This window comes from Protopterus annectens, chromosome 10.part0, assembly GCF_019279795.1.
Source record: "Protopterus annectens isolate FY-2018-M chromosome 10.part0, PAN1.0, whole genome shotgun sequence".
NCBI lineage: Eukaryota > Metazoa > Chordata > Ceratodontiformes > Protopteridae > Protopterus > Protopterus annectens.
In genome coordinates this window covers 267,527,359-267,599,447 of record NC_056744.1, presented here as the reverse complement: position 1 = coordinate 267,599,447, position 72,089 = coordinate 267,527,359, and positions in this window count along the sequence as shown.

Genomic DNA, 72,089 nt, shown 5'->3' with positions numbered 1-72,089 from the left:
TATATTGATTCCTACTATTACATGTTATATTTATTTTAGCACAAGGATCTTGTATGAGAGTCATGGCCTAGTGGTAGGTCATGCAAAGTAGTGTTACTGAGGTTCTGGGTTCGAGACTGACAGTGGGAATTTATTTTTCTTTCAAACTGAGTACAGGACCTGTCAATCAAAAGTGCCTAAGGCACTTTTAAGCACTTAAAACCAGGTCTGCGCTCATTTGCATGGAGCTCACGCATGCGCACTGGTGGTGAGCTCCGGGCACACAAGCACACACCCGCGCTATTTTCTTTGAAAGAAAAGAAAAAGGGGTGACAGGAAAGTGGTGAAAAAGGGGTCACAAAGAGGGTAAAACAGTAGGGAAACAAGCTTGGAATTTGCAGGAAGGATGTAGGTGAGGCCCATAGCTGCCCATGTCTTTCTCAGCAACAGCTGTGCATTTGTATGCAATTTGGTGTGACATTTGGAACCTTCCACCCCTGAGAGAGGTGTCAGGACAACATTAATACCTGTTGTACAGCCAATTGTAATTAACAGTTTCAATGTCCAGCGGACATGTGTGCAACATGGACAGCTATGTATGGGCGTAATTTTTTTGTGGGTACAGAGTGCCCTTTTTTTTTTTTATCAGGTGAGAGTGGTATGTCAGGTGAGGTAGTCGGTATAGCTGGGGAGGTAGGTTGGGTAGGTTAACAGACAAGACAGACGAGACACATACAGGGGCGGTGTATAACACATGTGGGGGGGTTACACAATTGACGGGGACGGAGGTTGGGATATCCAGGGCACATGAGCCCACAGATGGCAACAGTGGAACTGATATCCCCACCCATAGGCAGTTGCCACTGTTCCTTCACAGCCCAGGACGGGGCTGTGCTGGGGGCTGTGCAGGCGGGACAACAGGCATGCCCATTAGCTGTGCCACCCGGGCCTCAAGCTGGCGTAGGGGCCCAAGAACAGAGTCTTGGATCTCCCTTCGCACCACAGACTGGACACCTTGGAGGGTGAGTGGACGGGCTCCTCCGGCCACGCTTGCAGAGGGGGGACGGGCCCCATCCCGTGCAGTGCTTCCACCCGAAGGTGGCACAGGGCCACTGGAGTAGGGTCCAGCCTGGGCACTAGTGCCAGGTGCAATCGCCAGCTGAGGTGGGAGAGGTGGGTCCGCTGGGACCTGCCTTCCCAAGCGCTCTGGGTTTGTGAGTATGTTATGTTAGTTTGGGTTACTAGCATATTATTCCATTCAAATTAGTTGTAACAGCATGCAGTGGTATTCCCATTAAACAAACACCCAGATATTAACACCGTTGAACAACAGGCATATCAATATCACATGCATTATTTGAACAGAAATACACAATCAAACAACATGCAGGGTTGATTAATGGCAACAGACCATCAGGTTTGCAGGTATGAACAGGGCACATGCAACAATGGACATGCATATATTTTTGAAACAACAGGACAAATGTCCATGGTTAATGAAATGTTCACATACCAATATTTAGTGAGTTTTTTTAATTTGCAATTATAGGGTGGGATGGGGAAAGAAAATGATGACACATTCATACATTATACATTAATATACATTTGTAATAGAAACACAATTAACTTGTGGGTGATAGTTTCAAAATGATTCTTTACTGACTGTCATGCTAGACCTGTTACAGATACATCACTATCCTAGTTATTGTGACTTTGATCAGATACATCCTCCTGCTACACTTTGATGACAGGGCAGGGGGCAACTATGGATGTTTAGTATGTCAATCATTCATTCTATCTGAAAATTGTTGACTGTCATCACCATATACAGATTTTGGCTTAAACATTCAAGATTCAAACACACTGCAATCAGTTTGGGATGTTACTTTTTAATTCCCACATGCATGTAGTTCTGTAGAACCACACTGAGGCTTATATATTCAGGGGTTATTACTACTTTATTTATTGATACATGATCCTTTCAGTCACTCTCACACATCCTGCTATTTCACAGCTCAGGTTGGTACTTCTAGGCTTTTTTCACATATTAGACCTGTGGTGATTCAAACACTTTCCAGCAGCCTCACTTCTGTCATGATTCAGCATTTCAACAGGGGATATATCTCACATGTGATTAACTCAGCTTCTGAGGCTGTACTCTTGAGACTACTGCAGGTTATACTACATTTAATTAATGGTGGGACATCTGTATTACAGAACTATTTATTTCTATCAATTATATTTCCAGTTCCACTTGCATACTGATGAACTTGTTGCAGCCATACCTGCAGACTTTCACTTGTTGCTTGCACATTCTATTACTTTTAATCAATACACTGCAGTGTTCTGCTACGTGCTACACTATAATATTTATTTACAAGTACTAGGTGGGGTTATTAACCTGCATGGTGGCGCAGCCGCACCAGCCTGCGGTCATGCACCCTTCGATTCATAGAGCAGACACCTGCAGCTGTAATACAAAACAAGTAATATTGGAATACACATCTCCATGGTATCAGCTAGTTGAATTCCTTACATACATAAGTAAAATGTAACTTACTCAGTAGTGGGGCGTTGGGCATATCCCGGGCCTCCTGGATCCATTGGGTCAACTGGTCTTCTTTCCATCGCTTCAGGTCCGCATGGTGGTGACGGACCTGCTCACCAGTACGTGGAATCCCAGTAGCACTAGTGAGATCATGAGCCAACTGGTCCCATGCCTCAGCCCTGTATGCTCCCCATGAGACCTGGCCCTGCATGAGTTGGGCCTCATGATGGTGAACTAGGAGCCAGACCATGTATCTGGACTCCTCAACGCCCCACAGCTGTGCTCGAAAGCAATGTCCCTCCCCTACTCCACTCATTCTGCCTGCAGGTCTATTCTACAATCATTTCTGCTGTGTATTCCCGCCTATGGAGCTTATATATGCTGATTTTCCCGCACATTTCTATGATTGGCCATTTTGGAATTGTATCTACTTCACAGAAACTGCTTTATCATGCTCCATTTTGGATTATATCCTATATATATGCTATTTCTGCATTTCGAAGTACTGTTGTCATGGCTTAATGGTTTAGTACCTTGACTCTAGTGCATGGTATCCTAGGTTCGAATCTGACCACTGAATTTTAATTTTCATGACTGTCTAGAAATGAGTTCAGGATGTTTTTTAATTTTCATGACTGTCTAGAAATGAGTTCAGGATCTGTCAATCAAACATGCCAAAAGCACTTTTAAGCACTTAAAACCAGGTCTGCGCTCGTTTGCTGAGCTAACGCAAAGACCGGCGGTTAGCTTGTGGGAGCAATGCGCACCTCCGCGCAAACGGTGTGCGCTGGGTTAAACCTTAATTGGCTAGTAACACACATGTTCAGCTAAGCACACCTAGTTGCACACAATTTGAGCCTGTTAAACCCATGCTTAGCTACGGGCAAGCAATTTGCAGCCTTTGAAACACTACTCAGCTACGGGCACTCTGTCTCACAGCAGCTTAGCTATCACTACATTTCTCAATAATTTTATTATTGTATTACTTGAAATATATGCTCCATTTCATTCCATTTTACAAAAGGAAATACTTTTACATTTGTACAATACTGTCAGGGGCCTTTTTAGTGCTTATTTACAAAAAAAAAAGGTTGTTGTGTGGGCTCGTACCTTGCTTGCCTGCTCTTAAGCTGACAACTCTACCGCTATGCTATTACTTCTTGGCTTAATTTGCATATTTAGTTCTTATATCCTTTTCCACTGATTGCTAACTGCAGTTGCGCTAGTAGCACACCCGCGCACACGAGCACACACAGTAGCAAACATTTACGGGGATTAAAAAAAATAAAACTGTTTTTATTTTCATTTTATAACATCTGTTCACTTTTTCCATTGCTGGTCTGTGGGGGCATGTGTTGTGTAGTGTGTTTATTCACATTTCCATGGCCTCTCTCATGGCTGTTTACTTTCAGCCATTCTAGACTTCCAGGGGCGTGTCCGCTTGCAGGGCTTAGCCTACGGACACGCCCCCTACTGTCTTACATGGACCGTGTAAGAGTTACGGTGTGATTCAGCATGCCTCATGCACCTCATGCATATGCATGACATGCTGACATCACACCGTTTAACTGCAGCCTCCATGTAAGAGGGAGGCTTCCTGAATCTGGCCCTATGTGTGTAGCGCCTGTTTTAAAAAAGCCATGTAAATAAATCAAAATGCCATTCAGATGGTAACACTTGGAAGACTACAAACCATGAGTTGATATAAAATATACAAACTACATCTATGAGTAAACCTTGGAAATGTATGCTTAACATTGTTATGTTGTTATCATAACCATCTGATAATAGTAGCAGACCCTAAGGTCACTTTCAGGAGGGGCCTTAACAGCAAAAATATTTTGGAGTCTAAAATATCTGGTACCTCCCCCAGATCTGGGATGTACAAGTGTAGCATGTGCAGGTACTGTAGATATGTTAAAGCAAGCACAGCCTTTTCCATTAAGGACAAGAAGTTTCTTATTCAAGGAAGATTCAATTGTGCTAGCAATCGGGTGGTGTATTTGGCCCAGTGTTCTGTTTGCCCTGGCTTCTATGTTGGCAAGACCGAAAGGAAGCTACAAGAACAGTTATATGCACACTTATATGCCATCAAGAAGGGGAAAGTAGACAATGTGTTGGCTAAACACATTCTAGACAACCCAGGTCATGAATTTTCATTTTTGGTGATTAACCAACTTTGTGATGGAGGCACAGGGGTCCTGATTCTCTGAGACTTGAATGCAAGGAGTTGATGTGGCAACTCAAATTGGAAGCTTACCACCTACCTGGACTAAACAGCATGCTTTCTATTAGTTGCTTTCTTAAACTGAGAAGCCTAGTTAGGTGAAGCTTCTTAGACCGATTTAATCCCCTTGGGAATGACCACCTTTTTAGCTATTTTATGGGGATTGTTTCTTTCTTCGTTTTTGATTGTTAAAATGGTTTAGTGCTACTTTGTTATTATTGGTTTTATTTTTTAATGTCTTTATCAATGGTTACATTGTGGTCCATTATTTTAAGCGGGGGATGTGTAGTTTCAGCGCTCATCAGAATAGTCTTTTATGTAAGGGACGTCAGCCTCCTAGTACCGGCCGCTACACACAATATACAATCAATATATAATATATAACTTACTTTTTTTTTTTTTGCTACTAATACTGCTACTATTATCAGATGGTTATGAAAACAACATAACAATGTTAAGCATACATTTCTAAGGTATACTCATAGATGTATTTTGTATATTTTATATCAACTCATGGTTTGTAGTCTTCCATCGAGTTGTGTTACCATCTGAATGGCATTTTAATTTATTTACATGGCTTTTTTAAAACAGGCGCTACACACATATACTTTTCCTGGGTTTACCACGTGTGTGTTTATAGTGTCTACCAGGTATTTAAGATTGTATACATGCTATGTTGATGGCGTAAATTTAGAGTATTAGTTTGATTACAAATATTCAGGGCTGGTCATGTTGATCTTATACAAATGGTGATGCACAGTTTTTCTGTGGTTAAGTTTTTTAAGTGTATTGATGTGCAATTTTCAGGTGTGTCCACAAGGGGGAGTGTTTGAGTGGAGCTATGATGCTTAAATAATGGGACAGATGTATTGTTCTTTGTTTTTAGTTTGCTTTCTGAAGAAGTTGGTGCAGAGCGCCAAAGAAAAGCTTGGTTTTAAGCTTAATAAAATTCCTGTTTGGTATTTTTGTTTATTGGGGTTCTTTACAGACATTTTTTGGATTATTAGGAGTCCTGAATATAACCTCTGGATTACTAGGAGCTTTTTAGAGGTGCAGCAACCTGCAACGGTGGTATTTATCAGATATGGGAATCATGGTAGCTTCCAGGGCAGCCAGCACACACATTCAGTATTATGCCTTGGGAATCACACATGACCTGGCAGTTGATGGAGTGGAAGCCCTTGCAGTTGATGTAGGCCCTACCCCGGTCTCTGGCTGGTGCTTTGATGTGTATGTGCGTGCAGTCAATTTTACCCACTACCTCAGGGTATTCCGCTATTTGATGGAAGAGACGCATGTTGCTGGCCAATACCTCACGGGAATTGGGGAAATATACATGATCCCCGATATGTGCTGACATGGCATTCAGGAACTGGTGCAGTACCCTGGATGCTGATGCCTGTGAAATCCCCATCATATCACCAGTTGGCCTCTGGAAGGTACCTGTTGCTAGTATTCTTAGGCCAACACATACCTTGGTTTCCACTGGGATGGGTTCTCCTCTGTCGGTTCTGTGTGTGAGGCGTGGCCTGCACAGCTCAACAATTTGCTGCAGGAGCTCTCTGTCCACTCTATAGCGCTCCACTATCTCCAGCTCATGTAGCCCCTGGTAGGTTACCCTGGGTCTGTACACTCTTCTCCATCTCCTTACTGTGGGTTGTTCAGCAGCATTTGCAATGGCACCACCCTCAGCATCTTGCACATGTCGCCTTATAATAGCAATGGCAGCCCTTAACATTTTTCTGTCTCAGTTAGGCTTTTTAAGTTTTCACTTCGCTTTGTAGACTGCAGTGTTGCAGTGTTTCTGAGAAAAACATGGGGGAATGTTGTTTGCAGTTTTAAGTGCTGGGCTGGGCTAGTGTACTGCCTGTGTAATTGGCTGATTCTGATTGATTTTACCTGGCAGCTCTGCTAGTTCTCCTTGGTTAACTTCCTACTACTTCCTTTCCTTCCTTTTCCCATTTCTGTTTCCACAGGGGGCAATGCCGCGCAAACATGCGCACACGTGTGCACACAGCCTTACACAGGCTTACACGGGCTTAGGCGGGTGCACATTCGTGCATACAGGCTTAGACGACCTTACACAGGCTTACACGGGCGCACACATGGGCACACAGTCTAAAAGGGTTTACAGGCGTACACACGTGCGCACACAGTGTAAGCAGCTTTGCAAGAAATTTCAGAGATAGCCATGGCGTACACCTTCAGTTTCTGGGTTTCAGTTTAGATAACTGTAGATATGCCTCTTCCAGTCCTGAGTAACTCACAGCAAGCCCCATGCCACTCTGCTCCAATAAGCTTAAAGTCTTTTTGATACATACCCCCTCATGATGTCACCTATCTTCTACTCTGTTACTCCCCTAATCCTACTCTTACACTCTAGGGACATGGTTCACATGGCAGGGAAATTTGGGATTCACTATCCTTATACTCATTTGCATAGGATTGCCTACTAATGCTTGGTTACATCTTTCAGACTGAGCTTCCCCCCTTAGCAACCACCACTCAGTAGCCATGTTGTCTTCAACCTGCCATTCACATGCATGGCAGATGAATATTGTGAATAAAATACCTATTTGTGGCTTTTATTTTTTGTTTTTAGGGTTTTTATAGCACAGCACATTTGCGTGGCGCTGTGTTACGCTTAAACATCGGAGATCGAGGAAAAAAGTTATTTTTTTATTTTGCAATGGATAAAAATGCCAATGGCCATATATTTGGCCATTGGCATGCTTCCTCATCTGGATGCATCCTTTATTTGGAGCTGTCATAGCTCTGTTTTGCTATTTGCAGAACGGTACTCAGTTGCCAACCGAGTACATTTCTACAAATAACACTACTCTTACTTGGACAGGTTAGTGTTTCCTGGATCACAAATTTACCTCATCTGCATAGCTTTCAGCAGCAAATGAGATAATTTGCATAAACTAACACTGTCTGTGCAAGAGTCGTTTTAGGAGCTCTCTTGCACGCCCCTGCCAGCTGTTCCTGGATCGCTCGTCAGACATGTTGGCTGGATGGAGTCTTACTCTACTCTTAGACTCCCTGCAAGCCTTCGTGAATCCGGCCCTAAGTGTTTAAAGACAACTTAGTCATGTTCATTGGCAAACAAAGATCTGGATAATTGCAAAGCTGAATCGCCTTAACGATAGTCTTTGTACAACTGGTGCATCAACATTCCAGTATGTGCTTTCTCAGCACCAGTGCTTTACATCAGTGACATATCTTATTTCTGTCATTCTTATTTTAAGTTCTGTGAGCAAATGAACAAAATTGCTTTGGCAGAAGACGGCTGTATCATTTATTTAACTGTATTATTTTTTTCTGTTTAATAAAATATCTCAGCATAATAGCATGAATTTATATTATATGCACAGCAAGAGGGTAGATTACATCTTTCTGCAGATTTGACTGCATTGTGGGACAAAATATCTAATCTTGATCAAATCTCTCATACACATCATGCCTACTTAATAAAACATGAAAGTAAATGAAACAAGTCAAAAGAGGTTACATTGTATAAGGATTTCAGCAAAAAGCTATGTGTCGTATATAGAAAGAACATACAAATAGACTATCTGGAACTCTCCGTGCATGCACAGCTGTATTTTATCTAATCAGCATTTGTAAATATAATTGGAATAAATAATAAAAGAGATGCTGCCATGCGTGGATAGTGTCAAAATAATCAACAGAATGAAGGATTTAAAAATAAACCACAGGGAAAGTAATCAGTTGATAAGGGAGTTGAAGTTGTAGTTAAAGGGTTGCAAGAGGGCTAGATGCAGTGTTGACTAAGGCTACATTACAGTAAAGAGGAAACTTTGCAGTTCCTACAAGCAGAGGAAAATGAGCAATTATCAATAATTATTATGGAAGAGAAGAATAGGACAAGGGCACAGGTTATGATTCCATTGTTGGCAAAAAAGTGGTTGGCTGACAATGGCAAAGGTAAAAGGGATAAAGTGTAGGAAGAGAGTGTTAAAGGACTGCCTAGAGCATTTGTACTAAGTTATTTTGTTACATGGTTGAGTTAGTAAGTAGAAAGAATAGAGGAGGAGTTTAATTACTTGACTTTGCCAGGAAAACTTGGCAGACAGAGCAAATGAAGCTTTGTTCAAAACAGTCAGACAGACCCTATGTGACTTTGCATGTGCTTACAACTGTAATAGCTACTGATTCAGTCTGAAGCACAACAGAAATTAATTTTTATAGGAATGCAGACCATACTGCACTGTTCTTTGAGGTCATGTAATCAAGGAAACATAGTATTACAGAATTTAATGAATGGCTTGGAGAACAGTGCTGCAAACATGGTCAAGTAAGTGACTGGGAATCTGAATGCGAGGATCAGAGGTTATAGTAAGCTGACTGTCTACTTCCTATTCTGCTTGTGAGTAACAGTCCGAATACTTGATCAGAGCAATATATTAAAGCGAAAATCTATTTGAAATGAAATTAAAATTAAGTATCTCAGATGAAGCCAAAAGGCCGGGGATGGTGTGAAGATGAGTGAATAAACAAGGATGCAGTGAAAATGGTGAAGGGGCAAAAAGATGAATCACTTTAATTTACCTATCTGAGCAGAAGAATATCTGTTTGTGAGGGACTTCCATTAGAAAACTTAATAATTAGTTGAGTATCAGCATGTTCAGACTACTTGTGAATACTATAGTTATGTTAGATATCGCATCAGCATTCTGAAGATAAAGAAATCATCATAGAGGTTCCACTCAGACAGTGTGACCTTTACAGACCTCTGTGACATCCTTTAATTTAGAAGTAGATGTATGAGCTGGCTTCGTTATAAAATGTAGAAAGTTATGCAGTTTAGTAGGCTAATGAATAGAAAAAACACATTTGTGGTGGAATGGCCATAAGTAGGATAGAAAGGTGAAAGGCTCTGGGCATAATAATCCCCTTAATCAGAATAATGTTATGTAACAAGAAAGGGCAGTGGTTTGACCTGATATAATGTTGAGATGCAGCTCATTTAAAGTAGCTTCCTGAAGTGATGTGGCCATCCCTATGTCAGGCGGAACAGTGATAAGATTGCATTTGTGTGCAGTTCTAATGGCAGTGGAGCAAAACTGAAAGTATGTAATGAATTATTTCCTAAATTGAAAAGGAAGTGAAGGAGGGAGTGATAAGAAAAGAGTTATACACTGGAAGAAAAAGAAGTGGGATATAATCTGGAGGAATTGCACTATTTTACAGCAAGTGGAAATTGTGACTGCTGTGGAAAGGCAGGGGTATAGAAGATGGGTAGTAACTAGGAGAAGAGTTACTCAAGAGAGACTTAAGGAAATGTTTTTTTCAGTAGCAAAAGGTGATTTTCTCTAGAAAGCACTGCCTGAGAAAATTGTACAGTGTAAGTCTTCGATGGCAGTTGGAAATGCTTGGACAGAGAATAAAAGGATGTGGCCAGAAGATGAAATTGGAGGAATAGTTGCAAAACTTACATGGGCATAATAGGCCACAGGTTTTCATCTCTTTGCATTTATTGTTGAAGGCATAGTTATAATGTGATACTGCTGATACTGGTTGAATTTTTTTTGTAAATGCATGTACACATATATTACCTGTAATATGTATGCGTGCATGTATATTTGCATGTGAGTGTGTGTGTGTGTGTGTGTGTGTGTGTGTGTATGTATAATATATATATATATCATTTGTACATGCATGTATAGACTATCTGGTAGTGGGTGCAGAGGTTAAGGTTACAAGCTGTAGTTCTTGAGGGACAGGGTTTAATTCTCTCTGCCCTCATTTACCTACTGTGAGATCTTGAGAATATCACTTAACCAGGTATTATTCCCAGGTCACTTCTAAAAGTGGACTGTGTCCAGTGGGCCTTCCTGGTTAGCAAACAGGATTATTGCTTATTATACCATGACCCCCCCCCCCAAAACGTGCACGCTGATTGGCCAGCGTGCACATTGTAAATCGAGTTATACTAATGGAAAAAAGTCCGGTCGCCCGGACTATTTTCCATTAGTATAACTCTACTTTTAAAACACTGTCTCGCTATGTTAAATGGGTTTAACATAGCGAGACAGCTTTAAAATAAGCAAAGGAGATCTCCGTTGCTTATTTTAAAGCTGTCTCACTATGCTAAACCCATTTAACATAGTGAGACAGGTTTTAAAAAAAAGCAATGGAGAAAGCAAGATCTCCGTTGCTTTTTTTACTGTGTCGCTATGTTAAATGGGTTTAACATAGAGAGACAGTTTTAAAATAAGCAATGGACATCTCCGTTGCTTATTTTGAAACTGTCTCGCTATGTTAAACCCATTTAACATAGCTTAAAACATAAAAAAGCAACGGAGATCTTGCTTTCACGTTGCTTTTGCACAGCTCTGATGTACCGCGCAGGCGCGCAGTACATCAGAACTGCCGCGATGCCAGACATCTGCGGAAGGGCAGTAAACAGGCATTATATGCCATTATTTAAGAAAAGTAATAGTTTCTTTTCTTAAATAATGTCATGAATAGCAATAACCACTTCTGGTGGTAATGCTGTATTTACCCATGGTTGGCTTTGTTTGGTCCCTCGGGCTTCGCCCTCGGGACCAAACCACGCCAACCGTGGGTAAATCCAGCATTATCCACACCCAGGCGTGGGTTATTGCTATAATTAAGCCAAAACTAGTCAACAGGATATAAGCCATCATATCCTGTTGAACTGATAGACTGCCAGTTTGAACTATAGCTGATCTAGCTTTAGTTAATCAAAATTAGAATATGGGCTACCTTTTCTCATCTCAAATCCACCTAATACACACAGAATACAAATGACAGAGAAAAAAATCTGAAGATTTATCCTTCTAGCTTACTGCTTATTCCACCACTGCAAGTTACTTGAAAACATTAGCTTTCTGTAACAGGGTCACTTTCCTACTAAGTACTTTGATTTCCAAAGTTCTAAAACAAAACTAGTTCTCACCTTTGAAATGGAAATTATCCATTTAAGGCAACTCATGAGTCATATTATCTCCAAAGCTCACTTCCCCTTATTAAGCCACAATTCAAAACTACATTAGGAGGAAAAAGCTTTCTTGAGGCAGACACCAGCAACCTGGAAGATCTGCCTGCCAAAATCAAAAGCCAAGAAACTATTAAAGATTTTCAAGATTTTCTTAAAGAACACCATTTCAAAATCAGCATGCAACTGCTACCATAACAATGGTTAACAACTGTCATTATACATCTGTATAATACTAACAGTATTTCCACACAACCAACAATATATGTTATATAGCTTTTGTTTAATGTTCTGTTTTGCTCTGAGCTTATTGGATTTATACTTAAATGTTCTGTCTGCTGTTTATTTTTAACTATGACTTATTCTGTTGTGCATTGTGTTTGTTGATAATTTGATGTAGCTGTACACTACTGCATTCATTTATAGCCTTGAAAAGCATGTGTTTAAAGAACAAAAATGAAGGGAATCAACAAGGTCCCCTAGAAAAGAGATAAAGGCTCCATGTCTAAAACACCAAAAGTGGGTAAAGAGGGACTGAAGTAATCAGAGAAAAAAATTAATGGAAAGAAATGGAAGTGAAATAATTTAGAACATATCTGTTATCTATGACCTTGCTGTCACCTTTTATATAGGTTCATACTAGGCTATCTGCCCGAGGGCATTTACAAGCCTAGCCCATAGTTTTGTGGCTTACACCACCCCTTTAGTATGGGGAACTATACCCATTATTTTGCTGTGCCTCTGTTGAGCAGTGACACTGAGGAATAAACAGCTCTTACAAGGCTCAAACCAAGGACCCTGCACACCATAGACAAAGTGATTTACCACTAAGCCATGAAAGATATCATGCATGAAGGCAGTAAAAAATGACTTACAGTCTGTCTGTCTGCTAATCTGTAACACAAAAGTACTGAGTATTTACTTTATAAATTGAAACATAAAACCTTTCCTTAAAAACTCTGAGGCTGGAAATTTGAAGAACAAGGAGGGACAGACCACATCAAAAGTCAAGTACATTGTTCTCATCCGTCATTATTAAATGCATATACTGTGTTAAACATGTCTTTCATTAAATAAAATCAAATCAGAAACATAACACATAACTCTGACAGCTGCAAACAGAAGCTATGGTAATTTGTTTTGTCAACTTGCATCTCAATTTAAAGTCAGAATGGTACATAGAAGGAGTGCATCATTTGGGAAGGGGTAGGGAGACGTTAATATATATATATATATATATATATATATATATATATATATATATATATATATATATATATATGGGTCTACTTTCATAGACCGAAGCGCCACGTCACTGACACCCGGAAGACCGAGACGGAACGACCGAACAGGTAGGATACCGAAAACGCGATATCCCGACGGCTGAGAGACCGACAACGGCAGCATGTAAGCGCGATACGGTAAGTGTGTGAAAGTGAAAGATGTAGTATTGGGGAGCGGACAGGTAAGTGTACGATAGTGAGGGATTTTAGGATAGGGTGTGGGAAAGGTGAGTGTGCGGTGGTGTCGGACTAAGGGTTACGTGAGGTAAGTGTGTGGAAGTGACGTAGAGCAGTGTAGGGTAGTGTTAAGTGTGTCAGGGTTAGAATGCGGGTGGAGTGTGTGATAGTGACGGGCTGAATGTTTTAGGGTGGGTTAAGTGAGTTAGGGTTAGGGTGCAGGTAGGGTAAGTGTGCGGTAGTGACGGTGTTGAGGTTTAGGGGTGGGTTAAGTGAGTTAGGGTTAGGGTGCAGGTAGGGTGAGTGTGCGATAGTGACGGTGTTGAGGTTTAGGGGTGTGTTAAGTGAGTTAGGTTAGGGTGCGGGTTGGGTAAGTGTGTAGTGTAGGACGTTAGGGTTAGGGTTTAGGTTAAGGTTAGTGGATATGTTGTTGTGTGCAATGTGTAGTTGGCGTTTTTTGTGTCGGTGTTGTGGTGTTCGGTATGTTGAGTTGTTGGTGTGGTGTGTTTTCGGTTGTTTGGGGTCGGTAACATGTGTGTCGGCGATTCGTACGTTCGGTCTATGAAAGTAGACCCATATATATATATATATATATATATATATATATATATATATATGGGTGTGGGACTGTTCACTGAAAGCACAATTCACTGAAAACTCATTTCACTGAAACACATTTCACTGAAAGTTATATATGGCCTTTTCCCCACTGTAGTGTCACCCTGGAGTTAGTATATATAGTAAGAGGGGTTGTGGGTGGCACCACCCCCCACATAGTTTGGATATATATTAAGTTTAGAAAAGAATAATTTATTGAAATTGCAAGTATTCATGTATATAGTTCAAAATATTTAAAATAGGTGAGGGCTGCATCCCCCTCCTCCCAATAAGGCGGGTGGTGCCCCCCACAACCCCCTTACTATATATTCTAACTCCAGGGTCGCACTACAGTGTGGAAAAGGCCATATATAACTTTCAGTGAAATGTGTTTCACTGAACTGTGTTTTCAGTGACTTGAGCTTTCAGTGAATTGTGCACAGTCAAATGTGTTTCAGTGAAATGTGCTTTCAGTGAATAGTCCTAGACCCATATATATATATATATATATATATATGTAGATATATATATATATATATATATATATATATATATATATATATATATATATGTATATATATATATATATATATATATATATAGGTCCACTACATAATCTCGAAATTTTGAAATACCGAATTTCAAAATCTCGAGACTATATAGCCGAAAGCCCTAAATACTGAAACACCAGAAGCGGGAAATTCAAAATCCCGATGTACGGAGATATTGAAGTAGCGCTTCTGGTGTTGCGGTTTGTGGATGGATAGGTAGATTTTAGATAAGTATCTATTTGTAAGTGTGTTGGTTAGGGGCTTTAGTGTGTGTTAATGTGTGTTGTGACTGTGATGTGTGTGTGTGAGGCACTAAAATGTGTGAGTGTGAGTTTCCCTTGTGTGTCTGTTTGTGCGATCTCGGAGTTAGTATATTTAAGTAGAGGGGTGTGGGGGGTGCAGGGGGTCTTGCCCCCCTGCTTATCTGTAGTGTAGGATGATATGTTTGATTGTGGGGGAAGTTGTGTGTATGTGTGTGCTGTTTGTGTGTTTCGAATTTCACATTTCTGATGTATTGGTGCAGTGGCACAGTGGTAGCATTCTGGCCGCACAGTCAGAGGTTCTCCAGTTCGATTCTCAGTAGCATTGTGGCCTCACAGTCAGAGGTTCTCCAGTTTGATTCTTGTCTGGAGTGCCTTCTCTGTGCAGTCTGCATGTCCTCCCTGCATTCATGTGGGTTTTCTCTGGGTACTCCAGTTTCCTCCCATGTTACAAAGACATACATCTGAAGTGTTTTTTCCACAGGCCTCTGCTGAAAATGGGCTTGTTCCAAGTCAAACTTTCCTACTGAATATATATATATATATATATATATATATATTTATGCATAATTTCCATTAGATATGGAAATGGCTGGTTTTAAGAGGATATCTTCCTTTTTGAATGTTGTAGTATTCTTTTAAGAGATAAAAGCAACACTTGATAAAGGGCTGAGAGGGCATGTTGCTTACCTTTTCCTTGCTAAGACATTCAACATATCCTGTATAATGGAATATTTGACAATTTAGCAATATGAAATGCTAATTCATATGTAATTCAATTGGTAAAACAATGGTTAAGAAACAAGACACATTAAGTCAAGTGGGAGTTACCTGTCTCTCCCAAAATGAGCTATCAAAGGATTTCTGCAAGGATCTGTAATTAAGCCACTTTTTTGGGCTATTCTACTCAGATATAAAAGTGGCAAGTGGGCTATGGATAACCACATGTGCTGATGACCGCACACTAGGTAGCAAAATTACTTAGTTTCTCTATATGTTCTATATAACATGCACTTTTTGTACTTAGTATCTGCTGTGTCCTAAAAAAGTCTGTAAAACTGGAAAGGGCTGCTAAAGTGTACTGTTTATGTTTGGAAGCATGTTTGTTTTACAGTTCATTTCATTTCTTAGTTACTCATCATGATAAGTTGTACGTAAGTGATTTTGCAAAAAAAAAAAAAAAAAAGATTATAGTGTGCTTTTTGAATTTTTAGTTTCATAGTTTAATCAGTTTTTCTTGATAAGCACACCCAGAAAATGATGTCATGGTAGGTATTAAGCTATGATTTGCATACAACTATAAAACATTATGGATAATCAAAAAAAAAGAAAACAAACCTCTATATTGGAGCTTCTTATTTACAGTGTGGGTTTGCTACTACATCACTGTGTGTAAATTTTCAGTGTGAGGTGCTCCATCTGCAAGAGCTAGGTGATGACTTGTCTTTCTATGAAGTTAGAAATTACTTCTGATGCATTTAACATGGAAATACAGTAGTCTATACATTAACATTCCTAGTGAGTCATTATGCATTCAGTCTTTTACGATACTATGGCAAGGATTATTAGCTGTGAGAAAAATTGTCAGGGAGCCTTCCTTATCCACAAAATAAAATCCAAAAACAACACACTTTTTGCATCAACAACTGTACAGTCTGATGTCATATATGGTAAGGAGGTTATAACCAACACAAAGGTTTGTTAGTTACATTTGGTTTAGTACATGACCAATACACTTTAAGTAATCAGGACAGATAAAGGGACAGAATACAAAACATACACATTGTACTTGAAATGATTACTGCAAAAATGCCAGAATCATGTTTCATAACTTTAAATCACCAGTTCTCAACACAGTGAAAAATGTGTTAATTGTAACCGTCAACAGGATGAGGGTTAGTGCATGCTTGCCTACCCCCTTCTCCCCAGTTATGACAGCTAATAAGAAAGCTTGAGTCAAGCAATATAAAAATAAACATACACCTGACCTAATAATTAAGAATTATATTTTTATCATATTTACTGCTTTTTATTTCCATTGTAATGGTGTACTTTTATTGTTAATTCTTATATAACTGTCTACTGCATTACTATATGTTTACTTGCTTTATACAGTATTAGTTGTTCTCACATACTTCATACAATCCATGATTATATTGTATTGTAAGTAATTATCATCTTACTGTTTTATAATTAACATATGGCTTAATCCTAAATGACTAGCTACTAGACATGAGCACACACAAGAGCATATTTTATTTTTTGTTAAACTCTGCACCTGTTGCTTGGTTACCCACTGTCCTCACTGTACACAACTTCATGACTGTCTGTCTCAAGCTGTTGCTCAGTTACTGCTACAGCTATCAATTGCTCAGCTTGCAGCACACCTGCTGGACAGACTTTTAAGTTCCATCCCATCCTGAGACTCCTTCTCCAACTTTCCCATTTGTGTCAATTTCCATTCTGCAGCCTCCTGCTCCTTAGTCGTATATCTGATTCCTGGAAGGCTCCGCTAACGAAAGAAGGAAATAAGCTCCAGCAAGAGCAAATGAAAATGCTCTTTCTATTCACACATGTCAAGGGGAGATATTCACTTGCTGTGTCTGTGAGGTACTATCCTTTGAATGCATCATGGCACCAGAATAGGTTGAGTCCCTTTCATTAATGGCTTCTGATGCTAGATTCTCATTGGCTGAGTTTGCAAGAGGCAGTCACTGGGAGAACAGAAATTGGAGTAAAGTGAAAATGTGTGTGTGTGTGTGTGTGTGTGTGTGTGTGTGTGTGTGTGTGTGTGTGTGTGTGTGTGTGTGTGTGTATGTCCAGGGGAGGGGGGGTGGGTATGTGCACATGTTTAAAAAAATAGTATTTTTCTAGGGAATTTACCAGGGCACACCAATTTCACAGCCTAGACACATATCCCATTTGCATCAGTGTAGCACTATCCATAAAAATAATTTGGCATTCACTGTGGAAAAAAGGAAGTAAGGAAAAATTAGAACAGGATGCGAACACAGAAAGAAAACATGCAACACAAATAATAAAAATCAACACTTTGTTGCATCAATCAACAAGTAAGATGAGTCCTTTAAGCAACAACAACAGCAGCTAGCTGCACCCTCCTGTGTGGTAAGAAAAGCAAGTGACGAGTCACATAGTAAAATAAGCTGGAATCCCACTAACTATAAATATATATACTGACCAAATTAAAACCTTTATGAGGTATTAAAGTATGCAATGTATAATAAATTAAGCTATTTAATAAATTCAGCTGCAGTTTTCAAACAAGCACCGTTTCCTGGTGTGTTATAACATATAGTACAGTATTGAAATCTAACATACACAGTATATGTTAGCAACAGGTTGCAGTTCCCCTAGTTCCACTTTTAAAGTGTGAGAGTCTCGCTGTTTATAAAACTCCTACTACTTGTGGAAGTGAATAAATGCAACAAGCTCTTAATATGCAAGCAAACAAACAAAAAAAAAAACATACATGCATACTTCAAAGGTAAGAAAGTACATTGGCATCAGTTAAAAAAACTATCTATAATAGCCAGAAAGAATGAGAAAATGATCAAATGTATACCAGTCAATTAAAAAATGATATGTTAACTGCCAGAGCCCACAATTTCTAACTTATACTTCTAAGTAGTGTTATGCCACGGTGGTATGGCAGTAGCGTTGTTACCTCACAGCAAGATGTTCTCCCGTTCGATTCTTGGCTTGGCTTGGGAGTGCCTTTGGTGTGGAGTCTGCATGTCCTCCCCTCAGTTGGGTAGCGTTCGAAAGACATGCGTGCGTAAATGGGCATGCCTTCATTGAAGGTTGGGCATCGAGCTGGCACCTCGGCGTTTTGTAAAAAATCTACTGCCAATCATTAGCGGACTGGAGGTCCGCTGTGGTGACCCCTTACCGGGAAAAAGCCGAAAAACAAACAAACTTCTAAGTGGTGTTAAAAAAGTGGTATCCAATCTGGGCAAACGTGTTTTGCAGCTATTTCAGGTAAAAGACTGGTGACTAAAGAAAAGTACAGGAAGTATAATATTATTATTAAGGCTACAGCTTGCTTGAAATCACTATACATGTGTTTAGAAACAATGCACATCTTCGAGTTGGGCAAAAAACAGCAGCAGGATACAAGATAGGGAACCACACTCAAAAACAATAGCATGAATCCCTACAGGAAGAACACTAAACTAGTGTGACAACCCCATTTAAACTATCTATAATGCTGAAAAAGAAAGGCAAAGTAAACTGTTAATAGTGTTTCTCTAAAGCTGTAACATGGGGCTTGCGTTGACTGGCATGTACTGCAACCAGCTATATACCTAGAAGGAAGAACAATACAGTAGTTAATGGGCTATACTACAAAATTTAAAGACTATGTTGCAGAAACTAGGCTGCTCTACCTAAAAGAAAATGAGCTGCATAGACTGCTGATTTAGTAAGAGCTGAATTAACGTTGTCTTGCCATAGGATGTAAAGTGAGGTCTATAGCTGTAGTAGTTGGAACCCAGAATTCAATGTCCACCATTATAGTTTGCAACAATAATACAGCATACACTAACCTGCCAGAATGTACAATAACTACCCTTTTTAGGTAGTGATAAAAACAAAAGTGTTATGGGGAGGTATTATCTAAAAGTTGAGCCAGGAAAAAGGTGAAGGGGAGAAGGCATGGGTGCTGGAACCATAGGGCGAGGGAGGACAGGAGACCCTCCCACTTTCAACAGCTGCCCAATGTACCCGGAAAGTACTGCCAGAGTAGAGATTACAGGCAATCATTTGCAATGGCATTTCCAAGGAAACTGCAAGGTCAGGGAACTGGAAAAATGACAATTTGAGTAATAAAGCATCTTTTTCTGGCTGTCCAAGCTTGCAGTTACCATGAAATGTCTATGCGAGTGTTTCTAAGACATACTGATCAACGTCTTTCATTGAAACTTTTGTTTAAAGCCAAAAATAACAATTTTGAATGAAGACTGAAAAACAGAGACAATTTTTAACTGTTATCTATTCATTTAAAATTTTAACAGAAAAGGATTTGCATCAGCATGCATCTTCTGAACAATAAAAGTATGAAACTTTAATGTTTGGCAATAGTGACTGACTGTAATCCTCTGTATACCTCTCAACTTTTACTTAAGAAATCTGAACAAAATCGATTTTTATTCCAAGATGGCCGCTAGCTAGGAGGCACACTTCACAGACAGCCCCTGACTGGGAATTAAAATCTAAACCAGTCTTGGCTTAAACACGTCTCAAAACACAGCAGAAATCAAGAAATCTAACAATATACTGGAAACTAAACCATATTTTCAGAAGATTTCGCAAAAAAGAAAATCACGGTATTTTATACTTATCTGCGAGACCACATGTGCTGACAGGGGGACATGTATAACAGCACAGACTTCACTGAAAATCTGCAGTTTCTGCAAAGAAAATAAAAATATCAATTGTAGTAGTATGGATTCAATTGAAGCACAAGCAACAAAAACAAAACGTCCACAATTAAGCACTCCTGAGAAAAAAGTAAGTACAAAAAAGAAAGAACTGCAAAGCTGCAAACAGAGAAGCAGACTCCCAAAATGGCAACTGAAAAATCTCTCTTACTGGAAGACCTTACATTAGCTCTAATACCTCTGCAGGAAGAAATCAAATCTTTTTCTACAAAACTAAATGCCGTTGGTAATACCTTAGACCAAATATCATCCAGACTACAGCAAAATGAAGAGAAAGCTCTAGAAAATGAATACAAGATAGAGGAAATAAAAAAGTAACATTGCCACAGGGAAAACAATATTTGAACTGCGACAAAAATAATAGACTTAGAAGCAAGGTCCAGAAGAAACAATGCGCTTATCAGAGGCATCCCTGAATCATATGAGCAAACCTCCCTGCATGCTGCTATAATAGAAATATGTGATCTATTCCTGGATAAAAATGTGGCAGTACAAAGCTTTGTAATAAAGAGGTTCCATAGAGCACTAAGAAAAACCCAAACAATTAATGCTCCAAGAAGGTATATGTGAAATTACTGAATGCAGCTCATGCCAACATTGTTTTTCAAGCAGGCAAAATAAAAAAACAAATCATGTGGAAAGGAAATATAATGACAGATGCACAAGATCTACCATTAATAATCAAACAACAGAGACAAATTCTTTCACCATTTTGCGCATATTTGATAAAGAACAAAATAAAGTTCCAAATGAAGTATCCTGCTTCACTGCATTTCCAATTTAAGGGTTCTGCATAACAAATAAAAAACAAAGATGAAGCAAACTCAACCTTCTTGAAAGTATTTAATAAAATCCCTCCAAAATAACAAGGGAAAAGTAAGTACATTTGTTCTGCTACTATAAGCATTTCTAGTGCATCTATGGTATAAAAATGCGTAATTCCGACGAAATAATGATGTCGCTATTGTTTTAAATATTATTTTAGTAGTTTCGGATGTAACCTTACCTTAAAATACAAGAACAACACTTTAAAAGCTTTATTTTTTGTTTCAACGTTCTAAAAGTTGTTTTTCCAGGAAGCTGAGTGACAGCAATCATCCTGTGACCTTTGACCTCGTGCCAAAAACGTAAATAAGTCATTAGTGATGTCAGAGCCAAAATCCAGGCAATGGTAGCCTAGAAATCACAAAAAGAAGCAAATACATGGTAAAAGCAAAGCTATATCTTCCACAGCTTGTATACATCGAAAACCAGGAAGTAAAATCAAAGTTGCAAGGCTGTAAATCGAGAGACTGCTTTTTTCTTCAAGAATAAGAACTATATATGGCTTAAATTCCACAGAGGTGCTGCAATCATTGTATCTCAATACATGTAAGCCCTTAAAGACAATCTTGACTGCAAAATAATTCTGAAGCACTGACAATCTAGCAGATCCAAAGGATGGAAGCAGTGTTAAGTAAGAACTGTGTAAAAAGCTATGATTTAAAAGATCCTTGCAGGGAAGAAAAGGGAAGGGGAAGAAAAAAAAAGAAATTATATATAAAAAAATAGCTTATGGAGAAGAGGTTAAATAATATGAAAAGGTTGGCACAATAATGTTAACAAAATGTATATATGCTCTTTCATGATATATCACTTTTTTTGTGAAGTAATTGTCAGTTACTAGAGGAAAAGTACATGATGCATGCTAAGTAAGGCATATTGTGAAGACGCATTTGTATGTGAAATTTCACATACATGGTATTATTGAGGCAACAAAAGAAGTTTTGAAAGCACAAATTACAATTGTACTATATTTACTTAACAGTATATGTATTAGCAAAGTCAGCTAATAAATAAAAATAAGCTAATGATGTCTGAAATAGCTGGGAAACTTGGAATATAGAAGCGTAAACATTAACTACCCTACTGCCTACTTGGGTTAAGAACACACACGTTATTTTAGTTAGGTTGCTGTCTGGGGAGTGTATACCCTGGAAATGTGTGATGTTTTTTGAAATGCAAAATAACTATTGTATTATAGTTAAATCTGTAGATAGGGATTTTTTTTTAAATTTCAGAATGTTGTTTACACTACTTGTTTATTGGATAATCTTTTCTCTTTCAGAGATTAGGAGTAAGTGGTTAGGCACCATGGAAAGTTTGAAAGAGGAATATGTCACCTTAATCTTATATCTAACTATTTCTCAGTCCATAGTAAAATGTGTGCAAAGTGCTTTGACAAGATTCAAAATAAAATACATAGATGCCTCAGATATAATAAGAACAAAATAGTATTCTCATAGAATGGTTACTATAGCCTCATGGAATGTAAATGGCGTACAGGACACTAAAAAGAAAAAGCTAGTCATGCATCTCATTTATAATTCAAGAACTGATATAACCTTTCTGCAGGAAACACACATGACTATGGAACAATGGGACAAGGGTACTGAAAAAAATTCTAAATGGATTAAGAAAATAATAGCAGCTGGAGACAGTACTTCAGCGAGAGGTACAGCTATAATAATCAAGAAATCATTTGAAGGTAATATCATTAATTATAACTATGATGTTAAAGGAAGATGGTGCTATTTTACAACCTTACTGCCAACTCACAAAAATCCTGTATTACTGTATAATGTTTATGGTCCATGTAACTACCAACTTGATTTCTTAATTGAATTATATAATTTGCTAAATAAACATCCAAATCACTCGATTATAATTGCGGGGGCTGGAATATAACTATTAATCCACTAAAAGATAGGTCAAATAAAAATCATACTCAACCTCTCCAAGCCACAACATTCCTATCAGAACTAATTGAGGACTTCAACTTAATAGATCCATTTGAACTAAACAATACAGACACTCAAGGTACCAGATACACTTATTTTCCCCATATCATAAAACCTGGTCTAGGATTGACATGTTTTTGATTTCTCAAGGCTTGACACATCATGAAGTGAGCTATAACACAGAACCTAGATTTATCAGATCACTCTAAAATAAATCTAATAATAACACATAACAAGGTGGGGTATAAATTACACAATACAGAAAACTGGACATTAAATACAAATTTGCTGAAAAATAAAGAGGTAGAACAAAAGATTATTAAATCTCTAATGAAATTAAATGAATATTTTTTAAGTGGCGAGATTCCTCTGGACATTCAGTGACCAGCCTTTAAAGTTACGGCTAGGGGTACTTTCATCCAAAAGGCATCATATTTAAAAAAAAAAAGAAGAGAAAATATAGAGCAATTAGAAAACAAGCTAAGACTGCTTGAAACTGAGCTACAAAAAAACGGTAATCCTACTATTGAGAAGCAAATAGCAAGCTTACAGAAACAATTAAATGTGATTATAACACAACAATTCTCATTTATAGAACTCAGAATGCTACATAAATATGCAGAATGGGTGCAAACACCTTCAAAAATGTTAGCAAGAATTATCAACATAAAGAACACCCATTGTAAAATACAAGAAATAAAATATAAAGACAAGACATATAGATCTGATATTGAAATAATTGGGGTTTTTGAAGAAATATTTCAAAACATATATGGCCCACAAGAGTATATTAATGACAATCTATTTTAATCCTTTGCAAATAACTTAGAATTTCCTAAGGTTAATGAATCCCAAGCCAATAACCTTAAAAGCTTAATAACAAAAGAGGAAATTAGTAGGGCTATTGATAAAATAAAACCTGGAAAAGCTCCTGGCCCTGATAGATATGTTGCAGAAGTGTATAAACACTTTAAGTCTCAAATCACATCAATACTTTTAAAATTATACAACTATATTATACAAGTTGGGATATCGGACCTATATATAAACAACTTAAAAACTGTGCTTATTCCAAAACCAAATACAGATCCCACAAACCCAAATAATTATAGACCTATAGCTTTGATTAATCTGGACATTAAGATTTTCTCAACAATTATAGCTCAAAGAATACAAAAGGTAGCTCCAGTCATAATATCACTGGAACAACTAGGTTTTATGAGTCATAGACAAGTTAAAGATAACACATTAACTATAGATGCTCTAACCCATTTATGTGCTAAGGACAAATCCTGAAATATGCATTATCTGTCGATGCAACAAAAGCCTTTGACAGAATAAATCGAATTTTTTACTTTTTATACTGTATAAATTTGGATTCCCTAAGGAATATATAAAAATGATCAAAACATTATATACTAAAGCAACTACTACCCTTTATATTAATAAGAAAACTTCTAAACCAATACAAATAGTTAACGGAACAAGACAAGGTTACCCACTTTCATCATATTTGTTTAGTCTGTATATAGAAACACTACTACTGCAAATTACTCAGAGAACATACCATCATCTTATCTCTGTCTCCAACCATACCTCTCAACCTGGAAACATCAAAAATCTGGACAAAGGCCCACAAAAATAGGTACAAATATGTATGCTGATTAACATAAATTTTGCATATATAATTATGTAACCACACCCACTCTAATGGAATTGTGGGATACCAACTTTCAAACATAAACTGAAAAACAGACAAAATATGGCCTCAGAGCCCACACCCTGTAGTAAATGGTAACCATTTTTTTTAAATGTGTAGCAATGATGTTCACTGGGAAGGCAGAAGATGATGAACCTTAGGATTTTGTTTTTGGTGACTTGCAGTATGTGCGTTTTGTAGTAAAAGTAGGGCATTTAATGGTATGATTCCCACATTCTGTTTCTTTAACAAATCCTCTCTTTTTCTCTTACCTTAACTATATTGCCTCTCATGACACATTTTCTATAGGTTTACGCTTATTTTTTTTTTTTTTATTTTATATAACGTTCTAATCTACCATAAGTATCTTCCCAGCTTCTTAAGACTGTCCACAATTCTAATCATAGTTCACAAAACTATCTGAGCCATAAATGATCATCCTATGCCATGAATCATAATCCGAAAAAAAATACTTTTTTTACTAACATCAGTCTTAAAGTTGTCAGACAGTTCTTTTATTTAAACTATTTAGGCTTTTTTACTTTTAGCATCGGAGTCCTTCATTTCTAAAAATATACATAAGTAGTCTGATTTTTCTCCTTCTGCCATCCCAATTAAAGTAACCTAAAATAATGTCTTTTTATTTCTATTTATATAGCATTAAGTTACTTTTTTATATCCACTGGTATATATGCATGTTCTACATCCCATGTGTTACTTGATTTGTGAGTTCACAAGCAATATGTATTTACCCTCATACCTATATATATGCCTACACCATCTGTTAACCAACTATAATAATCTAAATTATTTATTTTCTCTGAAAGAAAAAAAAAATCTATGAGCAGGAAGCAAAGCACACACACACACACACACACACACACACACACACACACACACACACACACACACATACACACAGCATCTGAACAGTTACCAGAATGCATGAGCAGTTACCAGAATGCAAATGCTATGAGCTACAAGCAGGAAAAGCAATACAACACACAAACACACACACACACACACACACACACACACACACACACACACACACACACACACACACACACACACACACATACACCCTTGTTTCTAATCTAACAGAAAATGCAAAGTAAATGCGTCTCTCTAGCGTCTGAGCAGTTACCAGAATGCTATGAGCAGGAAGCACACACAGCAGCTGAACAATTACCAGAACACAAATGCTATGAGTAGGAAAAGCAATACAGGCTATTATTCAGGAATTAAAGCAAATCTGATCTAACACTAATGAACTGCAAACTAAATGTGTGTCTAACACTAATGAGCAAAAAACAGTGCAACTCTGAACTGTTATCAGAAAGCATGCAAATGTTACGAGCAGGAATTATAGCAAAAGCAATACACACGCACCTTTGTTACTAAAAAAAAATGCAAACTAACTAAATGTGTCTCTCTAGCACTAATGAGAGAAGACAGCATCTAAGGAGTTACCAGAATGCAAATGCTATGAGCAGGAAAAGCAATACAGGCTACAAGCAGGAATTAAAGCAATACTGTTACAAATAGAGCCAGTACCAGAATGCAAAATACTGTCTGAGCAGTTACTACTTTAAAAGAAAAAGTATGCAAATGTCTGAGCAGTTACAAATAGAGCCAGTACCAGTCCAGAAACAGAACGCAAACTGAAGCAAGATGCTACAGCACCAGTAAATCAATACAAATGAACTTTTGTAGAAAAATGTTTAAAGTAAAGAAGTCAAAAAATGTAGGACAGTTTGTCCTACCTTTTAAGTTGAGAGCATTCTGTGTACAAATAATGTATAACAAAACACAAACACACACACTCTTACTCACTTTCAGCTTACTTAAATGCTTCCGAGTAAATAAACTAAAAGCCTCAGCTTACTTCTCTGTGATAAATCCTTTCTGAGCTTCTAAATAAAATAAATCCTTCCATTGCTTCTGTGTAACTTCTCTGTGATAAATCCATTCTGAATAAAATAAATCCTTCTGAAAGCATTTGAAACCAGCTGGGAGATCTTCTATACCATCCATTTCCACTTGCAAAGCATTTGAAACCACCCAGAAATACATGTGCCGCGAGCTCAGTTCTGACAGGCTGGTAGCCCTGATGAACTGATGTCATCGCGCATGCAATGACATCAACAAAAGCGAGAAAATTTTAAATAAAGAAAAAAAAAGGAAAAATAAAGAAAAAAAATCGGAAATGAAGGGGTACCACTCGGGAATCGTGGCACCCCATTATTTAGACCCCAAATCTCTGTAAAAAGAAGTAATTCGGGACAGTTGGGAGGTATGTCTCCAACACCCAAATTAAATACACAGCATTTGTGGATGATCTTAATATCTACTTTCAATATCCAAATACTGATTTAAATAAAATACTATCGTCTATAGATACTTTTTTCATGGTATCCAACTGTGAGATTAATCCCAGGAAATCAATCATATATCCAATTAATCCAATAGGACATAAAGACTTTTACTTTCTGGAGACTAAGGTCAAAGTGCAATACACTGAAATATTTGGGTATAAACTTTAGTCATGTAGAAGCAGAATTGTTCAATAACAATATTGGTAAAACATGGTACAATATAGTTGAGAGTATGAATAAATGGGAAAAGCTTAAACTATCTACCTTATCAAAAGCCTCAGTTATAAAAATGAACATTCATCCTAAAATTTTATATCATCTCAATGCCATTTTTATAAAAATACCAGTTACTTTCTTTAATAAAATGAAAGTTAGACTGACAGAATTCATATGGTACCCAAAGTGTATGAGAATTAGCTATGTTAAGCTAATACCCACAAAAGAAAAAGGTGGCCTAGGCCTTCCTGACTTTCAGTTATACTATGAAATTATCAATGCAAGCCATATCGTACAGATAGCAAATTATGACCCACTAGGGAATACATGGTATCCATTATGGATCGTATTACTATATAGGGACATAACACAATATAAAATCAACCCAAAATCGATCCCCTTTATAAAACAGGAAACTCTTAAAACAATAAAAATTCATCCAATATTAATTAACAACTCTGAATTTTAAAAAAAAACTACTGATTTCAGTAAACTTAAAAGATACAGGGCAGGATTCACGAAGCCTCCGTGTAAGAGATACAAGGCTTACAAGGCTGCAGTTAAACGGTGGGACATCAGCATGTCATGTATATGCATGAGGGCATGCTGAATCACACCTAAGGCTAACACGGTCTAGGGAAGACAGTAGGGGGCGTGTCCGTAGGCCGAGCCCTGCAAGCGGACACGCCCCCAGAAGAGTAAAAGTGCCCAAAGTAAACACCCACGACAGAGTCCATGGAAATGTGAATAAACACAACACAACACATGCCCCCACAGACTATGAACATAAAATATATAAATGAACATGTTATATTTTTTTTAAATTGTAAAGATGTTTGCCCGTTAATGCGCTCGTTTGCGTGGGCATGCCCGTAGCTCAGACACAGTTAGCAGTAAGTGGAAAAGCATATAAGAACTAACTATGCAAAGTAAGCCAAAAAGCAATAGTGTAGCGGTAGAGACATCGGCTGAAAAGCAGACAGTCATGGTTCGAGCCCCCACAACATCCATGTTTATTTTTAGTAAAATAAGCACGAAACAAGTCCCTGACATATATGTACACATATAAAATTATATTTTATGTAAAATGTAATGAAATAGGCCATTTATTCTGAAGAAATATGAGATAACAAAATAAGAAAAAATGCCAGATGTGCCTATAGCTGAGCTACAGTTTAACAAGGTGAGTGTATCTGCCCATAGGTGAGCAGTGGTTTAACAGGTGCAAAATGAGTGCCCATAGGTGAGCAGTGGTTTAACATGCTGAAACTGTGTGCCCCTAGCTGAGCTGAGCGTAAGTTGCGTGCTGACAGCCAAATGAAGCGTAAACCAGCGTACCCCGTTTGCGCGGAGCTGCTCGCCGCACCAACAAGCTAACCGACGGGCAACGTTGAGCAAGCTGTAACAAAACTGCCTTTACACAGACACACCCCCTATCCTGTCTAGACAGTCATAAAATATAAAAAGCAGTGGCCAGGTTAGAACCCAGGATACCATGCACCATAGTCAAGGTACGGAACCACTAAGCCATGACAGCTGTACTTAGAAATGCAGTAATAGCAAATATATAGGAATGAATAGAAAGTGGAGCATGACAAAGCAGGTTTTGTGAAGTTGATACAATTCCAAAATGGCCAATCACAGATAAGTGTGGGAAAAACGGCATATATAAGCCCCATAGGCGGGAATACACATCATAAACAATTGTAGAACTAACTTGCAGCCAGAATGTCAGGAGAAGGTGAGGGTCGTTGCTTTCGAGCACAGAGGTGGGGCGTTGAGAAGTCTAGATATATGGTCTGGCTCCTAGTCCACAATCATGAGGCCCAACTCATGCAGGGCCAGGTCCTGTGGGGAGCATATAGGGCTGAGGCGTGGGACTGGTTGGCTCATGATCTCACCAGTGCCACAGGGATTCCAAGGACTGGTGAGCAGGTCGTCACCACCATGCAGACCTGAAGAGACATAAGCAGGACCAATTGAACCTTTGGATCCAGGAGGCCCGGCAAATGCCCAACGCCCCACTACTGAGTAAGTTACATTTAATTATGTATGTAAGAAATTAAACTAGCTGATATTATGGAGATGTGTATTCCAATATTACTTCATTTATATTACAGCTGCAGGTGTCCGTTCTGCAAACCGCAGAGCCTATGGTGATAGGCTGGTGCGGTTGCACCACCAGGCAGGTCAGTAATCCTCTCCCAGTAACTGTAAAGAAATATAAAAGTATGACAGTTAGCAAAAGAGTGCAGTGTAGTCACTAAGTAATAAAATGTGCAAGTAACAGTGTAAGAGTGTTTGCAAGTATTGCTTGATTACAAAAGTGTGTTGCAGTCTGTAATCCAAACAGAAAAATGAAAATGTCTGAAATAAAGTCTGAAATAAAGATGCCCCACCTGTAATATAATAGTGCACAACCTGCAGCAGGCTGAAAAGTACAGCTGCAGAAGATGAGCAAATCACATGTGTGAAATATATCCATGTTGAAATACTGAAACATGACAGAAGTGAGACTGCTGGAAAGGATTGTAATAACTACAGGTAAAACATGTCAATAAAGCCTAGAAGTAAGTACCATCCTGAACAGTAAAATGAAAACAAGTGAGAGAGTGTGAGAAAGAGTTATGAATCCACCAATAAAGTAGTAATAACCCCTGAATAAAGTATACTGCAGTCAGTACAGAATGAAATGAATGTGACAAGCAGAACCAAACAGCGAAATGTGTTCAAAGTGTTGCTGCAGCTGGAATGTGTATCCCAAAATCTGGATATGTTGCCCTCAGTCTGCAATATGCAGATAGTATGATTGTCTGAAATACCAAACTTCCACAGTTGTCTATAGCTATATAAAGCAAATGTAGCAGGATGATGAGCTGAACAAAGCCAGATATGAATGTGTATGAATAACAATAAAATGTATATTGATGTAGCAGTAACAGTCCTATCACCAAATTGAAGTAGTTATCATATAGGAAACTGTAGTTAGAACAGTAGTGTGTATATCTCTGCAGCTATTAGAAATGTACAGCATATGTATTGGTATTCGAAGGTGTTAATAATATTTTCTTCACCCCACCCTATAACCACATATAATCCATTCCACATGAAATTGGTATGTGCAATCACAATTAACACCCCTGGACATTTGTCCTGTTGGGTTATAAATATTTGCATGTACGTTGATGCATCTGCCCTGTTCATACATCCAAACCTGATGGCCTGTTGCCATCAATCAACCCTGCATGTTGTTGGACTGTGTATTGCTGTTCAAATTATGCATGTGTTATGCTCGCTGTTCAATGGTGTGAATATCTGGGTGTTTGGTTAATGGGAATACTAATGCATGCTGTTACAACTAATTGCGAATGGTATTGTATGTTACTAACCCAAACTGTCATGACATAATGCAAAACATAGGACGACAGGGAAGGCGGGTTCCAGCGGACCCACCTCTCCCACCTCAGCTGGCGAGTGCACCTGGCACTAGTGCCTAGTCTGGACCCTCCTCCGGTGGCCCTGTGCCACCTGCGGGTGGAAGCGCTGCAGGGGATGGGGCCCGTCCCCCCTCTGCAAGTGTGGCCGGAGGAGAACCACCACTCACCCTCTGTAGATATCCAAACATCCGTCCCCGTCAATTGTGTAACCCCCCCACACGTGTCATACACCACCCCTGTATGCGTCTTGTTTGTCTTGTCTGTTGACCTACCCAACCTACCTCCCCAGCTATACCGACTTCCTTTACCTGACATACCACTCTCACCTGAAAAAAAAAGGGCACTCTGTACCCACAAAAAAATTACGCCCCATACATAGCTGCCATGGACATGGAAACTATCAATTACAATTGGCTGTACAACAAGTATTATTGTTGTCCTGACACCTCTCTCAGGGGTGGAAGGTTTCAAATGTCACACCAAATTACAAACATATGCACAGCTGTTGCTGATGAAGAAATGGGCAGCTATGGGCCTTACCTACATCCCTCCTGCAAAACCCAAGCTTGTTTCCCTACTGTCTTACCCTCTTTGTGACCCCTTTTTCACCACTTTCCTGTCTCCCCATTTTCATTTCTTTCAAAGAAAATAGAGCGGGTGTGCGTCAGAGTAAGAACTGTTAAGCGGTTGTAAGCGGGTGTGCGCGGAGCTGAACGCCAGTGCGCATGAGGGAGCTCCGTGCAAACCAGTGCTAACCCGGTTACAACTGCTTAAATGTGCCTTAGTCACTCTGATTGACAGGTCCTGTAGTCAGTTCAAAAGCAAAATAAAATCTCACTGTTAGTCCCGAACCCATGACCTTGGAAACAGTAGTCTGCATGACCTACCACTAAGCCATGACTGTTATTCAAGAACGTTGTGCTAAAATAAATATATCATGTAATAGTAGGAATGAATGTAAAGGGACTATAGGCTGTGTAGTACACAAAGCATGTCATGTATACTTACTGTCAAATCCAGTGGATTTCTATAATAGTAGTGTGTGAACAGAAGCAGCCATGCTAGTTGGTAGCTAGTAGGTAATAATGTCAGTTAATGTACATATATAAATGTATGTGTATATATATATATATATATATATATATATATATATATATATATATATATATATATATATATATATATATATATATATATATATATATATATATATACATATCTATATATATATATAGTTGTAGGTGTCAGTGTGCATACACACTTAGTACAGGAAACAGGAGAGAGGAATGGAGAAATGTGAATCTACAACACAGCCTGAATCATGAGAGAGATACTAACCTTTACACTCACAGAACAGTGTCCACAGCATACCAGCATGGTCCCCGCCCTTACAATCTGAAAGGGCAACCCCTATCTCACAGTGAGAACTGCAATCAGTACACAACTGGCTGCATGCAATTAGCAAATGCTGGCTTACAATTGGTGCAGAGGCCATCACATGGACTTATGCAGATACCTACAAAAGTATCCTGTACTCACACTCCACACATGCAATACTTTCATTGCACCGTCTGGAGGCAGACAGAGAGAGAGAGAGAGAGAAAGAAAAAAAAAAAAAAAAAGAAAGTAAGAGCACAAACAACAACACACGTTACACAAACTTAGTTGAAGCTGTCAGCAGTGTCAGTACCAAGCTGGGCTAGCAGCAGCAGGAAGCTGTAGTAACGGTAATGCAACCAGCTGCGACAAACACAGGTAATGTAAAGTAACAAGTTAATAGTCTACATACTGTGAACCCTCCATATGTGTCATAGGTCTGTATCTATAGGTATGTCCATGTGATATGTTGTGTGCACGTAGTTCCACCCAAAGGGGATGACTATACATTACATGTCATTCAGTGTTAGGCCATGATCCTGGCAGCAGATTTCCATTGCAGTGAGGCCTGTCTGTAGGATGTGTGTGTCAGCTGGTGTAACGACTATGGCGCTTAGTTCGCAGTCATCTGGGAACTTTGTCATCCACAACCCGCACATGTTTGCTTTCACATCTGAGAAGTAAATGCCAAACAAGAGGGGTCCTAGGACAGAGTCCTGTGGGATACCACATGTGACTGGCATTGAGTCTGACATGGCTCCCGCAATATCGATATTATGGATTCTGTATGTCAACCAGTGTGCAACCCATCATGTGACATATGTAGTAACATGTAAGCTAATGAGCCTGTCTATGATGCCTGAGTGGAGTACTGTGTTGAAGGCCTTAGGCAAGTCCAGGTAGGCTGTATGGACTGCGTTGCCCTCATCAATGGCTGTAGTGACTGTTTTGAAAGGTCAACCAGGTTCAAAAGGCAGGATCAGCCCATCACAAAGGCACACTGGGTGGGATCAAGTATCTGCAGGTACCCAATATCGCTGTATATGCGTCCCATACTGAATCATTCCATAGCTTTGCAGACAGGCTGGTTAAGGTTATGGGGCGATAGTTCCCAGGGTCAGTAGAGGTGCCTCCTTAGTAGAGTGGGACCACTGTTGCTGTATGCCAGTGTTCAGGTACATATCCCGTATTATGGCCAAGGTTAAATATCAGTCTTATATGCGGTTGTATGTCCTCTTGGAGTTCACGTAGCACAGATCCAGGGATACCATCAGGTCACATTGATGCTCTGTGTTCTGCTTTGCTGAGGGCAGCCCTCAACTGGACATCTGAGATGATAGGGAGGTTACGTTCAGCTGTGATAAGTATTTCTAAGTGTGGGGGAGAAGGAGGGGGGATACGTGCACTGAACCTGTCTGCCAGAATGTTGCCAATATCTGTGTGTTCAGTGAATGTTAAGTAGGTGTGTAGTAACTCAGAGCATATCTGAGGCATTTGGTCCATATGTCTAACATAACTGAAGAAGGCCTTGTGGTTATCTATAGTGTTTGTGGCCATTTCCCTCCCAGAGTAGGCCGTGGATGTTGTTATGAGAGACCGTAGCTTATTACCAGTGCTGACCACAGATGCCTTCCCTTTATGTGAATCTGCTCTGTCCTGCAGTAGCCTCCTTCTATCGTTATACAATCTGCCTTTGGCTGGGGTCCACCAGACAGGATGCCTAACCTTTGTGCATAGGGTCTGGGTTAGAAATGTGTGTGCATGTTCCATGCATTCTTTGGGATGTCCATGGGAAGCATTCGCAAAGGGGTCAGCAGTGTGGGTTGTGGCTTCCACTGGCCCAGTGGGCTGCATGGATACCATGTCAGTCCTAACAAGTGAATATCTGTCTAATCACATATATATCAAAGTAGTCTACTGTGCTGGTGGTGGTGGGATATATATATCCAGGCTGAGTAATTTGTGTCCAGATCACACTAGTGGATAGCGTTCCACATACAGTACCTTGGTATGAACCCCCAGAGTGAGGTTGTGCATTGGACCTGTCTCAGTGTACTGACTGATGGGGCATGCTACTATGTTGTATGGAATGTGGCAGGTATTGTTGCACAGGTGTTGGCTGAGCACTGATATCTGGCCATGTACTTTTGTATCCACCAAGAGACACACACGTGCTACATATGGGAGTAGTAGTATATCACTACAGTTGAGTATCATGTATAGTATGTGCACCATATATTGCTGACATAGTCTGCTGATATCCTGTTTGTGTTCTCTTCCAGGGACATGGCGCGTCAGCGAAATCCTGCCTACTCTGCTGCAGAAGATGAAGAGATGCACCAGACCCTGGTGCGGGATTATGACATACTGTTTTCCCGCACCAGCCAGAATCAGCAGGAGAGGGCTACACTGTGGCAAGACCTTGCCCGTAGGGTAAATGACATTGGCACGCATAATAGGACATATGAGCAGGTACGACATCACTGCAGTGATTTAATCAGAAATGTCCGTCAGCGTGCGTCGGATATCCACAGGCAACAGGTTGCCACAGGAGGTGGGGTGGCCACACATCCCCCCCTTACCAGACTGGAGGGGCTACTCCTAAGTGTTGTGGCTCCAGCCCCGGAACATCAGCAGCAACACACCTGCATCATGATGGAGGCTGGATCCACACAGCAACACGACATGGAGCGTGCAGGTAATATGCTATATGTACACTTGACTGTTCTGTACACTGTTAGTTTATGTATGTGTAAGGTGTGTCTGTGGTATGAAGCTGTCAACATAGTATGTAATTGTGCAGGTGTGATATTGCCAATATCAGCAGCTGACATGTGAAAGGCAACTGGTGTACTACTGCACTGTATCATACGCAGTATCAATGGCACAGTTGTTCCCACTGACATTAATCTCCTCATTTCTGCAGGTCCCTCCGGTGTTACAGCAAGGCAGCCCATCCATGCTGGTGAGTGTGTTTTAACAATACCTATAATAGTCCTGATAGTGCTAGTAATACTAGTGTAACTCAGTAGTGCTCTGTGTGTATACTGCAGGGTGTGCATGTGTGCATGTGTGCCTGTGTCCACGTGTGCATGTGCGCATGTGTGCCTGTGTCCACGTGTGCATGTGTGCATGTGTGCATGTGTGCCTGTGTCCTCGTGTGCATGTGTGCATGTGTGCATGTGTGCCTGTGTCCACGTGTGCATGTGTGCATGTGTGCATGTGTCCATGTGTCCACGTGTCCATGTGTGCATGTGTCCACGTGTACATGTGTGCATGTATGCATGTGTGCCTGTGTCCACATGTGCATGTGTGCATGTGTGCATGTGTGCCTGTGTCCACGTGTGCATGTGTGCATGTGTGCATGTGTGCATGTGTGCCTGTGTCCACGTGTGCATGTGTGCATGTGTGCATGTGTGCATGTGTCCACGAGTGCATGTGTGCATGTGTGCATTAGTGCATCGCTGGTAACATTGTGTAGACATTGTAAACTGTGTTTCCTGTCTTCCTCCCACAGGTTCTGGTGCTGCTCTGGTGTCCTGCAGCAGGGAACCTGAATCTGGTGCCACAGGTACTGATAATGCTGATATCTGTGTAATGGCACAGGAAGATGTGTCAGGGTCCGTCATTGGTCAGCCAAGTGAAAGTACACAGCTGTCAACCCCATCATTGTGCACAGTCATCCTGCCAGTACATCCTATGTCACCATTGTCCCTAGGTGATGGACAGGATACAGTGGGCATTGACCAGGGTAATGTGGTATCTGTGGCACATGCTTACCCACACAGCAGCCATGGGCAGGGTCCTGCGATGGTATCACACAGACAGTTGCCCATGGGTCCTTGTGGGAGCATCTGTGGGTCATATATGCCAGTGCAGTCATATATGCCAGTGCTATGAAATCAGTAGCAGTACACCCACACATACTCACCTTCAGTATGTTGTTCCCCATTGGCCCTATGTGTTGGTAATCACCATGGCAATCACACTACTATGGTAGCATGTGCAAAGGTAACCTGAGAATCACCTCTATGGTCCAGTTGTGGTTTATGTGAGTCATGTGGCAATGTCACAGCTGCCACATGTATGCAGTCAACCCTCTCCCCTGGCCAGGAACGTACAACACATGTGTGGGATGCCACCACATAGCCAATCTGGGGACTGAGCACTCTGAACCCAGTACTGCCATACCCTGTCAGGTGGCATGACATACTACAGTGACTACAATACCAGTCTGACATAGACCCGCACTGACAGCAATCCAAACACACTGGGGCATACTTGGAGACTCAGAATAGCATCCTGCCTGAGCATCACACACCTCCACAGCTGGCACACAGACATACGTTACGTCGGAACAGAGCACATGCCACACATGGCACACACATCCCGTGTGTCACACACTCACAGCCTGTAGGGCTACACAACACACCTGCTACAGATGTGTCAGGTGCCTCTCTTGGCCGCTGCAGTGGGGTCCCGCTCAACAGGCTGTACATGGTGAAGGTCACAGTGACATGCCTGTGGGGCACTATGGTCCACCACAAAACACATGCATACAGGTCAGTCAGAGGCATGGACACATATGACTCAGTCATTGACCATGCCACTATGGATGACCTGAGACATACCTCCCTGGACTACATGATAGGGAACATAGAAGGGATCTCTCAGCATGTGGCACGGGCCAGTATGAGCCTGATCTTGGTTGCCATCATACCCTCACCAGGTATGCTACCACAATATGTAGGAAGGGTGCTCTATGTCTACATTCTGCTCAATCTCCAATGTCATTCATAGGGTATCCAATGGCTGTCAACTTGTGCTTACATGCTAGGGAAGCCACACAGCATCAGTGAAACCCACTGCTCACAAGGACACAGTCCGACAAGCTCTACACTTTAAATATGCACAGTGGTGTCCATATTGTCGGACCCAAAAATTGACATCACACCAGATTCACGTCTTTCTTCAATAATACGTACTGGAACTCATTGTCGCCACAGGTACACATATGCACTGGCAAGCGTGTTTAATGTTGATGATAGCTGTCCATGTAATGCAGCACAGATGCACAGAAATACCCAGGGTACCGGTCCATAGAACTAAGCAGACACATCACAGTCCCGTACACATGAAGGATGTAATGGGTACTGTCGATTGTTGCAGATCAAGGGATTCTGCATGTAGACTCTGGCCCAGTGTTGCTTCAAGAGCCAATCCTGTGTCCTTCGCCTGTGGGAAGGGATGTGTGTGTAGCACCTGCCATATTATCCGCTTAATGATGCAAACCATCCACTGGAGAATGCTAAATGCAGGTGTGAAATGTGTACAGCCCCTATACTAGTGTCCAGTAGGCAATTGTCATGGATGGACAACCGTGATGCCCAAGATGCCACCCACAACCGCAAACCCGGTAAATTACACAGCCGCCGTAAGGCATGCCAACACAGGAAATACATATAGGGACTGCAGTTGACATTCTACATACAAAGTCGGACTACGCTGCCTAACACCGGGCGCACACAGCACCTGCTAATCTGCCAGCAACAGACTGAGGAGCACCCGCTACCATACAGCGGAACAGATGTGCGACCTGTGGAACACATACTAATGGCACACAATAATAACGTCACAACGTCATCGCATCCATGGGATATGTAAACTATGGCATTCCACCTATGGAAGACAACATGGTTAAATGAATACATAGGTAATCAACATGTTCCGTGGTGAAAGTTATATTGGAAATACAGTGACGGATATGTACCCATTGGGATGTCTGCGTTTATATGCGAAGCAGTTGCTAACCAGCATCTTTGGATGTATGTCATTTGTCCATTGACGTACTAGATCACCTGGTTATGTAGCAACATGTGGAATGTGTAGTTCAACAGACATCCATGATTGCTGGACACACAGTATCAGTGAAACCCACTGCTCACAAGGACACAGTCCGACAAGCTCCTAAACTTTAAGATATGCACAGTGGTGTCCATTGTAGGACCCAAAAATTTGTCTAAAGACAGGAATGCCGCCTTCTTTCATCACCTAACTGAACTCATTGTCGTCACAGGTACACATATGCACTCCAAGCGCGTTTAATGCTGCTGATAGCTGTCCATGTAATGCAGCACAGATGTACACAGAAATTACCCAGGGTACCGGGTCCATAGAACTGCGTCTACATCACAGTCCCGCACACTACGACGGATGTGTAATGGGTACTGTCAATTGTTGCAGTCAAGGGATTCTGGGTATGTAGACTCTGTGCTCGGTGTTGTTTCGCAGGCAATCCTTTGTCCCGCCCCGTGGGAGGGATGTGTGCGTAGCACCTGCCTTACTCTCCGCTAATAATGCAAACCATACTCCGGAGAATGCTAAATGTAGGTGTGGAATGTGTACAGCCCTATACTAGTGTCCAGTAGGCAATTGTCATGGATGGACACCCGATGGCCAGGATGGCACCCACAACTGCAAACCCGGTAAATGACATAGCCGCTGTAAGGCATAAATACATGAAATACACATAGGGACTACAGTTGACATTCCACATACAAAGCCGGACCGTCGTGCCAACACCGGGCGCATACAGCACTCAATCTGCCAGCAACAGACTGAGGAGCACCCGCCACCGTGACAGCGGAACAGATGTGCGACCTGTGGAACACATACTAATGGCACACACACAACGTCAAGTAGGATATGTAACCATGGCATTCCCACCTATGAAGACAACATGGTTAAATGAATACATAGGTAATCAACATGTTCCGTGGTGTTATATTGAAATACAGTGACGGATATGTCCCATTGGGACGCCTGCGGTTTATATGGAGCAGTTGCTAACCAGCATCTTTGGATGTATGTCATTTGGTCCACACTACTAAATCACCTGGTTATGTAGCACCATGTGGAATGGGTGGTCAAACAGACATCCGCGATTCCTGAACACACAGTATCAGTGAAACCCAGTGCTCACAAGGACACAGTCCGACAAGCTCTACACTTTACATATGCACAGTGGTGTCCATTGTAGGACCCAAAAATTTGTCTAAAGACAGGAATGCCGCCTTATTTAATCAACTAACTGAACTCATTGTCATCACAGGTACACATATGCACCGCAAGCGTGTTTAATGTTGCTGATAGCTGTCCATGTAATGCAGCACAGATGCACAGAAATACCCAGGGTACTGGGTCCATAGAACTGCGTCCACATCACAGTCCCGCACACATGACGGATGTGTAATGGGTACTGTCAATTGTTGCAGTCAAGGGATTCTGGGTATGTAGACTCTGTGCTCGGTGTTGTTTCGCAGGCAATCCTTTCTCCCGTCCCGTGGGAGGGATGTGCGTAGCACCTGCCTTCCTCTCCACTAATAATGCAAACCATACACCGGAGAATGCTAAATGTAGGTGTGGAATGTGTACAGCCCTATACTAGTGTCCAGTAGGCAATTGTCATGGATGGACACCCGTATGGCCAGGATGGCACCCACAACTGCAAACCCGCGTGAAATGACATAGCCACGTAAGGCATAACAAAGGAAATAAAAATAGGAACTACAGTTGAGATTCCACATACAAAGCCGGACCGTCGTACCAACACCGCGTACAGCACTCAATCTGCCAGCAACAGAATGAGGAGCACCCGCTACCGTACAGCAAAACAGATGTGCGACCTGTGGAACACATACTAATGGCACACACACAACGTCACGTAGGATATGTAAACTATGGCATTCCCACCTACGAAGACAACATGGTTAAATGAATACATAGGTAATCAACATGTTCCGGTGGTGTTATATTTGAAATACAGTGACGGATATGTCCTATTGGGATGTCTGAGGTTTACATGAAGCAGTTGCTAACCAGCATCTTTGGATGTATGTCATTTGTTCACAGTACTAAATCACCTGGTTATGTAGCACCATGTGGAATGGGTAGTCAAACAGACATCCGCGATTGGGGAACATACACCAGCAGTGAAAAGCACTGGGCAGGTGGACACAGTCCAGCAACATCTAACTTGACATATGCACATCGGTGTCCATTGTAGGACCCAAAAATTCTGTTCAGAGAATGCCTGCTAGCTTCCTGCATTACTCACGTGATCTCATTGTCGTCACCACGTCACAGGTACACATATGCACGCAAGCTGTTCAATGTTGATGATAGCTGTCCATGAAATGCAGCACACATGCACAGAAATACCCAGGGTATCGGGTCCATTCAGCTAAGGCCCACATCACAGTCCCACACACATGAAGGATGTGTAATGGTACTGTCCACTGTTGCAGTCAAGGGAGTCTGCATGTAGAATCTGGCCTCGGTGTTGTTTCGCAGGCAATCCTTTGTCCCGCCTGGGAGGGAATGTGTAGCATGCGCCACTCTCCGCTAATAATGCAAACCATAATCTCGAGAATGCAAATGCAGGTGTGAAATGTGTACAGCCCTATACCAGTGTACAGTAGGCAATTCACATGGATGGACAAGCGTATGACTAAGATGGCACCCATAACTGCAAACCGGTGGAATTACACTGCCGTAGTAAGGCATTACACAAGTAATACACATAGGGACTACAGTTGACATTCCCCATACAACAAACACAGACAACCAGCCGATGAAGTCCAAAGCAAAGACGGTACTGTAGGGACTGTCAGTGACCACTAGAGCACACCAAGAATTACAGGCAGTCACCATAGTCTATTGAGCCCACTCGCCTGCTTCATAAGCAGACTTATTCAGAATACATACAATGCAGTCCAACCTACTACATTTAAAAGCATTAATTGGTCAGTACATTAGATGTGCTAGGTACTAATTACATGCCTTAAAGGCAGACAAGCAAACAAACCTTACTTGGGTTACAGATCCCACACAGTGAGGACATCAGACATTGCTTTGAAAGGTACAGTCTTCATCGGAAAATAGAAATATATGTACATATATGAAAGATGAACCAACATAAAATGTTTTCCAAATGTCTGACTGTGTAAGATACATATATATGTCCTACGGATTGTGCCAATATATTAACAGAACTGCAGACACCTAGTAATATAAATGAACCATAATATATACACATAAACCGTATGATTATGACTAATGTAAAATAGACCAACGAAATGTAAAGATTCACAATGTGCTAATGTAAATATTCATTTAGAAGGTTACTTAAATAAATCAATTCAGACATCCATGTCTAAATACTAACACAAGGCCAGCGAGGTGCTTGCCCTCACATGTACTGGGATGTTGTTCCACAGCATAGTGAGTGTCTGGGTGATGAATCTGTCCCAACAACACGTTCGATTAATGACAGTGTCAAGGTGTCGTCAGCTGCCCTTGTGGTTCTGAGGATCTAACTTATTTACGTGAAGCATAGTCATCAGATCTGGGTTCGACATAGCCTTGTATGCCAGGCACGGGTCACCTCTGGGCAAGTGGTATGCAACTGTATACAGCTGGAATTCTTTCAGTCGGTCAGTATAACACATATACCTGAGACCCTGCATCTGTTTGTCGATGAACTGTTGGTGCCTTTCCAGCTGCTGCAGGTGTTGGGTCAGATACATTCTGAACGGGGCATTGTACCCAATCATAGGTCTAATGAGTGATGAGTACAAGGGGACAATGACCTCCCCTGATCTAGATGTGAATCCCTTCATGATGATGTGGGCAATGTGGAAGGTCTACCTAACTATGTTAGCAACATGTGTGTGTCTAACGAACGGTTAACAACAACACGTGTCCCCAGATCACTGGTAACCCCCTCTGTGCTCAGTGGATTGCCACCTATATGGTAGCTCGGGGTAACCTTGTTCTTCCGAAGGGTATGCCTATGCATTTCCTGGCATTTAGCTGTAGGACATGTCTCTGGTACCACTTATCCACATCTGTGAGGCACTCCTGAAGGATATCTGTGTCAGATGTGTGTCTGACTTTGGCACCCGGTTTGCAGTCATCTGCAAACATTGTCACCCATAACCCCCCTGTGTATGCGTGTACATTGGAAACGTAGATGCTGGAAATAGTGGACCCAGGACTGAGCCCCATGGGACACCACCTGTGACTGGCTGTGAGTATGACATGGCGCCAGCAACTATGGCCATGTGTGTTCTGTGACTTAGCCAGTTTGCAACCCAAATGGCAATGTATGGATTTACATTCAAGATGACGGGTTTATCAATTATACCCGAGGGGGGTATTGTGTCGAAGGCCTCTGCCGGGTTGAGGTAGGCTGTATGGACTGCTTTACCCTCAGCAATGGCCTTGGTGACTGATTCTACAAAGTGAAACATGTGTAAAAGGCATGATCTGACTCTGACCAAGCTAAACTGGGTTGTATCCAAAGTATGCGAGTCCCCTATGTCTTTATCTATGTGTTCCATTATGATCCATCTCCATGGCTTTGCAGATAAGGCTTGTCAAACTAATGGTATGGTAATAACCAGGGTCAGTGGAGGCACCATCTATGTGGAGTGTGACTACAGTCGCCCTGTGCTACTACTCAGGTACGTATCCTGAGGTGAGGCTAAGATTAAACAGCTGTCCTAAGTGTGGGTTTAATTCCCCATAGAGTTCCTGGAGTACACAGCTGGGACACCATCTGGACCCATGGATGCTGTGTTGACTGCCTTGGGGCTGGATGTGGGTAATGCTGGACATACCCACGGCAGACGTGGCATGTTCCCGAGTCCGATGCCCAAGGGACCACACACATAGCCGGCCTTAGGCATAGGCCAAGTAGGTAGCCGTCTAGGGTGTTGCTCTACTTGGGGCACCTTTCCAGACTCTATTTGGTGTAGGTAGACCAGGAGGGGGGTAGCGGGTGATGTATCGGTGGCAACTTCTGCCTAGGTCACCACTTAACCTAAGGCCACTCTTCCCGTGGGTAATACAGCAGTACCCACACCCAGACGCGGGTCATTGCTAGGGTCATTGCTAGTATGGCATATCATCTATGTCAGGAAACCATATATCCCCAGACATAATGGCACAGCATAATGCCTGTTCGCCGGCCAAAGGCAGACATACGTCACCCGCGGCGGTGCGGACGTACTGCGCGAGATGTCCGTTAACAATGTCGACATTGTCTCGCTTTGTGAAACAAACTCCACATAGACATTCAATAATAGACAGCGACGGAGAACCCGATGTCCTCGTGGCTGAGCTGTTCAACCTGTTCCGCCATGTTAAATGTGTGTAGCACAGCGGAACCGGCCCAAACCAAGCAACGGACATGTCTGTGGCTCAGTGAAAGTCGTCATGCAATGGTAAACCCTTGTAATATTGCGACACAGGCCATACATACGGAGGGTTAGTAATGGAAATTGGTCAGTTCGACCAGACCGTGTGCAATTAGTATAACAAGATCTACAATGGGTACACCGGCCAATCGGCGCACATGGTTACGAATAATTGGGGGGGGGCCGTGACATGGTACCATGGACACGGACAAAACGTGCCCATGTGACTCATCTAACATTCATACAGGGTCAGGGCAGTCCCGTACAGTGGGCGGACAAGACCAAACCCAAAGCACCACAGCAACACCCTGACAACCGAAGGCCTGTATGCGTATGGGATATAAGCAGCTGTCATCTGAACAGCCCTGCGGTGACGACATATGCATCCTGGGCCATGAGCGAGGCGGAATTAGGAATGTTCAACATGCAGTACCGCACCTTTCCCAGCAGGAGAATGGATGCCTGTGACGTGCGTGTGTGCGGGGGCGGGATATGTAAATGTACATAGGTACCATGGGTATGCATATTAATGACAACGAACAGCTAACGTGTACTGGTCACAGTAACCGGCAAACGTGAATGCAGTCACGTTTGAATTACGACTATAGAACATATAGATGTGCACGCGTAATGTAGCGTCCCTGCTGCAACGACCGTTACAAATATAAAGCTGTAGGTGCTTTCTGCAGGCGTCCGTCACCCGGCTCAGACATATGTTACCGAATAGTCACAAGTAACGCAAAAACACGTGAACCACACAGACACTGTAAACATATATAAACGGACTACGGATATGCATGTGCGCGTAACCTACAATCCGGACATGCGGTGTGGCGTGCGTGTGTGATCCAGTGGAACCAGGGAAGGTTACGGATGTCTCCTCCACACATTTACATTCATAATTGTAAAATATATGCTTAAATAGTACTTATTGATTCCATGCTTTGTTATCGTAATGCTACTATTATATACATTGATATACAATATCCTGATCAACACACTACATTCTAAGGTGCACTCACAACAATTATCAACTATGTGTCAGGATACTGATTGTATTTACCAATATTGTATATATATTAACACATTGTTGCCGTATTATTGTTTCCATGAAGTAAGGCATGCAACACTGATATGTATATGTCACGTTATAATCAAGACTTGGAGCACTGTCCACCTAACTATGAGCAGGTTTATTGATTATTTCGCTTTAAACCGACTCTGAAGGAAGTGTATAAGGGACGGCTATGTCATGCATTCCGTGCTCGACGATGCCACACGTTAGTAGGTGAAAGAGATCAGTATCCTTTCACTGTGGAGTCTATCGTAGTTGACAGTGTCTGTTTTTGCCGATATATGTTCCATAATGTCGTTTATGAAGATGGGCAGGACGCAAGGTTTGCTGTATTTCCGCATACTGGCGCGTGGATATAGATAGGCCATGTCATACAAACGATGGGTAGTCAAGCAGACATCCACGATTGGGGAACATACAGCGGCAGTCAATACCACTGGCCAGATGGTGACAGTCCAACACGTTCTACACTTTACAAATGCACATCGGTGTCCATTGTAGGACTCCAAAAATTACGGCGTTTGCTCCGTTATCCACTGGGATCAGCCAATCAGAGTACTAACCGTGACTACGGCACAGCTAGACATATGCACCACCAGCGTGTTTAAGGTTGATGATACCTGCCCATGACATGCAGGACATATGAACAGAGGTCCCCAGACTGCCGTGTCCATACATGTGCGTCCATATCCCAGTTCTGCACACATGAAGGATGTGTCATGCGTACCGTGGGGGGTTGCAGCCATGGTATCCTGGGTATGCAAAATGGGGCTTGGTGTTGTTTGGCAGATAATCCGTTGTCCCGCCCCGTGTGAGGGCTGCGGGTACAGGACGTGCCTTAGTCCCCAGTAAGGATGCAAAGCATCCATTGGGTAATGCTAAAGGCAGGTGTGAAATGTGTTCAGCCCTACATCAGTGTCCAGTAGGCATTTCCCAAGGATGGACAAACGTACGGACAAGATGGCACCCATAATAGCAAACCTGGTGGAATCACACAGCCGTAGTAAGGCATGACACAGGACATACAGATGGAAACAACAGTAGATACACCCCGTAGACATCCATCCTGCCGTGAGAATCCCAGCGTACACAGCAGCCAAGGTGCTATCAAGTATGTGGGGATCACCCGCTTCCACTCTGCGGAACATACGTGCGACCTGTGGAACACATATTAATGGCACACCAACAACGTCAACTAGGAAGGTCATACTATCGTTAAAATATGGCGTTCCCACACATAAACAACATACTGTCATGAATAAATGGGTTCTACATGTACCGGCTGTGTTATAATGACAATACAGTGGCGGATAGTTCACAATGGTACCTCTGAGGATTATCTAAAGCAGTTGCCAACCTGCAGTACTACAGTAACACCATATGGGTAAATTGTGGAAGGACACGGGTTCCGTAGCACTACATAATATGGGTAGGCGGACAGACATCCGGGACTGGGGAACATACGGCGGCAGTCAAACCCACTGGCCGAATGGACACAGTCCAACATGTTCTAAACTTTACATATGCACATCGGTGTCCATTGCAGGACCCAAAAATTACTCCTTACGTAAGTGTGGGCAACATAGTGTGAACCGGAAGAGGTGACAGCCGTGACTACGGCACAGGTAGATATATGCACCACAAGCGTCTTCAAGGGTGATGACAGCCGTCCATGAAATGCAGGACATATGAATAGGACTCCCCAGGCTGCTGCGTCCATACACGTGCGTTCACATCCCATTTCCGCACACATGAAGGGTGTGCAAGGGTACTGTCGAGGGTTGCAGACATGGGATCGTGGGTATGCAAAAATGGGTGTCGGTGTGGATTGGCAGATGATTCGTTGTCCCACCTGCAAAGCGGACGGCCATGGCATATGCGTTACTCCGCAATACTAATACTGATCATCCACCGGAAATGGAGAATGCAGCTGTGAAATGTTGACAGCCCGATACTAGTGTCCAGTAGGCAGTTCCCATGGATGGACAAACGTACGGCCAAGATGGCACCCATAGCTGCAAACCTGGGGGAATCCCACAGCTGTTGCAAGGCATAACCCAGGGAATACAGATAGGGTCTACAGTAGACACTCCCCATTCAAAGCCAGACCGATGGGCAGATACCGGCGTACACAGCACTCAATCTGCCAGCACATCTATGGGGATCACACGCTTCCATACAGTGGAACAGATGGGTCACCTGTGTAAACATACCAATGGCACAATCTCCACGTCTGCTGGGAATGACATACGAAGGTCAAACTATGGCGTTGCCAACAATGAAACACATCCTTCGGTGAATTAATAGGAGTGATGTCAATAGACCATGGCAAACACCCAATGAACAGGGAAGACTTGCTGGCACCCTATGGCCACAAACCATGTCACACATAGGTAGATGGAACAGTCAACAAACATTTCGTCCGACAGGTGCATATGGTATCCAAAGGTACTTCATAGACATGTATGCGCTATCACCCGTTGGCCCCGTGAGACTTACACATAACATGGAAGTATCCAGGCTTTAAATGTCCACCCTTACACTTCCAGTTGTCACTGTCTATGCGAGCAATGGAGATTTAGTCACAGCATAGAAAGCAGGGACATACTGCTAACGAAACACACACATGTCAACATCACAGAAAGCATACTATGAACACACGTATTACATGATATTGTACTATGAAACACAAACAAACCAGCAGCCTGCAGCAAGAATAGTCCCCGTAGTTCGACACAACACAAGTCTTCGTAACATTTAAACAGTTCATTACAACATGCAACATTTTCGTTGTTTCCACAACGTGTGCAGAATAACAGCTATGTCTAAGAATGTTCACAATCAACAATGTGAGTCTTAACATGATTTTAAATATCACACTGTTGATTGTGAACACTTAAAGGATTTGCTTATTCAGTTGTATTTGCGAAAGCAACGGAAACACACACACACACGGAAGGGACGGGAGATGAACCTACGCCTATTTACATGAACACACTACAGTATGAAGCATTCACAGAACGCGCTACCGAGTTAACTGACGTAAGCGCTGTCAGAGGCATACTTGTAGGCTGGTGACGTCACCCGCAAGACAATAGTTGGCAGTAGCCAAGGCATGTGTTGCGGAGCGTCTAAAAGCATAATCAGTCGCAGAGGCAGCTAGAAACACACACACACACACACACACACACGGAAGGGATGGGGGACGAACCTACGCCTATCTACATGAACACACTACAGTATGAAGCATTTACAGAACGCGCTACCGACTTTACTGAACAGAGCGCTGTGACACGCATACTTGTAGGCTGCTGACGTCACCCGCAAGACAATAGTTGGCAATAGCCAAGGCATGTGTTGCGGAGCGTCTAAAAGCATAATCAGTCGCAGAGGCAGCTAGAAACACACACACACAGAGACACACACACACGGAAGGGACGGGGGACGAACCTACGCCTATCTACATGAACACACTACAGTATGAAGCATTTACAGAACGTGCTACCGACTTTACTGAACAGAGCGCTGACACGCATACTTGTAGGCTGCTGACGTCACCCGCAAGACAATAGTTGGCAATAGCCAAGGCATGTGTTGCGGAGCATCTAAAAGCATAATCAGTCGCAGAGGCAGCTAGAAACACACACACACAGAGACACACACACACAGAAGGGACGGGGGACGAACCTACGCCTATCTACATGAACACACTACAGTATGAAGCATTTACAGAACGCGCTACCGACTTTACTGAACAGAGCGCTGTGACACGCATACTTGTAGGCTGCTGACGTCACCCGCAAGACAATAGTTGGCAATAGCCAAGGCATGTGTTGCGGGCCGTCTAAAAGCATAATCAGTCGCAGAGGCAGCTGGAAACACACACACACAGAGACACACACACACGGAAGGGACGGGGACGAACCTACGCCTATCTACATGAACACACTACAGTATGAAGCATTTACAGAACGCGCTACCGACTTTACTGAACAGAGCGCTGTCACACGCATACTTGTAGGCTGCTGACGTCACCCGCAAGACAATAGTTGGCAATAGCCAAGGCATGTGTTGCGGAGCATCTAAAAGCATAATCAGTCGCAGAGGCAGCTGGAAACACACACACACAGAGACACACACACGGAAGGGACGTGGGACGAACCTACGCCTATCTACATGAACACACTACAGTATGAAGCATTTACAGAACGCGCTACCGACTTTACTGAACAGAGCTGTCACACGCATACTTGTAGGCTGCTGACGTCACCCGCAAGACAATAGTTGGCAATAGCCAAGGCATGTGTTGCGGAGTGTCTAAAAGCATCATCAGTCGCAAAGGCAGCTGGAAACACACACACACACACACACACACAGAGACACACACACACACACACACACACGGAAGGGATGGGGGACGAACCTACGCCTATCTACATGAACACACTACAGTATGAAGCATTTACAGAACGCGCTACCGACTTTACTGAACAGAGCGCTGTCACACGCATACTTGTAGGCTGCTGACGTCACCCGCAAGACAATAGTTGGCAATAGCCAAGGCATGTGTTGCGGAGCGTCTAAAAGCATAATCAGTCGCAGAGGCAGCTGGAAACACACACACACACAGAGACACACACACACACACACACACACACGGAAGGGACGGGGGACGAACCTACGCCTATCTACATGAACACACTACAGTATGAAGCATTTACAGAACGCGCTACCGAGTTTACTGAGCAGAGCGCTGTCAGGAGGCATACCCCTACGTGAGTGGTATCATTTGCAGAGGCAATGCGCCCGATCGGGAGTTAGGACAGAGTGCGCAGTCACGCAGTCTGTTACCATCCCAAGGTCGCCGTACACTAACACGTTAGTGCTGCAGTCGGGAATAACAAGTAACTACTGATCAGTACATCACTGCCTACTGGGCATGCTCAGACACTTAGACTCGGCACAGAGCAGACATGCATACACATGGTGCGACGGCATGGGTGGCGGAATGTGGACCGTCGTGTGTCCAGCCACACAACAGAAACCTGGCCATGCCACAGACGTGGCCGTTATGTAGGGGATACAGGCATGCACCCGGGTATAACTGCAGACGGGCGCGGTGCACTGTGCTGTGTGTCTATCTACACAGCTGCCTACTGGGCATGCTCAGACACTTAGAGTCGGCACAGAGCAGACATGCATACACATGGTGCGACGGCATGGGTGGTGGAATGCGGACCGTCCTGTGTGTCCAGCCACACAACAGCAACCCGGCCATGCCACAGACGTGGCCGTTGCTGCGGGGAATATCTAGGTGCAATTAACCATGTGTAGGACTGGCCTACCGTTTGTTGCATGCTACAGACAACCCTCCCAAACACAGGATACCTTCACAGATGTCCGGAGGACACTGGTGAGTGGGCATGCTCTCACAACAGCACCGTATTGGGTGACATGAACCACCCATACATAGCCTGGGAACATTACCCATGGCACAACACACTACACCAGCAGTCCCAGGTGTTCACACACCTGGCCACTGTTAAACAGCCATGCACCATACATACTAGGGGGGGATGTCTGACAGTTCTGCCCATCACACATGGTGAAGATATGCCCCACACAGGATGTACAGCCCTCAATGGTGATGCAAGACCGTATAGTGGATCCACTGGTCATCCACACCCTGTAACCAACACCAGCATGGGGGACCTCAGTGATGACCTCTCCACAGAAAACCACACACATCATACGACCGGTGTGGTACCCTACAAGTCCTCCATGCCAGTGTTGAACACAGGCCAGACCGCAAACGCCATACGAATGCCTTCCCCGACCACCCACATGCATGTCTGCAACAGGCAAACATGATGACATCAGGACCTTGTCCACCACAGGTAGGCACATGGTGTGGTGGACCGCAGCCACTGACTACCTGTACATCAACAGTTGGAGCTAATACATGGCAGAGCAATGACAGTACCAGGGAAACCATCACCCATTCATACCGGCGTCAACATACGGCCCCACATACCATCATCCACGGCCGCTTGTGGGAGTGGTACTGCAGAGGGCACATGAGACAACCATAGGGCCTTCCCTAACTGTGGTAAGGACATGGTTGGGGGCACACAGACTTGGCTGGAAATGGTCCAGAATGTGACAACAGTCACTGCACCCACAGACATTGTCTGCAAACCAGAGGACATGTTCCATGCATACATCCCCCCCCAAGAGGGAACATATCCATCCCACCAGAGTGTATCCTCCCAAACATCTCATATGGCCTGGAGTGATCCCATATCTCTATGGCGGTTGACACGTCAGCAATGGGCACCGATGGTGTCCCTGGCTGTGTGCTACCCATCCTCATTGAGGCCCTCGGCCCACACATGCGGCCACTGTGTCATGTTAGCCTTACTATGGTCTATGTCCCCAATGGATGCCATATGGCATCTGTGGTCCCACTATGCCAGGGTAGTGCTCGTATGGACTGTCAACAGCCACACCCTATACGCTTGACAAGCGTTGTCTGCAAAGCTGTGGGGAGGTCCATACAGGTGGCCATGGTTACAGATAGTGGTGTACAGCCAATACCGGAACATACCCACAACTACATAGTCAAGGGCGGATCCTGCCTCCCGAACCTGCTCGTCCAGTCTGGAGTGGTCACCAAGGCCATTGATGGGGATACGTGGGTTTGCACACAGTACCATGACCTGGTGGGAGCGTTCAGAGCACACTACACATGGGACCCATGGAAAGGCTCGCCAGCATACATGTGGGGACATATGTCACCCGATGCTTCTCAGACAGGTTGGAGGTCACACCACACAGGGTTGGTGCTCAAGGTGCCTTGTCACACTCATATCTGGACCCAGTGGAGGCCCACAGGGCTCACTCCTGGGCCCCCTGCCATATGGCATCCGACCTTCCAATGTGCATGCAATCATAGGGGATTGTAGCAGACAAGGTATGCAGATGACTACGCACCGCCAACATACCCAACACCCCATGTTACACGGACATCCACCTAGGGCGTCATAGACATGGATGCCTGGTGCCAGAGCCATGGCCTGCTACTAAATGCCAGAGAAGGTGCAGCCCTACCCAGTGTGAAGGACATGTTCGTCCCAATGTCACATGTAGGTGGTATGCCATTAAAGATGGTGGACATGTTCAGGGAAATGGCTACCACACCTGTCGGCAACCTCTGTCAACACACACAATGGCAATGTGGGTGTGAAGACATTCCATTGTGGCCTCCTGGTCTGGATGGAATCGCAACCACATCAGGGGTGTTCATTGTACCCCTGTACACATCACACACCAGAGCAATGACTGCGTACAATGGCAATGGCACATGTGGCCTGTAGCTAACCTGACGCCTGCAGCACTCGGAAGGACCGCAAACGTTCCACAAGACGGGGATGACGGTGCTAGGACATGTGTCACAAGCTGCACGGCCAAGGGGACACCGGCTGTAGATCTTCACAGCACATCTGCTCCGTGGTGATCTGTGCCTGACATACACGGCCATGTCTGACCTGGGTGACATGGGCACATTCCACCTCCCAGGCTCCATGCAAACACGGGCACAGAAGCGACTGTCAAACACCTCAACACAAAGATGAGTGGGACGTGCTGGGGGAACGGGGTTAACGGCCTGACACCCCCTACAACACGGGGAGGAGTGCCAGGCCATTTGAAGGAAAGGCCCTGACTGCCTTCGTCCAGGACTGCTAATGACGTGTGGATGTGTGACGATAGTTTTGCGCCAGGCAACATCTGTGTGTCACTGCTAGACCAGGGACTGGGGACTGATGGATATGGCATCCCCATCCTGAGGGGTGTTAGACGCCACACACAGTCATGCTAGGTCCACACATGTCATAGGGCACATATCCTGTTATGTTCATGTGCGCCTATGTACCTATGTAGGGGTCCATGCCGGATGCGGGTAACTGTGCTATGCTGATGTTGCCAGACATGCCTGTGGGTACCCCACGACTACACGTGGGGAACTAATTACAGTGCTCCCAGTAGGCATGTGCAAGTACACCATCAGTATCATACGGGTTAACTGCACCGACATGGTGCTACACATGTAACCACCACACATACTGTGTACACATATCAATGAATGCTGCACCTGTCCTGCATGGTATGTCTGCTGCATGATGTCCGTGCACAACCCACATCACATACACACCTGTCGCCAGCCATACACACACACCACAACATACACATCACGTACTATGCGGACACAGGTATCACATACACCTCTCACTATCGTGTCCACCCTGTGCATCAGAATATGTTAGCTTAACCGTGCAGTGATGGTGTAGCTCACAGTTATGCGGCAGAGACTTCATCATATGCACAGGGTGATATGTGTGCCACAGGCATGGGCTGTACCAATGGATGACATCATGTGTGTGTGTACGGGCCTGTGCATTGAGTGGGCATGACTATGTAGATTGCATGTGGGTGTGGTGGAGCCCTACAGTTGTGTCTGCTGTGTGTGTGTGTGTGTGTGTGTGTGTACACAGTTCAGTCATCTGTGATGCCTACACGGGGTATGCTTGGCAGCCCCTGACTGTACAGTGCAGGTGTTACGGCTCACTGTGTCTGCCGGTGGCGACGTGACCCGCGCCTGCCTGGGGTCGCACGGGCACGACCGGGTGGAGGTACGGACTGTCCACTCTCCGATGTCACATGTCCGCTGGAAACGTGCCCACGCCGGCCCAGGGCCACGTCCACGTGGCCTGCTCTGTCCTGGTGTGGATGGTGTAGTAGCAGCTGCACTGCTGCTGCTACCAGCACTGTCTGGGTGGGCATGGGAGGTGGCATGCACACGCTGACCTGCAGCAGGTGGTGTTGCTGGCACACGCCCATGTGCCCTATGCCTCACCCCTACCTGGTGTTCCTGCACGGACTGCGCACGCTCAAGGATGGCCATGCCTCGGTTGAGGATACCAGCCATGTCACCCAATCTCCTATCCAGAACATCGGCAAGATGCTGTTGTGCATTTGCCAATGCCTGGATGTTGTCATTCAAGGTACGGATTGCAGACCTCTGCAGCCTCTGCCCTTCCTGGTTCTGCCGTTCGGCACGTGCCTGCGCCGCCATTACAGTCTGGAACATGCGTCTGGTTATACCAGCTGCTGCACCCTGTATGGCAGGTGTATGTCTAGCGGTGCTCCCCCTACGAGCAGCACCTGCCACATGCCTGCGTGGCACTGCACCAGTCCTTACACTGGCAACATCGTGTGTATCCACACCTTCTGCAGCCACCACACATTCCTGCTCGGGGCCAAGAGACGCTGACTGACCGTCATCTATGGGCAACGGTGTCGGGGTATGTGTCGGCATCTGAACCGTGAGCGGGGTTGAAAGGGACGTATGTGTGATGTTCTCCAGTGGCACAGTGTGTGCCTGTGACGACCCTGCCTGTGCCTCATGCACATGGTCATCACCACTAGTATCTGTGGGGACACTAGCATCAGATTGACCGCAGGAGGGGAACTCACCTACAGCACCTGTCAATACAAAGACATACCATCGGTTACAATACAGACACACACACACACACACACACACACACACACACACACACACACACACACACACACACACACACACACACACACACACAGACACACACAGCATGCATGTGATAATGCAGGTGGCATGCAGCATTCACACAACACAGACCAGTGAATGCAGACCAGACATTCATAGTGGCAGTATGTACACTGCCCTGGTGGGGACAGTACAACAGGCAGGTGTCATTTAGTAGGCATGCAGTACACACATTCATGGTAGTTCGCATGCATCAGCGTGATACACCGTGTGGCCACGGGCGAGTTGAGAGTACACATGGCTGCCGACACTATGTAATGTACACCGCAAACATGTGCGGTATCATGTGGACATGTGACGATGGTGTCCCACCGCATGCACCACATCACAACGGCTGTCACGGTGCAGTGTTATGTGTACAGTCTACAGATACAATGTATGGGTAACAGTGATGTCTGTGCAGGTACGTTTGCTGTGAGCTGTGTACATAGCTGTACAGTGTGGAGTGCGGGCTCTGTGCCACTGCACAGTAGCAGGACACAGCTATGTGTCTGTGCGATGCGTGACCTGGACGCATTACATAGCCATGTCTGTAAGTCAGTTCAGCTGCTCAGCAGCACGTATGGTGGACATTGGAGGCACCTGTAGTAGCTGTGGAGAGGCATTCCATGTCACTGGTGTACTACATCGGATGTCCAGGGGGTCCACTACAGTGATGAACCCACTATGTGTGTACAGGGTGCAACGGTGACTACCCACTGTGGATGTGCTGTGTGGCACCATGCCTGTAGGTATCGACCATGGCCTTGTCTGTCTGAGTCATTGACAATTGTGTGTGGTAGACATCGTGCACATGGCCCTGTGGTGGCCCATGTGACATACAACCATACTAGTGTGAGGTGTCACATTCTCTACGGATATGCTGACAGTGTGGATGTCTGCTATGTTGTGCATAGGTCATGTCATGGTGTGACAATGCTGCAGCCAGACATCCACGTGCATGGGACATGGCATGTGCCATGTCACAACGTGTGCACCCGATGCAGGGGCATGGGTCACATTGGTAACACCTGTGCTCTGGCCAGATCACAGCTCACTATGTGGTACTGTGTGCATACTGCACTGGCATACCAATGCATACTACACATGCAGCCATTGTGTAACACCTACACCATTGTATGCATATCTGAATGCACGTAACACACCAATAGGTTGTGTGGTGTCATACCACTCTACGCTAACGGGTGTATCTACTGTACATGGGTGGTGTGTGTGTCGGGTGGTGCGAGCTGTATACCGTGACTGGGGCACACACAGGTGAGCATGTCATGCCTAGACACATGGGGAATATCAATACAGCAGAACATGCCTTTGACTAGCAACAGACTTACCTGCAACAGACCCTTGTCCTTGCGACACGCCAGACATACCTGTAAAGGCATTACACAAAGGTATACACATTAGCCATTACTATCTCCACGGTCAGCACTGTGCATGTCACATCATGCATGTGTGGTAGCAAGTGCTATGCACATGTCTGCTAACACAACATAGCATACTATGGTTTGCATCTTGTGTGGCCATATACCTGGCATGTATTGCTATATCATGTGTTGTACTATGACACCCACACCCACGTCGCTTATCATACAAACATGCAACACTGACTTACCATGCGGCTCCAGGCTCATAGCTCGGGAGACACCCACCTCCACGATGGACGCAAGTGTTTCTGCGTGTTGTTCCGTGGGTGTCGCCAGACTGGCCAGGAGCTCCTCCGTGGCTGTGAGTGGGGCTGGGTTGGTGGCCCACCACCTGTCCCACGTTGTTGCCTGGCGATTGCAGCGGCACGCTGTCTTGCATGCCGGATCAGGTCTGTGCAGTGCCTGCGGATTTGCTGATAGCTGCGGTTGTATCCGCCCACACTGTTCACCCTCCTGCACATCTCCTCCCACATCTCCTGCCGTTCCTGTGCCTGCTGTGGCACATGGCTAAATAGCGCGGCGTGGTTACTATGGAGGTATGGAATGATCACCTCCTCCTCCTGTTGGCTGAAAGGTGGAAGCCGGGAACGTGGCATTATCTGGAAGACATAATGATGGTGGCAGGTCACATTCACACTGCTGTGCTGGCATACTGTTGGAAATACATTGCTATGACATGTACGACATCTGCACAGTGATCTGTGAAGGGCATCGTGGCAGTGACACAGCCGATGTTGTGGCTTCACACCATTGAGCACTGGGTGTCACATCATATCTGTGTGCCACCCCATCACACTGTACACGCACCATGTAGATGTTAGCCTGCCGTGGACATGTGTACCTGGCTGCACCTATGTCCATATCAGTTGGCATAGGTCCCCATGTGACGTCTGTGCTACTGTTCACCTGGACGCTGTGTATATGTCAGTACACATCACGTCTGTGTCCATTGTGAACGTCAGCAGCGGCACTGTACACATACACATGGACACCTGCACATGCATGTGTTGTGCCATGTACTTCCACACAGCACTGTACCGGTGCTGGACAACTTGCCACAGCTCACCTGTGTTGCACATGTGATAGACATGGAGCAATGTGTAACCATGACACATTAGCAGGAAAGGCCATGCATAGCATGTACACACACATTGTGCAGAGCATCACACAGCACCTGTAACATGACAGGGTGCATCACCGCCACATTACTGCTGTGTATGGTTGATAGTGAGAGTGCCTTTTGTCCATTGCACCATGTAGGACTGTGATAGCTCATGCAGCCTTGCTGGTCAGGTCTGCATGATATGGCAGGGTATGCCACGTACATGGCACTGGGTGTGATCCACCTGGGGGTTGACGGTATTGGCAGGGTGGCTGTCCATTGCATATGTCATAGCTGTGTGAATATGGACATTCAACATGTTTATCACCATGGTGTGGACACTGTCCTCAAGCGAGGTATGCTGCGCTGCTTGCTGAGGGTGTGTCTGGTGCATCACACATCCATGCATACACTGTAGCCCTGGCAGGTGCTATGTGCTGGGATATTGATCGACACAGTGCTGTATGTGGACACACACCGCTATCCCATGCACATGGATGGCTGCCTGCACTGATGTGGGTACCACATATGTGTACATCCAGTGCCCGCTGCCACCCACATGTCTGCTGCTGCACTACACACCGCCATCCCTCCCTCTGTGAATGTGGTGTTGGGCACAGCATAGTTATCCATGTATGGGGACAGGGATGTTCACATAGCAGGCCCACTGATGGTATCGTCGATCTGACCATACACATATGACGCACCCCTCACACATACAACCCATTCATATTGTTGTTCACAACGGTGACACAGCTATATTGCTAGGAGGCATTCACAGACATACATACACAGAGGCATGCACGTCCATCTGTGGCATTGCCTGGACTATTGCTGTGGTTCAGCACCTAACGTGTTTGACTGCAGCTGGCGCAGACCTACTGTGCACATGTCTACATGGTAGGCCTGTTCTACGGTAGGCATCTGTGATGTGCTGTGCACATCTCATATCTGCACATTTGGTTGGTGTCCATCGGTCCACGGGCCAGTGGTGGGACATACAGGGATGTTGCTGAACATATATGCATGCAACCCTGTACAGCTGTGACGCTAGCCTCTCAGATGCTCATGTGTCATGGACGTGAACACCGTACACACACATGTGGTTGTGGGCTGGCGTCCGTACCCATCTCCACCTGTGGGTTGCTATCATCCCACACACTCCTTGTACTGTATGTTCAGGCTATGCACCTATGTGGGGCTTGTGTGCATGCACACGATACTATATGCCTTTGCACCCTTCACAGACAATGTCACACAGGTACACCGGCAGCCGTACACATCGCAGGTTGTTGTCAGCACGTCACATGTGGTACACACCTAACACATCTCCTGTGGGACATGGTCATTTGTACGGGCATGTCCAGTAGTCACATACCACAGCTACCCCTACATGACGGCTATGCAGGACATGTGTGTACAGCTACTGTGACATGTACATGAGCAATGCCCCCCTACCTACATCACATGGTACTACCTGTGGAGTATGTGTGTCTGCATCCATGCTATGGCCATAGATGACAATTGTACATCACTATGTGCAACATACCTCATTGGGGGTTGTCATGTGCACATGTTCAATGTGTCAATGCATTGTTTGTGTCTGTTGGGCGGTCATTGTTGTGCATGGTTTACATGGCTGACATAGCGTACTGTGTCTGATTCCAGGTACGTCATTGGGCTACCAGCATTGTACATTTCTACAGCACATTCCAGCCATCATGTAGCCAGCTTAGATGACAGTGGGAGGTGTTCCGCCATGTGCACATATGTCACACAGTACAAGGGTGACTGACACACATTGTCAGGACTGGGTTCTGACTGCTGTGGATGTGTGTACTGGTGTTGACAACCATGACTACACCAGATGGTGTCTTCTGGATGTGTAACATTCACAACACACACCTACATTCACATAGCAGCACATCGTCCACGACAATGGACATTCCTGCATGAACACTGTGTACGGTATGTCTGTATGACCACTGCATATATCACTGGTAGCCACCAGCATGGCTGCCTACAACAGCAGTGTGTATCCTGTGCAAACATGGGTTACACCAGTCACAACACACCTGTGTCAGATGGCCCTGTAGTGGGTGACAGTGCAGTTCCATTCATCATGTAACAGTATACATCGTGCACCAGTATGTTGCAGACATGTGAATGTCTGTGCTAGTCGACATATGCACACATGACACATCACCTAGTACACCGTGTCTGCCTTGCCACCTGCTATTGTGACCACCCTGTGATGACATTGTACGGCCCACATGGACTGGGACATGTGATGGCTCAATGGTGAATTAACCCTCCAGGTGTGTGTCTAGCCAGGTGTCCAGTAGCCAGTGGTCTGCACGCAGGGACAGTGTACATTGGCCTACTCTGTCACTGGGACTGTTGACTATGGTCATACTGTAGTTATGCAGGCATGTGGTGTTTGTCCAGTCTGATAGTCGTGTTCAACCACACTACCGTGGCACACATGACCTGTGGACATCTGCCTAAGGTGTGCAGCCCACATGTACATCTTCACATGCTATGCTGCCTGTGCAGCGGTGTCACATGTCTGTCTCTGGCAGGGCTGTCACAGGTAGGCACAGCATGCAGTGATGTGTGACAATGCTTACACCCTCCACTGTGCTGTACACAAGCACTGCACACACAGTACAGCACACATGTCATTTATCTGCAGTGCCTGGGACCTGCCTCCATGCCCTACACGGCACACCTGCCAGTCCAGATTGTACACAGATCATACCTCCCAGGCACATACCTGGACTGCAACACACACGGGTGGGTGGTTCCCACACCACACCATGATTTACTCACATACTGCATATTCCCATGACACATTGCATCATAGGTAATCCATGTTCAGATACCCATGTTCGTGACCGCTACGCACATTGTGACAAGCAACAGTGAATACACTGTACACCACAGGTTACATGCCGGTCGTGTTGGCATACTGTACATTGTACCTAGGACAGTTGCTACTGCTATGTATTGACAGCAACACGCCCTTCCCTAGTATGGACTCCCATGTACCCACACATGCTTGGCCATGCAGCGCATAGCTGGGTGACACATTACACGACACATACCATACCTACACTGCCCTCGGCATGCACCAAACCTCCATGTGTCTGTGTGCTAGGCCTACACACCTCCCCTGTGTTTGCTGAACATCCCTGCTTATGACCCCTGCTAGGCACACCCGAACCACACTACCATAGCAGCATGCGTGGTACATACACACTACAGCCCGTATTACTGACATCCACTGACAGAGGTACTTCATGCCATGGCACTATACGATGGACAGTCTACGTGCCTATGCCAACACTGATCACAGTGCACTTCTGCTACATTTACACACTGGTAGGGACCATGCTATTCCACACTGAGACATGGTGGTACTGGCCTTTTCACAGACGCCACAGTGGTATTCCTGTTCCATGCACACGTGCTGTATGGGCACATGTGCAGGCTGTTGCACGGTAGTTATGTTCACCTGTGTGTTGTGTGTCACTTGACGGTCATGGTGTGTCCTCATGGTGCATGACATACTCCACAGCTAGCTACCTACACATGACTGCCAGACATTGCAGTGTGGGCCCTCACGCAGTGTGGTGGTATGTCTCTGCTGTTTGACTACATCCACATTCAATGCGGCATACCACAGTCATGCAGGCATTGCCAACACAGATGTTGCTGGCATCGTGCCTGCCAGTGGGGTACCTACCAACAATACACACTCTCACTCAGTACAGGGTTCCAATCCTTGGCTGGACATTGTATTAACCCTGTGGACACATACATAGTACTGCCATGCACATGTTATGTCCGGGAACACACTCCCAATGTCACCTCAAACCGCCATAGTTGTTGTATCCCGCCAACCTGGCTGTTACATGTCTCTGCAGCAGCACACTGCAGTGACTGCTAGCCCATTCATGCGTTGTGTACCCTGACCACCACACTACCACATCTATCACACTACACATGGATGGTACTGCATTGCACGTATGGGGCTGCATCTCTACACCCATGACTGGGCCATTCAGTATGGCACTGGGCCACATCTTGACATACATGCTTCACACACTCATTGACTACCTGCATGCCTTTACTGGCACCCTTGTTGGGCTTCTGTGCGCAACAGCACACCACATCCCATGCTGGCCACCTGTCATACTATTGCATGGGTGGTTGGGGTGGTACAGAGGGTATCACATCAGACATGCTCCGCTCTTTGCCCTTCAGCACCATTCCACTTTATGCTATTGCCAGTGTACACATCCTGCATCACATCGTACCCTATGTCTCGGGATGTTACGCCATGTGCCTTCTGTACAGTTCACACAGTGGTGCAGGCATATCATGCTAACTACAACAAGTCAGGGACGTGTGACATTGCACAGTCCTCAGACATGTGGCCCCTCATGCTCAGTATTTGCATATGTACACTACCTGCTGTCACACAGTACTGTACATGCCTACATATACCACTTCTACATACCTGGCAGCATTCTAGCTCATCCTACTCATGTTGCTGACACCCATACAGGTGTCAGTGTGGCAGATATATCATGTAGATATCATTGCATCAGTTACATCACACATAGTGCATACACATCACCTTTGCATACTGACAGTCATGCGGTGTGTATCACATGGATACTGTCCCTATACAGGCATATCACGTTGTACACGGTTGATGTACACACACATGCCCCACATGGTGCTGTGGTTGCCATATTCCACCATGGCGTGGGTACACATGTGCAGGACCACACATTTCTGGACCGTATGTCTAGCTGATACCTTGGGTGCCCTTGTACCTGTGCCATACACACATGTACACGCAGGCCATGTTACAATAACACATGTGTGGTGTACCTTACACAATGGATACAACGTTACATGTCTCAGTATAGTCATGTTGTGATCTCTACCTGGCTCAGACAGTTTACATATGCAAATGACAGTCCTGTAACACATCTGTACTCACCTGCATGCCACTAACACAGGGGTGTAATCTACTCTGCCATGGGCCATGTTCTCCACAGTACTGATGCATGTAGCACTCCTACATGGCGTTTGCAGTGGGCAGGGTGGGAGGAGCAGTCCTGCATGTGTGCACACATGCCACATTTCTCGGCCCGGGCGTCTGTGTGACATCCACAGACTGGACACACACCGTGCTGTGGGACATAGGTCCTGTGCACATCCCACAGGGGCACACTGTGTCACTAGTCATGTGATAGCTCCCTTGCTGGTAGGGTGACACAGACCCATGGTACCACCACAGCGGACGTACTGTATAGACATGACAGTTGACATCCACTTCTGCCGTTCAGTGGACACTACCATGGGGGGGGGTGTCACTACTGTGTACATTGCACATGTGTTTACACACGGCCCTGCTGGACATCATTGTGGCACACATTGCACCTGCTACGGAACGTTTGGACATGGTTACTTGCTGTTCCCTCCATTTCGGGTACCTATTCTGCTACTACATTGTCCCATATGTGCAGGCCATACATATCTTGTGTATGTACATAACATTAGGCCATCCCTCCATCATGCATGCTGTGCCTGTGATACTGTCTATGATTTGTGAACATATCCATCATGACAGCTTTGCATTACACATAATTGACATAGTCACCCCTACTGCGTGGGATACGTGCACGTCGTGCGCACATTCCGTATGACATCGACGGTATATGCCCATGCACATGTGTGCTGTGACACTATACATGCATGTCCTATCCCCTGCTGTGGCACTTCATTGTTGGATATCCACTGCCAGCATCAGCATGGGTGGTGGCATTGTTCTGTGTTTGCAACCCCTATGGCAGACCTGGGGTAGGGTTACCACCTGTGCCACTTTGCAAGGGACAGTCCCTCTTTGGGCAGTTGTGTCCTGACAAAACATATTACAAATGGCAAATGTCCTGAGATTGTAGGACATAATTATGTCCCATTTATATGTAAGAGTTGCATAACATAGTTATTTATGTATGTACATTCCTAAATGTTACAAGACACACAATAAGCAACTTAACTGCTACAAGACTACGCTTTTATTTAGGCAAATGAGTACAGTTCTACCCTTTGTACTGACCATGGGTATGTGTCCACCTGTAACATCTGATGTGTGTCCCAAAGATGTCCCACTTTGGCCATTTGAAAAGGTGGCAAGCCTAACCTGGGGTTATCCCGGGTGTGTACATGTTGTCCCACTGCTCTGCACACGTTGTCCACAGTCGTTGGTATGCTGCGCGGCTTAGCATTACATAACCAACCTTCACCTCTCTCTGCCTGATGGACAGGTATCTTTACCTACACACACCGTTCACATACTGTACAGATTCGTCATACCTATCATGCGTTACACACCAGTACATGTCGTTGGTTCGACATACCTTTCCGGCCTTTGGTTCTGCGTTCTTCTGTATTTACTTGTTAGTCCTTTAGTATTCCTTCTTTGTTCGGTATGAACATACGGTTTGAATATCCAGGGAGTCTTCCTTATATTCGTCGTCACCTGAGGCATGTGGGTTAATCAGGCCAATAGCTGTTCCTCGGTGTGTACTTATGCGCATATCACCGGTGATCCCCCTCCTTTCGTTCGTTACGCGTCGGCACTAGGACATGGTTCTTTCCTCGTGTGGCCGTTGGTTATTTGCAATACCTTCGTGAGGATGGTATGTATTGTATCATGTTTGTGTGACTGCATCCGCTATGTGTGGTGTCGGGTACATTTCGCTGTGGTGTTAGCCATGGATTGTGTGTGTTGGGTATGGTATTCTGTTCGACATGTGGGTGTCCGTGTCCTGGCGGCTGTCGATGGCGTTGTGCATTCAGATGTGTAACATAGCTGTTATATTCCTGTACACAACGGATGCAAGGATGCATCAGCCGCTGCTAGTGTTTCCCACGAGCTTGTTGTGGGTATGCCGCTGTCATTGACTGCCTGTATGTTTTTGCTATGGTTTTAGCTGTTATCCCTTTGATATGTGCGATGGGGTATATCTGCGGATGTGGGTAAGGGGTACGGGGTGTGAGTCTTGCATTTATACATATGGGATATGCTTGTGTGTGTGCTCCATCCCTGCTTGGGGGGCTGCAGGTTACCTGTCTGTTGTTCCGGGAATGTTTGTTTTGTTGATGTCGTGTGCTGTCGGTATCGCCTGCATGTGTGCTTCCTGCACGTATTCCTCCTTCACATGGGTTATATATCTGCGGATGTTCGTCCGTGCCTACTATCCATTGGCATTTTGTCGCTGATAGTTACGGTGAATGTGGTCCTATACTTGGGACGGCCTGTATGCTACCGGTAGCCTCCTATTCGTGTGCCGCTTGCTTACTTCATGGTCGTGGAACACACAGCGGTATTTACGGGACCGTAAGTGTTCCCGATCGGTGCCGGGATAGCACATTCGTATTTTCGCCGTACATGCCTGATGCTGTGTAACGTTGCCGATGGACCGTGTTGAGTGTACCTTATGGCCGCCATACATACGGTCATGGTTTGTACATGCGTCCTTTGCATCTCCTGTTGGCTATGGCCCTGTGGTACATTCTGGGACATTTCCGCTTTGCATCATTTTACGTCGCCACGTGCATAGCCACTGAGGAGATGTCACTACTACTTTGTGGGTACTGTTGTACATACGCCTATGGTTCCTGTACTGTATGCCTATGCATGTTATTACACTCCGCCTGTGACATGTCATCTACATACACATTTTACAGTGGCACACACATTACACACACACAGCGGAACACACGACAACCTCACCTCACACATACACATATTGCCGCCATGGCTCTCAACCTTCTATTTCCAGAGTGAGGAACACACACATTAGTAATGTGAAACAAATGGGCATAATGTGGAACACATAGTAATGGCATAGTGACAACTTCAGCTAAGTAGGTCATAGGTTGATTATAATATGCTGATTTACTTACAGTGAAGAACCTTTAATGAATTACTATGATTACATTCTATTTACCAGGATGTCATTTATATACATTCCTAACAATGGATGTTTGACAGACATTTTCAATGTGGAACTTTGAGGAACTGCGAGGAACATGAACTGTTTTACACCCCAAGTGAGGTACGTTCCTCATAATGTCGTACACTTCACTGGTATGCTTGCCGCTTTCGCACCGATGGTTGAACACAATACGTACGTTGGCCGCATCGCCGGTGGCGGCGTGTATCTCCGCACTCATATCCTATGGATATGACACGCATATCCGTTACTGTACCGTGGACTGGTGACCATCCCGACACGCGGATATGTATTGATGCAGGTTGACATTTCCATGGCTGGCGTTACCTGCTCTGCCCACCCTCCCGGATGATCGGGTTGTCGGTCACTATGTTTACTATGTGGTGATTTTGCGTCTTACTTATCTGTGAACTTGCATCCCTGGGTTCCATATTACCCTGTTGTACTTTATATCTGTGTATGCATGCATATATTTCTACATGTGTACTGATATCTATTTCCGTATCTGTGTATGCACATGAGTACATATGTGGTCGACTTGCGGCGATAGTGGCAGCATACGGCTAAGCCGTGTGCTGTAGAACCGGCGTGCGGTGAGGTGTTGGCGTTCCATGCTCTGCTGGCTATTGGGTGTGCAGTGTTTGGGCGGTGCCTTTGTTGGAGTCACACATACGTCCGCACATACGGTACACATTACGGCGGACATGTTTGTGTGGCGTCCATTTTACTGTGTGTGCAGGTCAGGAGGTGTCAGTCCATGGGGCCTACACTGTCAAAGTATGTGCTATGCGTTCCCTCTTTGCCAGGGCGTAGGCATATTGGGTACGCCTCTGTCTACCTACTGGGGCTGGCTCAGTGTGTCCATGGCGCCGAACGCCCTGTGCCTGTGCTTGCCCTGGCAGTTGTGGCGGGCTTGGTGGCCCTCCGGCATTATGTCCCTGCAGCAGCTGTTTCCGCAGAATCATATTGTGTAGCATACAACATACTATGAATATGTGGGCACTTGTGCCTGGAGAGTACTGCAAGGCTCCACTGGATGTATCCAAGCACCGGAACCGTGATTTCAACATCCCGAACACACGCTCTATGATTATTCTTGTTTGTGCGTGTGCCTCATTATGGTGTTCTTGCATGTGTGTGTGTGCATTTCTGATGGGTGTCATCAACCACGGCTCCAGTGCGTAGCCAGCATCCCCCACAAGGTGACCTTTTGTGATGTTCCCCCTGGCGAATACCTGATACAGCTGTGAGGCATGCCAGATATGGGAGTCGTGGTAGCTTCCAGGGCTGCCAGCACACACATCCATGATAATGCCCTGCGCATTGCACCGACCTGGCAATTGATGGAGGGGTATCCCTTCCGGCTTATGTAGGGTCTACCCTGTTCACTCGGTGGTGACTTAATTTCTATGTGCGTACAGTCTATCGCACCCAGGACCTCCGGGTATTGTGCCACACGGTGGAAGCGGCGCATATTGCTAGCCAACTCCTCCTGAGATGTGGGGAAATTTATGTGCTCATGGGCATGTGGTAACATGGCATCCAGGAACTGGTGTAGTACCCTGGATGCTGATGCCTGTGAGATGCCCATTATGTCCCCGGTTGGCCTTTGAAAGGTACCTGTAGCCAGTATTCGCAAGCTCACACATACCTTTGTGTCCACTGGGATGGGCTCCCCTCTGTTGTCTCTTGTTCTCAGGCGCGGCCGGCACAGCTCCACTATTTGCTGTAACGTGTCCCTGTCCACCCTGTAACGCTCTACTATCTCCAGGTCTCGCAGTCTCTGGTAGGTCACCCTTGGTCTGAACACTCTCCTTCTCCTGTGAGGCCTACGGTAGTTGTCGGCACCACCCTCCGCAACTCCGTCTGTCTCTGCCACATACCTATGCATCACGGCCATGGCGGCACCCAGCATATACATATTAAAAGTTCCCCGTCTGTTTACACCCTACGGTGCGGCGTTTGGGAAATCGCGCTGTGTGTTGTGTGCATTCACACTTAATACTGTTGTGCTGTATACCCGGTGATGTCATTGGGTGTGTCTGTGCAGCCGTATCCATGGCTTATTTCCGTGGTTTTACAGTTGCAACTGCAACGGTACTTCCTGTACTGTTACATTACAGTTGCCTGCATTGCCTTGGCTTTGCATCTTACATTACTGCATCCTGCAGGCACATGGCATATGATGCATTTTATCTGCAGCCGCAGTTATGCTACCTCTGTACTTGGCTGTGCTATTTCGGTTATTTGCTCTTTGCATTTCTGCTACATCCCCTACTATCTTTGCATTCATATGCCTCCCCTTTCCCGTTATGCAGGGGTCTGCATGCAGAGTTATCAGCTGCCGCCGTTTGCCCTTCCTGGCTTGATTGGTGTTGATTGCTCATTACGGCTCCATTTACACTGCTTCCGCATTTCCTCGTATTCTCCGCATTACCTTCCTATATCCGTGGTTGTTGACGGGGAGGCCGTCACATGACTGGTTTAGGGAACGTAGTCATCCTCGTGCACATGCATCTGTACGCGCATTATGTACTCTCAGCGCATCTATTTCCTAACACGCCAGTCCTGATGCTGTGATGTGCATTGTACAGCCCAGATTTGCTGACCTCCAATATCCTTCCTCCAAATGTGGCACACCCCTCTGTGGTTGACATGTATCTCGTGTAGGCCACTCCTCGGTGTAGTACCGCTACGCCGTTTGCTCCATCCTTACACCGGCGCCGTTTTTGCGATTCACTATTATCTGCCTCATTTGCATGGAATTGACTACTAATACATGGTTACGACGCCGAACACCGCCACCACTCCTTGACAACCATTGCGCTGGGGTTGAAGCTTTACATACATACTATGGTGTGTGGTGGCTGTGCAGCTGATTTGTGTTATACTGCTCTTTTAGGACATTGTCATATTATTTCATTGCTTTGCAACTTCTGTGCACATATCCCGGGGGTCTGCTGTTCTTTCTACGTACATGCCATTTATGTCATTTTTTACATTTTGTGCATATTTTCTTTGGACATTCTCGGTGCCTTTCCACATTGGCATATTGCACCTATATGATACCTGACTTTGACAGCCTTCCGTTACTCCTCGGTCATGTTTGGGTAAATGTAAACCGTTTTTTTTTGGTTTACATTGCCGTGCCCTTACGCTATGCCTGCGCCACTTCGTGGATCACTATTTGCCCTCATTTGCATGGTGCAATACCGCACACAGTGTGTTTTGCATACCTACGCCGGGGGCGGAGACGGTCCGGCGCACGCCGGTAGTGCACGTGGAATTCATTCATACCTGAATCGCTCAGCAGCCATATTTGGCGTTATAACACCGACGCTATGCTGGCGCCTGGCGCAAGGTTCATGAATCCGGGGGAATATATACACAATTCATGATTTTTAACAATGCATACTTCTTGCCTGTACATCTTAACAAATTTAACCCATCCAAGTCACCATATTGTCCTTTTTGCCCAAATAAAGAAGCAGACATCCTTCATATATTCTGGAACTGTAAAACAGTATATAAGCTATGGTGTTCACTTAGAATTCTTTTAGAGAAATCAGGATACTTAAAATGTACGCTCTCATGGCAAACAGCTATACTCCATTTATTCAAGGGTGATATTAACAAGTTATCTAAACATATCATAATAACACTTTGCACTCTGATGAAAGCTTATATAGCAAAAAACTGGATTGATAGATCAAAATTAACCTAGTTACAATACAAAAGTGAAGCAAAAAAACACATATTAGCCAAAAAACTATATACAAAAAGTCAGAGAAATCTAAGAGTACTGTAAAACATTAATTGAAATACTCTCTTAACAGTCTGGTATAGTCTATGTATTTTAAGGATAGTAAACATTACTGCTGGAATCAAACCTGCTACTAATGGTACTGCAATACATTAATTGATATCTTGTCATGAATAGTATGTAAATAATATGTACATAAGAAATGTAAGCACACCACTCTGTTGAGATTAGCAACCAAAATAAGTAAGCTGACATATATGTATATATGTACATAAGTTTTTAGTAGAGTAGAATGTTATCATATTATAGGTTGATGTTATGCATATATTATAGCTCACAGTAGTAAAGTTGGTATAATAAATATGCCATATGGAAAAACTTTTAGACAAACTTATAATTTAACTATATCAGTGTGATAATACTATGGTTTTCTACAAAATATTAATGTTATTAGCATAATGGGCAATAGCTATCATTATATGTTTATGAATGTACAATGTAACATCAACTGTAATTGTCTTGTTATTCTTTTTGTTTTGTTTTTATAGCAGAAAAGTTTTCAATAAAAATATATTTAATAAAAAAAAAAAAAAAAAAAAAGAAATCTGAACAAAATCAAAAGTGATGGGGAATAAAGGGCCAAAATCAGGAACATAATTTAGAAAGCAGCTAGAATAATCAGTTTTGCACTAGCATTCATTTTCTGAAGGGTATGAAGTCTCAGACTCAAATGTTTCATTATTTAATTAGCTCAGTACATGATGAAACATTTGAGTCTGTGATTTGACATCCTTCAGTGGGAGTCCTCAATGGTTTGCCAGATTTTATGGAGAACAGACCTAAAACATGAGTGAATAATCTGGATGTAATTGACAGGTATGATCCTGAGTGATTTATTAGAAAATCAAATATTTTACATGGATCGGGGCAAATATAGGAGGCAAAATCAGGCATGTTCTACAAAACTCTGAACAGTTTCTTTATTTATTTATTGATTTGATTGCTGTTTGTTTTCCAGGTAAGTGAGCTGCTCTATTGACCCTTTTCAAATACAGCCCAGGATCAATAGCAGTAAAGACAACACTTTACAAAAGTAACATAAGAAACTGAATTCATGTACGTGCTTTACACAGTTGAAATGTTGTATGTTCTACAAGTAAAGTTTAATTTCCGTTAAGTTGGTGCATACTTTAGTGTTTTTGTCTTTCAACCACTGAACAACAGGATAGACTTTTGCTCTCCTATCTAATAACCTGTTTTAGCCAGAATTTTCCACACAGGTACATTTCACTGGAGCTAGACTGACTTATAATGTAGTAATCATTTTGAGTATTTAATTACTTATTACTTTATGCTGTTCAGGATCATTATGGGTGTAGGCAAGGATGGCCCGACAAGTTATGGGAGTAAGCCATAAAAGCAGTTTAGATTCATAGCTGTTCCAAGGCCAACTAATCTTATGACCATTCATGCCTTACCAGTACCCTCCCGCTGAAGCAGCACCTCCTTTGTCCAGGATGGCCATATGGAAACAGCCCAGAATAAATTTACCCATCCAGTCACTAGTTTATGTTTAAAGTAAGATTGTGAACCTTACTGCTTAACATGTAGGGGAAATTTATTCAGCAGATTTGAAGGGGCTGACTTATAAGCATGCCTCTCCACTGTGTTGTATTTATCTGTTGGTGAAGATTTAGGTCCCTGGTTCTAATATTGGTGAATATATTGGACTTGTGGAGAAACAGGAGGTCCAGGACAACTGGTCTCTAATGGTGCAGTAAGCAAGATATATCTCACCCAAAAGTATTTAAGACAGTGAATAAAGGGAGAGTGTGCCCTGGCTCTCTTGGTGACTCATGGACTTCAGGACTCTGATTTTATTGCTTAGGAGCCTTTAAGGTCTTTCTAATTGTTTGATATGTTTAGTGAGATACATCTCAAAGGGGGTGTTGTACTTGTTAATTAGCCTGATCAATGCTGACTGTAAGTGAGTGATTGCATCTTTAGACTGTGATGCTATTCCCATGGCAATTAGGTTAGCTAAATAAAAGGATTTCCTGACAGCAGTTGTCACATGATGGTCAAAAGAAAGGGAGGTATCAGCCCAAGTTTCTAGGTCCTTGAAAATATTTTCATTTTGTAGTGGTGTGTGGGCTAATGATGGGGAGAGGAGTTGTGTAGCAAAACTAACACTACACTTTTTAGTATTTAGTTTAAGCTCACTTTTAGTACACCAAGGGTTTACTTGAGAGAATTCATTCAGGGGGGTTTGGGTATCATAGGGTGACTTATTAACAACTTCCAGTTTGTAGTCATCTGTCAGAGGTCCACTTGGGGATCTGAGAAGTAAATACCAAAAACAAGAGTTTCCAGCACTGAGCCCTGACAGACATTGCTGGTCATTTTCATACTTCGTGATGAGGCATCTACAACTTGCAGTGTGTGGGCCCTGCCTTTCTGTCAGTTTGTTATCCATCTTACCACACAAGTGGTTGAGCTTTAAACTAATTAGCATTTGTATGATGCCAGTATGGGGAATGGTGCTGAAGATGTCTGCCAGGTCAAGATATACCATCATGGCCACCATCTACAGCCTCTGTAACTCTTCTGAAGAAGTTTGCCAAGTTAACTAGAGACAGAGTCTACCCATCACAAAGTAAAACTGCTGGGAGTCAAGTCAAACAAGAGTATCAAAGTTTATGAGATTAGTTATCATACACCCCATGGTTTCACAGCAGAGGCTTTCTATGGCTGATAGGACCTTAACTACTAAGGTCAGTTGTAAGGTCACCCTTATCAAGTGGCATCAGTGTTGTAGTTTACTACTCATCAGAGACAAAGCCAGCAGCTAAATTAAGTAAAACAGCTTGAGTAGTGTCTGAAAAGGCATATTTAGCACAATGCAACCAGGTATATGATACATTGTAGTTAATAAAGGCACAATCAAAAGGATTTTTGTATACCAGAAATCAAATAAAGCCAAGCATTTTGCATTATTTTTTTCTTATCTAGATGTTACAGTGTTATGAAATGGTTTATGCTGAGTAACAGACCTTGTTCATAAGCTGTGTGATGCATTTAAATGGGGTAGTCCCTGGCAGCACTGAATATTTTGAGTGTGGCTTTTGATAAAACCCTTGGAAAATGACTTGTTTGGCCCCATTCTGTATACTGTCCCCCCAGTGTACCCCCTATTTTCCCCTTCATTCTGGCCTTGCCACACCATTTAGATAAAAAGATTTAAGCTGATAGTCTGGAGGCTGCTACTTGGACCTTAGAAGCCATGATATTCTAGATGCTGTGGGGTACATTTTATTGTTTTTTCCATAGACTTTTGTCACAACTATGGTATGAACAAAAAATCATGACTAACTAAAGAAATTCAGTCTTTTTTTTCTTTCTTTTAAAGAAGAAATAAGTTGTGCCCAAGGCTTAATGATCAAAGTTGACAAAAAAGTAGTTCCCAATAAATTGAGAAGATAAATGCTTGCTAAGATACATGAATCATATCTTAGAATAGTGTCTATCTCCCTGTCAAAAGAAAAAAAAAGAAACTATAATCACCTTTAGTGTATCCCTTGATGTTAGATTGGGATGAAAGTGAATGAATAAATGGCCTGTCATATATTTCAAGTTGCTGTGTTACACATCATACAGCATGCCTCTTCAATCCCATCCCTAAAAGACAGCTCCATCTGTGTATCCATCGGATAACCAGAATATTGTAAAATTTGCTTATCACAGATGTATATTCACAATATGCTACCATACCCCCCAATGTTAGCCACCTAAATATATATTTCTGATATGCAATTGTGAG